The sequence below is a fragment of the Malania oleifera genome, chromosome 8 (genome assembly GCF_029873635.1).
Source record: "Malania oleifera isolate guangnan ecotype guangnan chromosome 8, ASM2987363v1, whole genome shotgun sequence".
Lineage (NCBI taxonomy): Eukaryota > Viridiplantae > Streptophyta > Magnoliopsida > Santalales > Ximeniaceae > Malania > Malania oleifera.
In genome coordinates, this window is record NC_080424.1 from 100,434,364 (window position 1) to 100,506,452 (window position 72,089).

The 72,089-nt window shown below is 35.5% G+C and overlaps 2 protein-coding genes and 4 non-coding genes across 11 annotated transcripts; 2 read left to right on the forward strand and 4 right to left on the reverse strand.

Annotated features, from left to right (window-relative positions):
• Positions 1 to 16,490: 16,490 nt before the first annotated feature.
• On the forward strand, positions 16,491 to 37,879 carry LOC131162481 (uncharacterized). 3 transcript variants are annotated; one of them, XM_058119012.1, is made up of 4 exons: positions 16,530 to 16,750; positions 36,138 to 36,215; positions 36,319 to 36,489; positions 37,423 to 37,879. In XM_058119012.1, exons 2-4 carry the CDS (start codon positions 36,174 to 36,176, stop codon positions 37,504 to 37,506), a joined length of 297 nt encoding a protein of 98 aa, XP_057974995.1. In that variant the 5' UTR covers positions 16,530 to 16,750; positions 36,138 to 36,173; the 3' UTR covers positions 37,507 to 37,879. The 3 variants fall into 3 exon arrangements, with proteins under 3 accessions (XP_057974993.1, XP_057974995.1, XP_057974994.1); XM_058119011.1 differs by lacking the exon at positions 36,138 to 36,215 and adding an exon at positions 28,524 to 28,629 and having other exon boundaries at positions 16,628 to 16,750; XM_058119010.1 differs by lacking the exon at positions 36,138 to 36,215 and having other exon boundaries at positions 16,491 to 16,750.
• A 2,857-nt stretch (positions 37,880 to 40,736) lies between these two features.
• Positions 40,737 to 47,548, forward strand: LOC131162254 (protein BASIC PENTACYSTEINE6). 4 transcript variants are annotated; one of them, XM_058118557.1, is made up of 3 exons: positions 40,737 to 40,940; positions 45,687 to 45,855; positions 46,044 to 47,548. In XM_058118557.1, exons 2-3 carry the CDS (start codon positions 45,787 to 45,789, stop codon positions 46,983 to 46,985), a joined length of 1,011 nt encoding a protein of 336 aa, XP_057974540.1. In that variant the 5' UTR covers positions 40,737 to 40,940; positions 45,687 to 45,786; the 3' UTR covers positions 46,986 to 47,548. The 4 variants fall into 4 exon arrangements, with proteins under 4 accessions (XP_057974540.1, XP_057974543.1, XP_057974541.1 ...); XM_058118560.1 differs by having other exon boundaries at positions 40,781 to 40,940; positions 45,764 to 45,855; XM_058118558.1 differs by having other exon boundaries at positions 40,782 to 40,940; positions 43,167 to 45,855.
• A 7,329-nt stretch (positions 47,549 to 54,877) lies between these two features.
• LOC131163242 (small nucleolar RNA snoR20a) lies at positions 54,878 to 54,965 on the reverse strand. The gene has a single exon (XR_009139017.1). It is a non-coding gene; the product is annotated as a small nucleolar RNA snoR20a (small nucleolar RNA).
• Positions 54,966 to 56,890: 1,925 nt separating this feature from the next.
• Positions 56,891 to 56,973, reverse strand: LOC131163230 (small nucleolar RNA R38). The gene has a single exon (XR_009139006.1). It is a non-coding gene; the product is annotated as a small nucleolar RNA R38 (small nucleolar RNA).
• A 258-nt stretch (positions 56,974 to 57,231) lies between these two features.
• LOC131163243 (small nucleolar RNA snoR20a) lies at positions 57,232 to 57,319 on the reverse strand. The gene has a single exon (XR_009139018.1). It is a non-coding gene; the product is annotated as a small nucleolar RNA snoR20a (small nucleolar RNA).
• Positions 57,320 to 57,485: 166 nt separating this feature from the next.
• On the reverse strand, positions 57,486 to 57,570 carry LOC131163229 (small nucleolar RNA R38). The gene has a single exon (XR_009139005.1). It is a non-coding gene; the product is annotated as a small nucleolar RNA R38 (small nucleolar RNA).
• Between the last annotated feature and the right edge of the window lie 14,519 nt (positions 57,571 to 72,089).

Genomic DNA, 72,089 nt, shown 5'->3' on the forward strand with positions numbered 1-72,089 from the left:
CAGCAAGATTGACGCGGTGGTAAATTGGGCTAGGTCAAGAAATGTGCAGGAAGTCGCGGTTGACTAGGAAAAATGCCAGATTTGTGTGTGATGAAGAATGTGAATAGAGCTTCCAGGAATTAAAGCAGCGACTCGTCACTACACCAGTTCTAACGATTCCATCAGGAGGCGATGGTTATGTTATCTACAGTGACGCGTCCTTGAAAGGGCTCGGTTGTGTGCTGATGCAGTAGGGTAGGGTGGTGGCGTATGCATCCAGACAGCTGAAAGAATATGAAAAGAATTACCCTACTCATGATCTAGAATTGGCTATGGTTGTACACGCACTGAAGATCTAGAGGCATTACCTTTATGGTGAGAGGTGTGAGATATTTTATGATCATAAGAGCCTAAAATACATCTTTACATAGAAAGAGCTGAATATGTGACAGAGGAGGTGGTTGGAACTCATTAAGGATTACGACTGCACCATCAGTTACCACCTAGGTAAAGCAAAGGTGGTTGCTGATGCACTAAGCCATAAATCAGGAGACACAGCACAGTTAGCAGCGATAGTTTAGCATCCGATTCAAATGGACTTAGAAAGACTAGGTGTGGAATTAGTGAAGGATGATCCTCGGGCGTTTATTGCCAGTTTGGTTGTACAACCCACATTGTATGAGAAAATTAAAGCTGCTCAAAGAGATGATCCAGAGTTAGTGGAGGTGTTTGCTATAGTATAGGATGGCCAGGGGGAGGAGTTCAGTATTTCTGATGATGACGCTCTGAGATTTCGCACCAGATTGTGTGTGCCTGCAGATGATAGCATCAGGAGGACGATTCTAGAGGAGGCACACAGGTCCCTATACACTGTTCATCCTAGCAGTACGAAAATATATAAGGATCTGCGAGATTCTTTCTGATGGAGTGGCATGAAGAGGGAGATAGCAGAGTTTGTGCGGCAGTGTTTGATGTGCCAGCAAGTTAAAGCTGAGCACCAGAGGCCGGCTAGTCAGTTGCAACCAATTTTCATTCCCAAGTGGAAGTGGGACCACGTATCCATGGATTTGTTACTGGGCTGCCGCCAGCGTTGCATGGACAGAATGCTATATGGGTGATAATTGATAGATTGACGAAGACAACGCATTTTCTACCTATTAAGGTCAGCTACCCTCTGAACAGGTTAGCAGAGATTTACATACATGAGATTGTTCGATCCCATGGAGTGCTGGTATCCATATTCTCAAATCGTGATCCACGTTTTACATCACGGTTCTAGAGGAGTTTACAAGAGGCACTAGGGACTCAGCTAGCATTCAGTACAACTTTTCAACCTCAGATCGATGGTCAGACTGAGAGAACCATCCAGGTATTGGAAGATATGCTTCGTGCCAGTGTGCTAGACTTTGGGGGTAGCTGGATTCAGTTTTTTCCGCTAGTAGATTTTGCTTATAATAACAGTTATCATGCTAGCATCAGCATGGCACCCTACGAGGCATTGTATGGTAGGAGATGTCGATCTCCTCTTTTCTGGGATGAAGTTGGCAAAAGGCGAGTTTTGGGTCCAGAGATAATTTAGCAAGCATGTGATAAAGTTCGACTTATTCGAGATAGGATCAGTGCAGCACAGAGTCGGTAGAAAAGTTATGCAGATACTCGCCGCCGGGAATTGGAATTTGAAGTGGATGACCATGTGTTTCTGAGAATAAATCCACTGAAGGGGATTTTGAGATTTGGGAAGAAGGGTAAGTTGAGCCCAAGGTTTATTGGCCCATTTGAGATACTTGAGAAGATTGAGTCAGTAGCCTATCGTCTGGCTCTACCGCCATCTTTATTTCAAGTTCATGATGTATTTCATGTTTCTATATTGAGGAAATATGTCCCAGATCCTTCCCATATCATCAGCCATGCAGAATTGGAAGTCAGTAAGGCTTTAGCATATGAAAAAGCTCCAGTGCAGATCCCAGATAGAAAGGAACAAGAATTGCGCAACAAGAAGATACTACTAGTGAAAGTTTTATGGAGAACCATGCGATTGAAGAAGCCTCATGGGAGCTTGAAGATGAAATCAGACGGAAATATCCCTATTTATTTGATGGAATATAGTATTGATGTATATTGTAACGACCCGAATAAAATGGTAGTTAAATAATAAAAGAAAAGGGATATGGAACCCGGAAACAGAAGGAGGTCGTCGTCTTCGTCGACGAAGGCTTAAGAGAATTCGTCGACAAACACAGGGCTTCGTCGATGAGAAAATACCGAGAGGGGTTATGAGGCAGCCTGAATTTCGTCAACGAATACAGAGTCTCATCGACAAAATTTGTGAAGGACTCGTCGACGAAGAACGGGCTCATCGACGAAATCCTCTGTTTTATATATACGAAAATCCGAATAATTTAAGCTTCTTAAAGAAGCTAACACTCTCTCTCTCCCCCCCTTATGCTCACTCTCTCTCTCTCTCTCTCTCTCTTCATTTTTGGGCTATTTTTACGCTGGATCGATAATCCGAAATCACCACGATGCTCCTGGCGGAGTTCTCTCCAAATCTGCTGGAGCGGATCGTGGGAGAAAGCTAGTTGGAAATCATCCCAAAGTTGAGGTAAGGTTTTTTAAGCCATATTTGGTCTTGCACTAGTTATAAGAAATGTTGTGCGCATGAAAATACAGAAGTTTAATACTGGAGGTTTTCGGTTTCAGGGTATTGGTCAGGGAACCCCTCAGGTGTTAAACTTGAATGCTTTTGGGTAAAAACTTTCTACTCAATATTTGGGTTTTTTACAGTTGAGGAAAATATTGTATGCTTAGAAATACTGAACTTTAATTCTTGGATTTTTCATTTTCAGGGTGTTGAGTTAGGAACCCTGCGAGTGCGGGGCAGTTCTATTAGGGGCTTTCCAGGAATTAGGTTAGGGGATAAACTAAACTAGTTTGCTTTGAGAAAATGTATGTTTATATATACTTAGCATCTTATTTGCAGAAATTGTATATATATTTATATATATGTTTTATATTTGCAAAATACTGTGAAAATGATTGTATGATTGAATATGTGAAAATCCGTTTGTGCGGCATGAGTATAAAATGTTGTGAAATACTGTTTTCTGGGAATGTGGATGATATGGGTTTTTATATATATATGATTTGCCGGCATACGGGCTGAGATATTTTTATATATATATGATTTGCTAACGTACGGGCCAAGCTATGTGATTTGCCAGCGTATGAGCTGTGCTATGTGATTTGCCGACATACGGGCTGAACTATGATAAAATGTGTAATACCGGCGTACAAGCCGATGATTTTTATGATACATGTATATATGCAAAATGATGTGATTGATGTGAGAATAAATTATATGAGATATCTATGTATCACGATTTTTAATATATGTATATGATATCAAAACCTGGTTGGCTTGGTCTAGGCTAGCATTTGCACGGTACCGTTGCTATGTGTCCATGGTCCTCGTGATCATGATATCTATGTTAACGCCGCTGTACGGAGTGGTGTGAGATTGGATGGTCGATATGGTTATTTTCAAGAAGTGTGTTGTTATCGCCCTTGGTGTACGGACCAGTCCGGGTAGACCCATCGGACCTACAGACTAGACTATTGACTTGGCAGTGGTCGGCCAACCATTGTCAGGTCCCGCCTTCGGGCCACACAACCCAGTTATGTGGGGGTAATACATGACAACAGCCAGCTAACCTACCAGGATTGTTTTTATGTTATTATTATTATGATATGAGATGAGAAATGTTTATGAAAATGTAGTATGTTCTACCATGTTTTGATATACATATGTTTTTCCAGATTTGATAAATAGTACTGAGTATGATATGTATGGTATATGTAGAACACGGTATACTCATGTTGCCACACACTAATATTAGTTTATTTCCCTTACTGAGAGGTGTCTCACTCCTAAATTTTACAAACTTTTCAAGAGCTCTAAATAGGAGAGCGGGAAAAGTCCCGCTGACATAGTGTGGTTTATCTGCCCTTTTTGAAGGGTAAGTTTTGGTAGGGATAGTTAGGCTTTTGTGGGAATTGTCCCTAGATTTCATTTTTGGGATGTATATAAGGAAATACAGTGGTATAGTGACTCTGGTATGTTGTAATGCACATTATGATGAGATGTATATGATTTTATGTTTTCTGCTGCTAGGGCTTTTGTTTTATGTTCTGATATATCCCTGGTACCCACGGGTCCAAGTGGATTGTGACCTGCTGAGTTGTGATGTTTGATGTTGATATTATTATATATAAAAAAAAATGTGTAGAAATGAGCGGGTCGTGATATATATGCTAAGATGTTAATTTTATTTTGTTGAGTCCAGTGTAATTGTAATATAGAGTATAAGTTAGGTAGTATTTTGATTTTGGGAGAAATTTTCTTTCATAGTTGTAATCTCCCAGAACTACCCATGTAACCACGGTATTCCTCCGCCATAAAAGAGGGCAGGTAATAAAAGGAGTGTACCCTTTTCTTTATGGAATGATGGAAGTATAGATAGAGATTCAGATAGTAAATTTCGAGGACGAAATTTTATAAGGAGGGGAGAATGTAGTGACCCGAAAAATAATAGTATTTAAATAATAAGAGAGAGAGAGAGAGAGAAGGAGAGAGAGAGAGAGAGAGAGAGAGAAATAAAAACAGAAGGAGGTCGTGTGTTCGTTGACGATATTGCATTTTGGAGAATATAATAAATTCGAGGGACTGCCAGGACTCGTCGACGAATACAGGGCTTCGTCGACGAGTGCATAAGGAAATTTGTTGACGAATACATGACTTCATCGACGAGTGAATAAGGAAATTCGTCGACGAATACAGGGCTTCGTCGACGAGAAAATACTGAGAGACGGTTTTGGGCTACTCTGAATTTCATCGATGAATAAAGGGTCTCGTCGATGAATTTAATGAAGGACTCGTTCACGAGGTGACGTGTCTCATCGACGAATCTAGCCCTATAAAGAGCTAAAAACCGGATTTTTATCTATTTTTCACGCCCCTCTCTCTCTCCTCTCTCCTCTCTCTCTCTCTCTACGACTCTCTCTCCCTTCTCTCTTTAATTTCGGCCTCGCCAGTCGCCAGATCGACGATTCGAAGCCACCACGACGCTCCTGGCGAAGTTCTCTACAAGTTTGCTGGAGCGGATTGTTGGGGAAACGAAGTTGGATTTCATCCCAAATTCAGGGTATGACCTTTTAACCCATTTTTGGCCTTATGGTAGTTATAAGTAATGATGTAGGCAATGAAATACTGATATTATGTTTTGGCAAATATTATTTTCAGGGTGTTTTGTAGGAGGCCCTACGGGTGTTTGGCTAGTATTCCATAGGGGCTTTCCAGTAGTCAGGTAAGGAAAATATGCTATGCTAGGTATTTCTTAAAATATTATATAGTTTATTAAATGATGAAAATTATGTATTACAGTATCGTGTGGCTTGTGAATATGAACATAGTACGAATATATGTTTTATGATATTTCAGTATTCTAATTTTACGATATTTCAGTACCATGATTACATGAATATCAGTATTATGATTATGCAGTTTCAGTATTATGATTATGCAGTTTCAGTGTTATGATCATACAGTTCTCAGCATTACGACATATGAATTACAGTACAGTTATGCGGTATCATGGTTATTACGATTATTTCAAAATCATGGTAATTCAGATAGCTGTATATAGAAATATATTATATAGTATCAGACCCTATTGGATTTGCAGCTACAGAGCACGGTACCGTTACTACTAATATTATGTTACTTTATGAGTGCAACCACCTATTTAGATAATACATGGTAAGGTCGATTACCTAAGCCCTGAAGATGACAGGATCCCCATCCAGATATGGGTTGAGGAGGGCAGATTGACCGATGGAGTATAGTGATTTATTCCTAGTTGGCTAACCAGGGTAAATCCCGCCTACGGGCCGCACAACCCTGTCATGAGGGGGTAAGTCATGACACACAGATAGTCATAGGGAACATTTTCAGTTATTATTAAATATGTATAGATTTGCATAAACAGGGCACATACTTACTTATACTAGAAGTATTTTGAATAATAAACTCCAATACTATCATGTTAAGCGATAGGGACAGGGGTGGTAGATTTTATCACTTATACTTTGTTTATATATTCAATTATACATGTTTATTTGAAAATAGATTTCATGGTATAGTAGTTCATTTGCCACACACTAGTAATAGCATATTTCGTCTTACTGAGCATTAGCTCATCCCAGTATTGAATTATTTTTCAGGTGATCCAGGTAGGCGAGCAAACCTGACTCGCAGATAGAGGGGCATCTGTAGTACCCTGTCAGAGAGTGAGTATATTTTGGGAGTGTTTATGTATAACCCTAACTAATTGAGGGTATTTTTGGGGAACAAATATATGTACATATTTTGGGAAACATGTAGTACTATGGTATTGTGTGGTATTGTATATATATATATATGTTCAAATGATAATGTCTATGTGATTTATGCTTCTCGCTGCTTAGGTTTATGACTAGGTTTTTCCCCTAGTATGATATCAGAGCATGTAGGATATCATAGTATATAAAATATAAAAAAAATACCCAGTTAATTAAGCAGGTCATTACACAACGAGTCGTGGAAGTTATAAAGCAAAGCATATATATATATATATATATATATATATATATATATATATATATATATATATATCTTATCAAGATCCATGGAACTCAAAGAGTACAAGAATCAAGATGCAAGTGGCAAAGTTCAAGAACATCTTGGGAATGGGTACTTAGAGCTCACGTATTACATTTTCGTATGATTTAATTTGAGGCTCAACATAACCTAGAATGACTTTAGGATTCATGCATTTCATGTATATCATTAGGGGACTTTCATGAACTTAGAAATACTTTTAAAATCATGGAAAATATGTTTTATAAAAGACCCAAGAAAGAGAGAAAAACAACATTTTAAATTAGAGAAGAAAAATTGAGAAAAATGGCACTTCGATAGTCTGAACTCAACTTCAGTCGCTTGAAGAATTTCTTCGATAGCCTGAAGATTAAGTTCGGTAGCCTGAAGAATTAATGGGAAAAACAAAATCTGGCCGAGGTACTTCGGTTGCTTGAACTGGAACTTCAGTCGCTTGAAGTCACTTTAGGAGCCTGAACTTCAACTTTAATAGCCTGAAGTCGTGGGAAAGTTTAAAAATCAGATTTTTATTAATAGAACTCGCGAGCTTTTTCTTTGGTCCAATGGTTGAGATCAATCCTAAGGGCAAGACACTATAAATACTAAATATCTAAACCCTAGAACCAAGCTAAGGCACACAAGAAGATAAGAACACATCTTATTGAAAGAATATTGAGAAACTTGCTCTTATTGCTATACGATTGCCTACACTTCAACTTCTACTCATCAAGTTTGAGCAAATCAACTCAAAATCTTGAAGGGAACTCGTTTACTCATCTTGTTTTTCATTCTAGTATTGAGGTTTGATCATTCAAGTTAATATTTTTAAGAGTTTCCCATCCTATCACTTGTTATTGAATATCATTAGAAAAGTTTGATCTTGAGTGTGCACATACATATAAAAATTGCTTTTGACAAGATCATTACTTGAGAAAATTTTTTTAGCTATTGGTTGATTGGTTTTTGATTCAAGAGTTGTTCATAGTGCTTATTATTATAAAATCTATTTTGATTAAGTATTAAGAGGTTGATCTTGAGTGTGCATATATATATATATATATATTAAATCACTTTGATAAGATTACCACTTGAAAAGAGCTTTAGCTATTGATTAAATATTTTAGGTTCAAGTGAGTTTTCCATTCAAAGACTCGATACTTTTAATATTAAAAATCCACTTGATTAGATATCCTTGGAATTCTTAAATACATATATTGTTGAAGGATATTTTCTAAAATAGATCCCATTGGTTTTTGATCTTTGGAATACATATCTATATATATTTGCAAATTGCAAAGGCTATGTTGTGATTGAATATTTGAAAGAAAACTTTGTGATTTTGATTGATTTAATATTCAAGACAAAGTTTTTATTAATAAGTTCACATCAAATATATTTGTGCATTTTTGCAAAGTGAACTAAGAACCCTAAAATTCTCCAAAGCGTTTTAAATATATCCTTACTTGGGAGTTTTGGTTAAAGAGAGATTTGTGTGTTGAAGTATATCATACATAAACGATTGCATCGTTTCATACATACTAAGCTTCAAGTTATATCATATGTTAATGTATTAGGAATTTGAATTGTATTCACGAGCTTTTTGTTGGAAGCAATTTTAAGTGTTTCAGATTTCATTGTATTCACGGTTCGGCTTGTGAACCAGAGTTTAAGGAGAGAGTTGTATCTCTTGTAAGCAGCGGAGTATGGGGGAGTTGTGCCTCTTGTAAGCAGCTGGTTGTAAGGGAAGCTCCGTCCCAATTTAAGGAGCCGGGATTTAGTGAAATCCTTGAGTGGGTTGCTCAAGGCGAGGACGTAGGCCGAGTTGGCTGAACCTCGTAAAATCGTGGTTGCATTCTTTCTTCCCTTAACTTTTTATTTTCTGCATCATATTTCAATTTCCAACTTGCTTGTCTATGTTGAATAATTTCACACCAACTTGATAAGTAACTAGTTAAACATAAAAATAGGGATTAATTGGTAAATAAGTTTCAAAGAATTTTTTAAAATACCCAATTCACCCCCCTCTTAGGATTACACTAAATCAACAATATGTATGATTTAACTACTTATTTGCTAAATTCCATCGGGTAGAAATGTCGGTTTTACGATTTTACAATTTTTGGTAAAAATGAGGATTTTGGTAGATGATCTCCATACTTTCCAAAACTTACTTATTTGCATTATTATTAACGTAGGAGATGCTAGAATCCTTTATTTTTCCATTCAAATGATATTATGGAACTTTATATGATAATAGCGGGTTTTCCTTCAAACTAGTGTGACATATAGATTGAAATAGAACATGAGAATCTTTTATAATATTGATATGAATTATGGGAACTGGAGTTCTATTTTTCTATATAGGAATATGCGGAAAATAGGTGTCGGTTATATACTGCGCTATATATGTAAAAAAGGGTAAACCAAGAGAGAGTGTGTCGGTTTATACCCAAAGTGATTGTATGAGTTTGTAAAAATACTGGAATTGCACGGGTTAATATGTTTCATTATAAATTGTATATATGATAACTGGAACCACAACTTACTACCAAAGGAGTTGAAAGATACTTCAGTAAAGGAGTTGAAACATACTTCAGTATAGAGGGGTTGAAAGATACTCCCAAAGGCTCGGATCGTAGTTAGCAAAGTACAGTGCAATCACACATGTGAATCAGTGTGGGTACATGAGATAGTCGGCTTGCAGGAGTTATGGAATCACTAGTAAAAGAATAGACCAGGGGAGGCAGTCGGACTATAGAATAGATGCTTGGTAGTGCTTGCACAAACAGGGCACGTCAGAGTCATCAGTGCACAACCCGTGCCATGGGAGTAAATAGGCATAATTATGTCATACCAAGCTGGTTGTTGTTCTATTATCCATATGCATGATTTAAAGACTAAAATGGGCAAAGTACTATATTTATGTCCATAGATCTCTTATATTACCATATTGCAAATATGTCATTCACATGGCAGATTTTTAATTGAAATATACGCATATGTTCACACCCTGTTGTAATATTTTTCCACCTTACTAAGAAGTATCTCACCCCATTATCCAACCTTTGTTTTTAGGTCCATCAGGACATCGGTCGTAGTAGCTAGAGGGACTTGGGAGGTTGTTTTTGGTTTAGCTTTCGTAAGTGTTCTAATCATGTAATAAACTTAGTTAGAGTACTTTTTTGGAGATTGTAAGTATTGGTTATGTTTTAGGTATGGATGATTGTAATTAAGAACGGCAAGTAAGCTCTGGTATATGTTTAGTATAAATCCCGATGAATGTTTATGTTTTTTCGCAACATTTACATTATAGTTATATGTGAATACACCCGTATGTCCCTGTTTAGGGCAGGTTGTTCATGTAGGTTTATTAGGTACATGTATTTTGTATTTGTGATAACAATATGGGTCCGTATAAAGGGTCGGGTCGTTACACTACATTTTTTATAACTGTGGAAAAGACAAATACTAAATAAAATGTCTTACCCTGAGATTGGGATGAATTTCAAATCACTTCCACCAACGATCCACTTCGGTAGATTTGCAGAGAACTTTCGCAGGAAAGTCGTGGTGGCCTCAGATCATTGATCTGGTGAGAAACGGAGTCGGGATCGAAGAGAGAAGGGAAGAAGGACGTTTTAGAGAGAGAGAGAGGATCTTCTTGCGTAAATTTTCTGGTGAAAAATCTGGGTTTTAACTATTTATAACCCCAAATTTGTCAACGAGACACGTCATCTTGTCGACAAGTCCATGAAGAAAGTTCGTCGACGAACCTGAACCCCTCGTCGACAAATTTCAGACTGCTAAAATCCCCCTCTCGGTATCTTCTCGTCGACGAGATGCGTCCTCGTCGACGAGACCCTCATGTATTCTTGTCGATGAATTCCCTATGTTCGTCGACAAGACCTTGCTTAATTTTCTGGGTTATTACACCTTAAGGGCCGACCAGGTTTAGATTTCAACCAACATCTTGACCAGCAGCTCGACCAGCAAAAATAGAGGTGCAACCTAATCTCTAGTGACGATCTTCTATGCGAGATTTCTTGCTAAACTTTCCTATTTCGAAATTCAAATCTTGTAAACCCTAATGGGTATAAATATTAGCTACGAATATGTTCTAGGGGTTCCTCTTTGGCTGAATTTAGATTTGTGACAGACTTAGAACACCATTGAGAGCCAATGTACATTAGTTGGATTAGATTTCAATATCAGTTCTGGATTATGCAAGAGGTGTTCAACGGCCTGTGTTGCAGGGACAGTTGTTTGTGAGTGACAACTCGAACACCAAGGGATGATTTTTACATGCATTCAATTAACTGCTTTCATTTATATGTTTTCTTTTAATTGCTTTCATTTACTGCTTTCGATTTACTGCTTTGATTCTAAAGAAAGATTGCAGATAAGGATAAACACTACTAAAATCTCTACTAGATAAAAGCAGTTAGTTACGGAACCGCGGAGGTGTTTGTGATCATTGAGACAGGATATACTCTGGTTCCTGACCGTGCTTCGGACGGTTGGTGCACCCTCTCCTGCTTGGCCTTAGATTCTCGGGTTAGTACTTTTATGGATATCTGGTGGAGTGTAGTTAGAGGCAAGGCGTCCAGCGTCTTATTCAAGTCGAAATATTGCTTTGTAGGAGTAGGATACTTTAGATTTTACATGCTTTCCATTAGTTGTTAGAAACACCACAAAAATCCCACCCTTACACTTCTTTTTATACAAAGCTTTAATAAACTAATATGGAAAAATCTTGATAACTGCACTCTAATCCCTGTGGATCGATACCCGACTTCCCCACTTTCTACTGAACTTGGGATTAAGTTAGGTTTTATAAATATTATTTTTGGTAGTTAAGGACCTAAGTCTTGGCGAGCCTTCCAATAATCTATTCTTTCTTACCGAGAGGTGTCTCACCCCAAGAATTTAAACATTTCAGGAAATATGAGGAATCAAGGTTAGGGTGCTCTGGGGTAGATTCTAGATAATATTATTGGAAGTAAGTGTCTTTGAGTTCTGATATTTATACAATGATGTTTTGTACACTATGGGTTGTAAATATGTGTATAGGAAGATACTTATATGTCGATGGATGGCAGTAGAACTCTGGTATTGCATCTGGAATTTTATACGTATGTTTCCGCTGTTTAGTTCATGGACTGGTTTGTGGTTAGGTTTACCCGTTACTCCACTTTGAGATCGGGACAATATAGTTTGGTATCAGAGCATACTTATTTTATATGAAAAAAAAATTAAAATTAAAGCATCACAATTCGGGTCGTTATAGAATATCTTTTACAAGCACTTTACATTTTTAGTTCATCATTCAAGTGCTCACTTTCTCTCTTGCTATCTAATATTGTATGTGATTCATTACTAGAGAGATTAGTATGATGTTTTTATTGTATTTGATATCAGCTCGTTCAAGGAGCATTGTCGGGTGCTACTTCTTTGAAAAGCATCTTCAGTTGTAAGGGTTCTTTGTGAACCAAGTGATAAGGGATTTGTTCCCTTGTAAAGTCTTTGTGTGAGGAAAAGGGATTTGTTCCCATGTGAATGCTCTTTTGTGAGCATTAAGGGATTTGTTCCCATAGAAAGGCTTTGTGCAAGTATTAAGAGATTTGTTTCCTTGGAAAGGCTCTATGTGAGCATAAAGGGATTTGTTCCCTTGCGGTGTAAATGTTTCTCCGTCCTTGAATGAGATTGTGATAGTGGATTGTGTTAGCTTTACCGTGATCCCAAAAAGCGGGGTGAATTGGTATTTTTAAAATTAATGCCCTAGGTCAATATCCTAATAGCAGCATTTTCACAACCCTAAAGTCAATCTAGTGCAAGTAAAATAAATCAATTGCAATATGTAGCAAAAATTAAATAGCGCAATTTAATCAACTAAGCATGCACCAGAAAGCAGTAAAAAGTAAGTGACACCCAGAAGTGTTATCGAGGTTCGGAAAATTGCCTACGTCCCTGCCTTGGTTAACAAGTATAAGAATTACCACTATAATGCTTACTTAAATGGGTGGAGCGGCACCTAAACAACTAGGTCAATTAGCACTTGACTGACCTCAACCTTTACACACAATCCTTACCGGGTTGGATTACCGCCCCCTCAGGCCACGCCTAGAATACAACAGTATGTTCACAATAATGAAACCGGTACGGTGATTATGCTTTCATGTAAAGTAGATATGTACCCAATATAAACATTCACATACACCACCAAATGATATAATGAAGTAAGCTCATTGTGGTCTAAATGTCTACTCTCAAATATTTACATAAATGTTGCGATCAGTGCGTGAGAGTGTAGATAATATGATCTTTGTGTCAAAATAAAGATTTCAATCACAATACAAAAAACAAAGATTCTTAGCACACTTTAAATATCTCAACAAATATTTTTCTCAAAGTATAAGCCTCAAGAGATATTTAGATTTTGTTTGTAAAAATTATTTGATCTTTGTGTTCAGAAAATAATGCTAATCAAGGAATATTGCAACACAGATCTTTAGAACATAAACAAATATCTCTCCAAGAATTTTTCTCAAAATGAAACACACGAGATATTTGAAAATGATTTGAAAATATTTTTAGCAACCAAAATCGAACGAGAGCTCCTTAAGATATTGCAATAATAATGCAACACTTAGAAGCTCAAATAAAGTTTTCTTAGGGAAGACTTATTGATAAAGTCTCTTAAGAAAAACTTAAGGTCTTGCTCTCAAATAAAATAATCTCAATCAATCACAAATTTGAGAGAGCAAACCTTTAAGGTAAGAACACTCAATTCACGCTTATAGAGGGATTTTTGGCAATATGACAAGGTAAGTATGAGTGTAGGATACTTGGAAGTGAGTGTGAGAGATTTTGGATTTCAAAGAATTTTCACTAATCAAGTTTGCTAATCAGTTACTAATCTTTTCAAATGAGGGGGTATATATAGACTTCCCCATGATTATAACCGTCCAAGACATATGGGGGATTATTAGTATTGTTTTAAACCATTTTAACCCAATTAACCTTATTTAAAAAATTTAACCGTGGCAAAAATAATATGGCAACCCGAGAGCACCGGTCGACCGAACGTGAGGTTCGGTTGACCCAATGACGAAGTTCGGATGACCAGGTAAAATTTGAACTGGAAGTTCGGTTGACCAGACTAGGGTTCCCAAAGGCAATTTTTCATTTTTGCACTGTTCGATCGACCGTGTGGATCTGAACTAAGTGGTTCGGTCAACCGGGAAGTTGGCCAAACACACGTGGGAACTTGGTTGATCAGGTGGTTGCCTTAAGCAATACGTGCAGTCGACCATATGGTCAAACTGTTGACTTGGAGAGAGTTCGGTCGACCAGGTGACTTGAACTGGGCAGGGTTCGGTCGACTGTGCAATGGTCAAACTATTGACTTGGTGACCGGTTAGATCGACCAACAGATTTTCATTGTGAAGGTACGGTCAACCGAACATGCATTTTTAATAAATTTGGGTTCTATTTTCTTATGCAATCACCCTAACCATATAAACACATTATGTTTATGCATGTATGAGTGTCCTAGGGTCATTCTAGGTCTTTTTTTTTTTTCGTTTGAGCTTACCTATCATATCATGCATGTGATACATTTGATTATTACAACCTAGATTCTATTTACTATTATAGACCCATAATAAATAATGAATTTAAATACAATACAAATAAAGTCTTGAGGGCCTTCAACCTCTACTTCTTGTGCCATTATTTTGATTTACCAATTGTATACCTGCACATATCCTCAGACAACCGTCAAATACAATAAGTATTTGTCATTATCAAAACTGGGCATGACCTATAAGGTCAACAGATTGAGAATCCTTGAGTGTGTCTCGAGGCGTGGACGTAGGCAATGGGTTGAACCACATTAATATTGTTTGTCAAGCTTTTTCTTCCTTATACTCTTTAATTTACATCTTGTGCACGATTTACATTATATATTTTGTGATATAATCATTTGTATCTTGTTAAGATTTTATATTTTGTAGAAGAAAGCATAAGTACGTAAAAAAAATCTATTCACCCCCCAGACTCAACTCTAGGGCCAACATTCATTGCCGCTGTTACAATATTTTTGTTTTCTTAGCTTGCCTTTAATTCTCTAGCCTTCCTTATCGATCTTCATGAATTATTCTTCAAATTCACAACTCTCTTAGTTTTTGTGTGTCTAATCCTGATTGTCTGTCCCTATCTCTTTCTAAAATCCTCTATGTATCGGTATAAGGGAAGTAATTGAATTGAATTTGACTAATCAATCATTTTTAAATTGATAAATCAAACTTAAAACGAATTGGTTAATCAAATTTTATTAGTCAGCGTTTAAAAGTCAATTGGCTTTTATTTTTGATTTCCTAACTAACTTTCTTTTGTGCATATGTGCAGGTGCCATAGGGAATTAGAGGCATCGACCTTTTTTATTTCAATTTTTTTTATCTTCCTTTCTATTTTCAATGTAAAAAATTCAAAATTCCTTGCATTTTTTTTTATTTTCTTATATTTTATCATTTTATGAAATGAAAATATTACACAATTTTTGTGATATAAGTTCTGAATAAAATGGGGTGTCGTCTACACCAAAGATGGTCCCCAGATTTAAATATTTTTTCTTTTTCTCCCACTATTGCATGACCAAGATGGTCCCCTGCATGGCCTATTTTTATATCACGGAGGAGAAAGAAGTTGAGAATTTAATTTAAAAATTCAAATTCACAAACAACACACAAAAACCTACCAACATATTGACTTGGTTGTTTGATGTGTGACCATGGTTAAAAAATATGGCACACCCAAATCAATTAGCTAATCAAAATAAAGAAAATTTAAATTTAAAATTTAATTGAATTAGTCAACCGCCTTTTAGAGGCCGGTTGATTATTATTGGATTGACACAATTCTCTTTGCAAGTGTGCAGATAAACAATGCGGAAAAAGGACAATTGACGGACTATCACTTTTAAGTAGTTTGTTGACTACCTTGTACAAAATTAATTATTGAGTGAGAAAACATTCGAATTACTAAATGCAATTTAACAAGTTAATTTACGATAAAACATTCAATACAAGCCTTCTTTCGTATCCATAATAGTACGAAATCATGACTTTCGAAGTCATGTGTAGTAGCAATACCAAACCAAATGCAACGAGTGGGTTGAACTCTTCTTTGGTGTCAAGGTAATAGCCAGTTTAAAGAAAAAATATAACAGTTCTATATTATAACAGAGTTGTACAAATTTGCACATTCTCAAACATATTTGAGGAATAACTTGTCCAGATACTTTACATATCGTGCATTAATTGAATAGGACTAATCATAATCTCATACGTAATCACCAGTATATTTTAAAATAACACTAATGTATGGTATTGTTAATTTTGATTTATTTTATGTATTTAAATGATTTTAATGCCAACTAGATGAACAATATAAAATCAATTAAATGATTAATAAGTTTTGTCGATAAATGCATTGTGAGATGTTATTCATAGGTAAAATTGATACATATTTTTATATATGATGATTATTTTAGGAGCATGAATTTCATATCTTAAATTTAGATTTAAATAGATTTGGACAAATTTTAATATAATTTTATATTATATTTTATTCAAATCTAATACAAATCCAAATTTAAGGTATTTACAAACAATCAAACATAGGATAAATGTATTTTTCGTGACTCATACTTGTCCATTTAGGACTTTTTAAATGTCAAAAATTAAATAACTTCATCACAAACACAAAATAGAAAAACTAATATTCATTAATTTTGCCCTATTTAATTTTCACCTTCCCTATCCTTCTCCCTCTCCCTCTCCCTCTCCCTCTCCCCCACCTTGTCATCCAAAGTCCAAACGCAGCGTTTTAGTGGGCGAACAATGCAACGCATGCCCACGCCCTGTCCAGCCTCCAATTTCCAAGTTTAATTTTTCAATTTCGAGTTGCAGGTTTGCTTCGATGGCCTCCAACAGAAGGAAAGGCTACGCATGGGCAATCTCCGCCGGCCTCAACGCGGCTCTAGCTGCCATCTCCGCGAAGCTCTTCTCTTCCCTGGTATTTTCTCCCATCTTTTCAATTTGCTACTGTTTGCTCCACCGATCATAACCATCTGAAAGCGGGTCACAGATTTACTCACAAATCACATATTCACCCACAGGACATACCAAAGTAGTTCTTTTATCACGCATATTCCTGGGATTCATTTATTTGACAGATGGGTTCGAAAGAAAAATCTCGAGAATTGTCTCACATCTGATGGCTATGCTTCTTGAATGACAATTGTTGGAGATCACATTGTACAGTAAAGTTTGACGAAAGAAATATACAGATATGTTGCGACTGTGCAGATTATCAGTTGGGTTTTTCTTATTTTGTTTAATTTCTTTAGGTAGTATTATTGCTGAAATATCTTCCAATGATTACATCATTATTTAATGGGCATTGCCGTCATTTATTTTCACCGTCCCCATATCTGCATTGGGTCGATGTTGGCATTTTGATAGTGCATTTGGTAGAAAATTGAGTATGTTTGGGGGTAAATTGGCTCCAAACTCGTTCCCTAACAGTTCGTGCTTGGGGAGAAGTAGAGTGAAGATAAGAGGAGTGAGTTTCTCTCATGAATTTTATTGCTTGGTTCACGCAAAATGAAGAGAACAAACAGAAAGAAGTTGAGAGAAGTAGAACTTAAAAAGGTGAAAATAGAGTGAGTTTTGCTCCCCCAAATCAAACAGATTTGGAGAGAAACAATTTTGAAAGGTAGCCATGCGGCCATGTGGGGCATTTTTTTGGAAATAACAATTTATTTTGTTTCTTATCCCATGGTTATTTTCACTATCTCTTATTAAACCAAACAATGTGAGGAGAAACTAGTTTGTTTTATGCTCTTCTATTTCCTTCCCTCCTATAAGTTTCTTTTCTCTTCTTTCCACTCTCTCCAACCAAGTGGATTCTAAAAGGTCACATCCAGCTGCACAAGCCCAAATTATCGTCAAGCCAAGGCACGCCAATATCAAGGTGGCCAAGTCAGGCCCACCACTGAATTTGGAAGAGGAAGATGAGAGTGCAGACAAACCCTAGCACAAGGGAATTGCAACTAAATGACTGTGTAGAGTTGACCTTGTTAGTAGTATGGGTGGATTGATTACCTATCATAGGCTAGAAATTCAAGTGAATAGATGATTAGTTTGAGTAGATGATCAAAGAGTTTTGAGTTGGCATAAGAGACATGGTCATGGCCAAGTCTGTTGCACGAACCCACAATTTCTTGAGTGATTATGAATCTGTTGCACGAACCCACCAATTCTTTGAGAGATTATGACATAATTGTCGCCTCAGCAAGTTCAACTTGTGACAACTTAGAAGTCATGGCATTATTATCAACTTGGTGGATCACATGTATACCTTGAAATTGGTGGCCAAGGGGCAAAGCGCTGCCCATGGTTTTTAATTTTAAATATCGGTTGCAACTATTACTTAATCACATTAGTAATGGTTTTTTGGGTTCTCAATACTAATACATGCTGCTAAATAAGTGGGAAAAAAATTCACAACCATAGTGGCCATTATGAATCGCTACCATTACATAATGATAGAGCTACATCAACCCGAATGAGTTAATGCCCTAGGAAAGACAAGAACAAGCAAAAGAAGAAGGAGACCGAGGAACCTACTATGGTTTATTGATGCAAAGATAAGTAAAGCAATATTTGAGGACAAATGCTCCACATAGTTTTGACCTTGATAGCTATCACCAGTGCAATAAAACCAAGCCTTAAGTCCCACTAGGTGGGGTCAGCTATAGGAAGCCTTTTCTATCAATTTACATGATCGAGGGCATTTTCCTTGGACAACTCGAGAGCTATTAGATCCTTCCTCACTATTTCATTTAATGTTATTTTAGGTATACCCCTACCCATTCTACTACCAGTAACAATAACTAACTCCCTCTCCTCACTAGTACATTATTTGGCTTGCGTTTCAAATGCCTAGATCATTTAAGCTGCCTCTCCCTATCTTATCTTCTATTGGTGCTATGCCTATGCCTAACTTATTGTAAAAATATTCGTTCCTCAATACACTGCCTTTAATACCACTCATGGTCATATTTTGATGCATATCAATGAAAAAGGATCAGATTGGTTTCGCCATTGGTGGTGAAAGCAATTCTTCTTGCAAGGCCTATGCTCAGAAAAACCCTCCATGAGAACAAGGAGAAGTGGAGAACCCCTTGAAAAGGATGACATCATAACCTTCATGGATGAATGCCTAAGGTCTCCTTATGATGACATGTTAGTGGCAACCTAAACTAAAAGTATAATGGATTGTGGCCACGATAGCAAAATCACCACTTGTAGGTTTTGGTGGTGAGATTGTTACCATCTCGCTTCTAGTATTTGTTGGTATGAAACCCTGAAGAGATAACGTGGATGATTGAATTTATTTTGGTCGATATACTATTGATGTACTATGTGATATTGGGAAGGGCAAACCTGAATGCTACAAAAGCAATTTCCTTCTCATTATTCCTTATGAAAATTTTGAGGTGATGTTAGAGGTGATTAGGGGATAGCTCGTAGTTGTTATCTAGCAGTGTTGAGAGGCAAGTAAAAGGAACAAGAGACACTTGCAATGGGGAACACACATGTTAGAGATGAGTTGATTACCTATCACTCAAGAAAGGGTCCTTGTGGAGGAGTTGGTAGCTGTACTGCTGCTACGAAAAGAAATTGAAAGAAGATAAGTGTAGGTGGGAGCGTAACTAATGATCTTGAGAAGATCCCTCTTTGGAATGCTCATAGAAAGAATATGTGGATGTTTTTGCTGGAATGTCTTTCGATATGCCTAGAATAGACCCTTGAGTCATGGTCTGCAAAATCAATGTGGACCTAGACTATCAACTAGTAATGCAAAAGAATAGGAGTTTTGCAGCCAAGAGGATTGAAATCATCAATGAAGAGGCAAGTAGGTCATGTGCTTGATTCATTTGAGAAGTCAAATAGCTAGAGTGGTTGGAATGTGTGGTGTTGGAGAAAGGCCTAAAGAAATTAAAGGACATGCATAGAATTTATGTATGTGGATAAGGTGTGCTCCATGGATACTGTTTCCCTTCCTAGAATTGGCTCAACATCTAACATGCTCTTCTTGTTGTTAGTTGTCTAAAAAGGATGCATTGTGGTATCGAAGTCCAAAATGCGTTGTAGCTTTACCACCATATCTCACAAAAGTAAGAAGAACCTTAACTAGAAAGAAGATAAAAATAAGTTAGATACCTTTAGGAAGAAGTGTTAGAGGACTCAATCTTATTTGAGCTAGCTTGTGTCCAAGAGCTGCTTGAGTTTGATGAAGCTAAATTGTTTTGCCAATTGCTTTTGTTGGGTAATAAATTCACTTTTTGTGGTTTTCAAGGAAGGGAAGTTGTTCCTTTGTTGTTGATCTACACGTTCAGGGTAAAGAGCAAAGTAAGGACCAAATGTGGATGCTACAACAAACTTACAGAAGGAAGTATCCTTTACCTTTGTGGGGCTCCTAGTTTGGTTCATAACTTCAACCGATCTGATCCAAAATGTATAAAAATTTACTCTTCCACTTATGCATGGAAGTTTTAAGGACTGGTGGCAAAAAACTTGTGCTCAAGTTTGTAGGGAAAGTCTTACCAACCCATCTCAGCTAGGTGAACCTTAAAGCTCAAAATAAGCCCTAAACATGTTAATACTTAACAATAAGCTTATGTCTTGTAAGGTGAATAGAGAGGTGTAGTTCACAAGGGGAAGCAGGAATTGGACACTAGAGGACCAAGAGTGATATTGTTGTAGCTGAGGACCTTAAAGAAGAAAAGATTTTAGGGGGAGAACAGAGACTTGATTTGAAAAAATTCTTCATATATACAGAAGTCATCAGATTTGTGATAGGGTGCCTGGTTTTAAGTGTCAAGGTAGATAGGATATGGTAGGTAGTATGGTCCACAGGGTCGGCTCTTCACAATATGGGGCCTTAGGTGAATGATTTAATCAAGGGCCCTAGGCGAATGATTTCATATCCGGATTCATATTTTCTCGTTGACATAATTAAATTTCAAAATTAACACTAACTATAAATTGACAAATCATGTAAACAAATAAAAATAAATTTGATAAATCTATAGAAATAGTAGATTGAAATAATATAACCTGATTATTATTATTATTGCAAATCGATCGGCGAGCAAGACTTAAGAGATATCAGATTCTTGCCGGATACAAAACTCTAACCTCAAAGCTTCCAAAATCTAAGAAAAAATAGAAAAAAAAAATTCAGAGGGAAAATAATAGAAAAATAATATACAAACATTGAAATCAAAATTAGAGTTGATGAAAATTACAGAGAATCGGAGGCTCGAAGATGATGAACACAATAGTCGGAGCAAAAATCATAGAGAGACCAAGAGATGAGAGTGAGAGAGTGTGAGAGATGAAAAAAAATTTTTAGAGAGACTAAGAGAGAGAGATGGGAGTAATAGATAATTTGAAATACAATAAAGTTGTTAGTTGGGAAGTATAAGACTTGAAAAAAAAAGAATTAAATTGTATTTATTTTATATTTTAAAATATAATTTCATTTATTTGTTAGTTGGGAAGTCAATTATGGGAATAGAGCATAATAAATAATATTAATATTATTTAATTAAAAAAAATTTTGGGACCTAAAAATTACATTATTATATTAAGAAAAAATTGAGGGCCCCCAAAAATTTGGGCGCCCTAGGCGGGCGCCTCAATTGCCTAAAGGCAGGGCCACCCCTGAGTATGGACGTTGAGGAGGCTATGTGTAGTCCAGGAACATTTTGTAATTAAGGTGATAGTTGTTGGAAATATAATAGAAGGAAAAATATTTACTAATAAAATTAATGTTAAATAAAAACACAAATACTTATCAGAAGCTAAGGTGTGGAAGGATTACTGTCCTTAAAGTCGATTTTTGCGCCTACGGAGAATATTTCTCGGTGCATATAGCCACTGCATGCACAACCTCCAGGATTACTTAGCTGGCTTGGTTTTGTGTGCACTCACAAGCACCATAGCCATAGGAGATGTAGTGTTATTTAGTTATTCAACAAAATATAAATCTCAAGAAAGAATAGAGGATGAAGTTATTTCAAAGAAGAAAAAACTGTACCTTGAAATGAAGTTGGATCACAATTTATGTAAGTAAAATTAAGTATGACTCTAGCATCATAAATATGAAACTATTAAAGTAGTAGTTAATATTCTAAAAATGTTAAAACTAATATATTATATTTAACGTATATTTAATTAAAATAAAATCGACGACTATTAAATAGATATATATATATATATATGTATGTATATATTAATTTGAAACATATAACATGAATATCAACAATCCCCCACATGGTTCAAATTTAAAAAAAAAAAATCAAAGAAAGATAAAAAACCAGCGTTGGGTAACTACGAGATGTAATGCATAGGGTGAGAATGCCTTTTAGTTTGAATTACACTTGGAGAAAATATGTTATGAGTTACAAGAACTTGGTGAATATTAAATTCTTCAACCAAACTCTTTTAGCGTAACACTATAAACATACCACTTACATAACATCTCTAGACACAAAACTTCTGTGAGTGCACCATACCTAGATATTCATGAGTGCTCTAGAAAGTTTTAGCTCAGTAAACTTTCATAGGCAGCCGCCTCACTTCCACGCTCACATAGGTAAATCCATCAAGTGTGTGGCTGTAACTAAACACACCACCTAACAAAAGATATGAATTTATTAAGAGATAAGGTCAATCTCACAATCGTTACAATTGCACCATTCAAAACACCATAGGGATGATTAAAAATTTAAAACAAATAATAGTGTTCATCAAACTACTCAATAACTTGTTCTTATCCGTTTAACCTAATTCATGGGATCTCCAATCACATAGGTTAGGTTTTCATCATTAGTAGTTTATGTGAAGGTCTTAAGACACATCCCCTCGATGTTTATTTTCTATTAGTGTTTTAGCTAGTCCTTTAGATAAGGAGTTTTTTAATCAACAACTGTTTCTCAAATCTCATATTTTAATCATATTGGTACTAGGTACCCCTACATTTTTGTGATCACACTAATAATAGCCTAATTTGACTATTCAATTAGTTCAAGTTAGTCCAAAAATATACTAACCAAAGCTGATACTATGCTTATGTGTCTGTTATCCACTTGGATAATGCACTATAAAATTACACATTTATGTGTATTAATTATTATTCTCGAATTTATTTTCCTGTGCCTTTTAAGGCTTGTAAATTTAGGTGACTCCATCACCATACTACTGTTCTCGTGCAAATATTGTGCCTTATTTGCACCTATCTTGTTTTGCAAAAACATTAATAATAATTATCGAGCTTATTAATTTAATTTCATATTTATGTATTATCGTCCATTTCACATATGAATAGAATATCAAAACTCTTTAACTCTCACAATTAAAGATAATAAATTTACTTGTCTCATTTAATAGTGCTGTCTCATTTATGCACATATAGAAAACAATAGAAAATAATAGTGCTGTCTCATTTATGCACATATACATCTCCCATTTAAATAAATAAGTCAAGACCAATAATATAGAGGGAAAAAACTGTCTAATTAAATTGTTTAAGCCACAATTTTTTTTATCTTAAATACTTGACTCAAATATAATAAATCTCAAACAATATTGTAGCTATTATAACATTTTAACCCCTCGCTCTTCAATATATTTCCAAATCTGGCAATATTTAAATAAGTTTAGTAAAATATTGCTATGCAAATAACATATCTCTAACATGGCTATACTAGAGTTAAGAAATTTGAGAAACAATTAAATTAATCTAAAATACACAATACTCAAACATGCACTCATGCAAGAAAGCAAGAACAACATCAAAACTAGTGTAGTTCAAAAAACTTAAAAAATATACATAATCAATATATATATATATTTTAAACTATATTGTTATTTCACAAAAAAAAATGATGCCACTGAGTTTGGTTTTTTTTTTTTTAAATAATAATTTATCATGAAAATTACATTATGAAAATCATTTATCATCAGATTCATGATCTACAAATAAGATAATATAGTAGCCTCAAATTTAAGTGTTTAAAAATCAAATCTTTAAACAATTGAATAAATAAATGGAAACATGCTCATGCTTATTGCAAAATATAAAGTAATACCAACAATTTAAACCAACCTTAATGGAATCAATATTTTTTTTTTCAATATTTCAATATATGCAATTTATTTATTTATTTTCCTTCTAAAATAGATAATAGAGTTTGGCTTTAAGATTGTTAGAAATTTAATAGAAGGAAAAATATTTAATAAGAAAAATAATAGAGTAAAAACAAAAATACTTATTATAAGCTGAGGCGTGGGAGAACCACTCTCCTTATAGTCGATTTTGTGCCTACAAAGAACATTTCTCAGTACATATAGTCATTGCATGCACGACCTCCAGGATTACTTAGCTGGCTTAGTTTTGTGTGCACTCACTCACAAACACTAGAGCTATAGAAGATGTAGTGTCATTTAGTTACTTAATAAAATATAAATCTCAAGAAAGAGTAGAAGATAGAGTTATTTCGAAGAAGAAAAAACCGTACCTTGAAATAAAGATGGATCATAGTTTATATAGGTAAAATTAAATATAACTTCCGGCATCATACATATGAAACTGTTGAAGTAGTAGTTAGTATTGTAAAAATGTTAAAATTAATAAATTAATTTTTATGTATATTTAATTAAAATAAAACCGACAACTATTAAATAGATATATATATATATATATTAATTTGAAACATATAACATTAATATCAATAATAGTGTGGTTTTTAGGCACCTTCATAAGTGGTGTAGTCAATTTTCCATCGGATGCCCTAAGCATTCCATAGAAAGGTCCAATATCTTTGGCTAAGTAAGAAAAAGGAGGGGTTCAATAGGAAGGCCCTGCACACAGTGGAGTAGATTGGGGCAGGTCAGCATGTGCCCTATATATAGGGAGGCAGCTTGGAGTAGCTTAGCACCTCCACATGCCCTACACATGGGGGAGCAGTTTGGATTAGGTTGTCCATCTACCTTGCACGTGGCTGTTGTTGTGGGCCCCACTTCTTCCCTCTGATGTGTTGAATAATTAGGGAAGACCTTCTCACTATGATAGGTGTCTCCCTCTATTTATAATATATGTCAAAGTGCATATCAATGACCATAATGCCCTTACTAACTCACATTTGATAGTGCGAGGATCCAACTTATATGTTCCTAGAGTTAACTGATGGACAAAAGACAACCAAATATATGAGGAGGAAGGGAGAACAAAGGAGCCTTAGGGAAGATAACTAAATTTGGGATCTTTCCACCTAGGATAGAGGATGACATTTTATTAATGAGACAACGAGCAGTGAGCATCAGATCACTCCAAAAAACTTTGGGGATATTCATTTGATACAATAGGGTGTGAGTGACTTCGAGAATATGTCTGTTTTTCCATTATGCAACTCCATTTTGTTGTGGAGTGTGGGCACAAGATGACTTATGGATCATACTAGAACTAGTCATATAGGTACTGAATTGGGTACTAAAGTACTCCATAGCATTACCATTGCAAAGTATCTTGACTGACATATCAAATTTAGTCTTCATTTGAGAACAGAAAGCACAAAAGATAACAACTCAGAACGATCTTTCATTAAATACAACCAAGTCATCCTAGAGTTGTCATTGACAAATGTAACAAAGTACTGAAACCCCAATTTCAATGTGACATGACTTGGACCCCAAACATCAAAATAGAATGAGCATGAAAGGACTATCTGCCCATTTGTTGACTTGGAAAGCAAAGGGAACACGATAATGTTTTGCCAATTGACAAGACTCACACTCAAGACTAGACACCGAACTCAAGGTAGGAACTAGCTGTTTTAATTTGTCCGAGGACAGATGACCAAGGCGACAATGGATTTGAAGTGCTGTAGCAGCGGCTGTGCAGGCAATGGGAGAAGAGAGTGACTCAAAGTAGTAGTGTCCATAAGCCTCACAACCTGTGCCAATTGTTTTCCTTGTCTTTAGATCTGAATAATCACAAAATTAGAAAATAAGATTACAAAACAATTATTGCCTTTGTAAGCTTACTACCTGACATGAGATTGAAAGGGGGCGTAAGAATGTATAAAACAGAAGAAAGAAAGATGGAAGGAGTAGAGTTTATTGTTCCTATGCCTTCAACTGTTGTTTTCGTTACATCAACAAGGGTAACTTGAGGTAGATTTTTAGGATACTAGAGAACAGAAAAGAAGTTTGTTACACTTGTCACATGGTCAGTAGCAGCAAAGTCGATAATCAAAGGACTAGTGGGAGAGATACCAGATGACATACAAATTGTAGCAGTACTCTTTTGAGCAAAAGATGCAATGTGATGAGATGCTTGATGGGACGTTTGATACTGTAGGAACCTTGAGTACTCTTCCTCTGAGACAGTTTTAGTTCGCTGTTCACCTGAACAAATGCCTGACAATGGAAACACACTTTTGGGATTTGAGGATGCCATCCCAACACATGCACAACCTTGATACAATTGCAAGTCAGAAATACACAGCGAACAGAATGCTCTTGTGATTCCAAAAGTGGTAGAGATACCAGATGACATACAAATCGTAGGATTACTCTTCTGAGCAAAAGATGCAACGTGATGAGATGCTTGTTGGGATGTTTAATACTGTAGGAACCTTGAGTACTCTTCCTCTGAGATAGTTTTAGTTCTCTGTTCACCTGAACAAAAGCCTGACAATGGAAACACACTTTGGAATTTGAGGATGCCATCCCAAGACACACACAACCTTGATACAACAGCAAGTCAGAAATACACAGCGAACAGAATTCTCTTGGGTTTCCAAAAGTGAACTTCTGGACCAACCGAAACAACCACAAGTGAACTTCCAGACTAACCGAACCAAACATAAACGAGTCAACCACTGATTCAATCATGAATGAGTCACCAACAACTGGCATAGCACTGCCACAACCCTACAAATAAATGAATAAATGCTGCCACTGCTCCAAGAGACTTAGAGACTGCCCCAAGAAACCAACACACAGCTCTAACAGTGCCAAACAGCTTCTATACAGTAGAAAATCTGACGTCCAGAATTCATGGACACCATCCCAACACACAACTTTTGACAACCGGAGCAAACCACAAGCACACAATGAACAAGAAAGGTATAAACGAATCAAGTACGCAGCAATACCACATTTTCAGGCCTCAATGAACTCTATAAGCATTGACCAACAACTTCGGGCATTAGCAAGCAATCATTCCTGGAATGCCACACATGAGCAACTTCAAAAGGAGATATCTTTGGACAAAAAATATGACAAACAATTTGTTATTATTGCGTGAGGAAGGATTCAAGACATTTGGGAGGAAATTGGAGCAAAAGGGCTGCTCAGAAGTGTCTCACGTGCCGGTGCGTGGTGGCATGTGGAGGCTCCTCTAGCTTTGCAATATTGAGGGCTGGCAGATCGGCAGGTTCTGTTGCTTGCTATGTGGTTAGTTTTGCAAAATATGAGATATTTTTTGAGGTGTTGAAAAGGACAGCAGCGTCCAGGATTTTTCCAGCGACTGCAGCTTTTGCCCGGCAACTGCTGAACCTACTCCTGGACTTTGGTGATGCTGATGACCCTTCTACAGCAGCAGGTTGCATGGTATTATGATGTTTAGGGTCTGATTTAGCAACGGTTATGCAACTAGGGTTTAGGTTGATCTTGCTCAGGTACCATGTTGAATAATTGGGTAAAATGGAAGATCTTCTCACTATAATAGGTCTATCTCTATTTATAATGTATGTTAAAGTACATATCAATGACCGTGATGCCCTTACCAACGCACACTTGTTATCATAACAGTCAGATATTAGCAATGCTGAATGATTAAGATAACCATCAACATGGTGCAATTCTATTCCCAACAACACTTTTAATAGACATTTTTAAAATAATTTATATATTTAACATTATATATACTTTCTAACTAAAAACACTTCAAATTTTATATTAATTAAAAATTTTTACTTTTATTTTATTAATAATTTATTATTTTTAATATAATAATAGAGTGTGATTGTATTATATTATAGGGGCATTGTTGTCCAAAGACAAAATAGTGAGGACAATCTGGTCTATAAAGTGGAATTCCTATGAAACTTATCCATGGAGGGAAGCGGGAATAGGTTGCCAATGTTTCATGGGAATCCTTTCATTCTCAAGAATGTGAACATTCCTACAATGTCAGATTCCCATATGCTCAAGTGTGGTAATGAGATGTCATAAATATTACATTCTTGGAAATCTTGAAAGATGCTATGAACTGAACGCTTCCTCAATGATCTAAGCACATCATTCAAAAAATATTTGTAAAAAACATTTTTTAATTTTTGATATAGTAGTAGAATGCTTAATTTTAACTTTCCACTTCTTTATTTCTTATTTATAATTTAAATGTACTTTTCAATTCAACTCATATAATTCATTTAGGACTTTTTTATTTCATATTTTAAATAATTTTATTATATACATACACATCGAAGAGAAAAATTGATATTTATTCTTTTTGCCCTAATTATCTTAACAAAAAAATTTTTTTTTTCTTATCTCTATTAAAGAAAAATCTATCATCTCCTCTCTCTCTTCTGCCTACTATCCAAAGTCCAAACACAGCATTTTAATGAGCCAACAATCCAACATGCCCATGCCCTGTCCAGCTTCCAATTTCCAAGTCCCAATTTTCCAATTTCGAGTTGCAGGTTTGCTTCGATGGTGACCAGCAAGAGAAAAGTCTGTGCATGGGCATTCTCTGCTGGCCTCAAGGCTGCTCTAGCTGCAATCTCCACGAAGCTCTTCTCATACCTGGTATTTTCTCCGATCTTTTCAATTTGCCACTGTTTGCTCCACCGATCAAAGTAGATCACAGATTCACCCACCAATCACATATTCACCCACAGGGCATACTGGACAATTCTTTTATCACACATTCCTAGGATATATTTATTTGATAGATGGGTATGGAAGAAAATCTCGAGAATTATTTTGCATATGATGGCTATTCTTATTGCTTTTTTTAATGACAGTGGTTCAAGATCACATTGTATAGTAAAGTTTGAGGAAAAATATATACAGATAGGTTGTGAACTATGCTGATTATCAATTGGGTTTTTCTCATTTTTGTTGAATTTCTTTCAATGAAGTTAATTGTACTATTACTAAGATACCTTTCTATGAACCCATCAATTTTTCACCATCCCAATATTTGAATTGGGTAGATGTTGCTAGTGCATTTGATAGAAAAAACGAGTATGTTTGGGGTAAATTGGCTCCAAACCCATTCCCTAGCAGTCTGCTTGTTTGGAGGGAAGATAAGAGAAGTGAGTTTCTCTCAAGACTTTTCTTCCTTGGTTCACAAAAAATGGAGAGAAGAGAAAAAGAAGTTGAGAGAAGTAGAAAGTAAAAAGGTGAAAATAAGTTTTTTCTCCCCCAAATGAAACATAAATGGAGAGAAACAATTTGAAGAAGTAGCCATGCACCCACGTGGGGCATATTTTTGGAAATAACAATTGATTTTGTTTTCTTATCATGTGGTTATTTTCACTCTCTTATTATATCGAACAATGTGAAGAAAAACTAGTTTATTTTCTTCTCTCCAGAAGTTTCTTCTCTCTTCTTTCCACTTTTCTTCAACCAAGTGAATTCTAAAAGGTGAATCCAGCAGTGCAAGCCCAACTTACCGTCAAGCCACGTTAGGTCTATATGTCCATCACTGAATAGGGAATAGGAAGACGGGGGTGCCCACAGACCCTAGCACAAGAAAGTTGTAGCTAAATGACCATGTAGAGATAGGCCTTGTTAGTACTAGGGATGGATTGATTGCTTATCATCGAATAGAAATTCAAGTGAATAAGTGATCAGTTTGAGTAGATGATCAAAGAGTTTTCAGTTGGCAAAAGAGACATGATCATGACCAAGTGGGCGCACCGATCCACTATTTCTTCGAGAGACTGTGACATATTTGTTGTCTAGGCTGTCAAGCAAGTTCAAGTTGTCACAACTTAAGAGGTATGGCAGTACTATTGTTTTGTTGCATTACATGGATACCTTGAAATTTGATGGCCAATGGGCAGAGCGCTGCCCATCGTTTTAGCTTTTAAATAGCGGTTGCAACCATTACTTAACTGTGGTAAGTAACGGGTTTTCGGGTTCCCCCTGCTGTTTACACATTGTGAAATTAGCGGGAATAAAATTCACAACCATAGCGATACGAAATGCTATTGTTACATAGAGCTAAAGTAACCTGGATGATAGGGGTGGCAAAACGGGTTCACAGGCCGAGTTCGGGTAGGTCGTAAACGGGTCAGGATTAAACGAGTTCGGGTTTGGATTGACCTGTTTATTAACGGGTCACTACTATTTAAACCCTAACTTGCCGGTTTAATAAACGGGTCGCACATTTAAAAAATATAATTTATTTAATTTAAAAATTTTTAAACATTTAATGAGAAGACTTTGAGTTCAAACAAGTGAACAGTTAAAAAATATGATACAATATTATGAGAAAATAAGAAATAATAATAAGACTTGGTGCCCTTAGCTTTGCCGCAGGGGAATTGGGAGTCGGCTCAGTCAGGATTCAGCCATTCAGGAGATCTCATCTCAGATCTGGCATGGCCGCATGGAGCCGTGGAGAGCGGCGTGGGCTGCTGGCGAGCCTGCGAAGCTGCGAGGGTGAGGCTGTGAGGGGCCGAAAGTGACGAGCGATGGCTGCGTGCCTGCGTAGGTGAGATTGTGAGAATGAAATCTGTGTGCTGCGTGCCTGTGATGGCTGATTAAACTACATGCCATCCTAATTTTGAGAGAGAGAGAGAGAGAGAGAGGCGTGTAGGGTAGGGAAAAGCCAGAAGGCTTTTTGAATTTGTGGATGGGGTGGATTGCTTCTTTGGGATGCTTCTCCAGTCTCTACATTGGCTTTCATTAAATAAAATTGGTTTTTTATTATTGTTGTTATTATTATTTTTTTTTTTATTTTTTTGAGCATATCATATAATAGCAGGCTGAGGTTCATTATTTTGTATATATATAATAAGTTAAATGGGTCACCCAGCGGGTACCCGACACGAACCTACCTAACCTTTTTAATAAACAGGTCAGGCTGACCCATTTATAAACGGGTCAGCATGTATGAAACCCTAACCAGATTTAAACGGGCGGGTCATAGATCACCCGTCGGGTTTTGACTTGTTTTGCCACCCCTATTGGATGAGTTGATGCCTAGGAAAGAGAGGAAAAAGGCAAAAGGAAAGGAGACCAAGGAACCTACTAAGGCTTATTGATGCAAAAACAAATGAAGAAACTTGTGAGGACAACCTAATGCACTAGCAGTTTTGACCTTGAAAGGTATCATCATTACATTCCCCTTAATACCTCTTATGGTCATATTTTGATGCATATAAAAGAAAAGGAGCGGAGAGGACTCGCTATTGGTAGTGAAAGTAATTCTTCTTGCCAGCCCTATGCTCAAGAAGCCCTCCATAAGAACGAGAAGAACCCCTCGGAAAAGGATAATGTCCTAACCTTCATGGATAAATACCTTCAAGGAGTAAGGACTCGTAATGATGATGTGTTATTGGCAACCATGACCAAGAGTACAACAAATTCTGGTGGCCATGGGAGTGCTACCAACATATTGTTTTGGTCAATGTTGAGCCAGTGAAGATGGGACAAGATTGCCTATGGCTAGACAAACTCAACGTCAGAAGGTTATGATGGTGAAATTGTTACCATCTCACTTTTGGTATTTGTTGGTATGACACCCTAAAGAGATCACATGGATGATTGATTTTGTTTTGGTTGATATCCCATTGGTGTACTATGTGATATTAGGAAGGCCAAGCTTGAATGCCTTAAAAGCAATATCCTTGACTCATTATTCCTCATGAAATTTCTGAGGTGATTAAGGCATAACTTATATTTGTTATCTAGTGGTGTTGAGAGGCAAGTCAAAGGGTACAAAAGACACTTACAATAGGGAACATAGATGTCAGAGATGAGGATGTTTTTGCTTGAATGTCTTTTGATGTGCCTGAAATAGACCTTCAAGTCATTGTCTACAAACTCAATGTGGACCTAAACTATCAATTACTAAATGCAAAAGAATAAGAGTTTTGCAGGAAAAAGGATTAAAGCCATCATTGAAGAGGCAAGCAGATTATGCGCATGATTCATTTGAGAAGTCAAATATGTGGAGTGGTTGGAAAATGTGGTTTTGGTGAAGAAACCCAACAAAAAATGAAGGACACGTGTAGGAGTTTATTGATGTGGATATGGTGTGCTTGAAGTACATTAAGGGGATAGTGTGGTTTTTAGGCAAGTGGGTAGCCAATTTTTCATTGGCAGGCCCTTAGCATTCCATAGGAATGTCCAATATCTTCAGATAATGAAGTTAGAAAAAGAAGGGGGTAAAGAGTAAAAGTTCATCCTACAGGTTGCCTAACACTGGCAAGATAAAAGTGAATAATGATCATAAAGCAAGGACACCCCACTATGTACCAGAGAAAAGCCACCAGCAGCAGGGAGGAAAGATAGAGGAGTAAGAGAAGCAAGAAAACGAGGGAAGACATGCAAGAAAGAGGAAAAAAAAATTTACATATAAATCACTAACATGAGGCCACAAGGGCTTGGAGCTTGTTGACAATTTAGTAGAGTAGCAGCATAGTATGTGAGTGAAAGTGAGAGGAATCAATCCTATTTATGAAACCTCAATGGTCCATATTGAAACAGCTATTAGGCTAGGTATGCTATATGGATCAAAATGTTAGGTGACTAAGAAACAATATATCCAAAAATTTAAAGCTTCCAAAATGAGACTGCTTAGATGGATGAGTGTTATAACATTGAAAGATAAATTAAGAAATGTAACATATTCTTGGTAAGTTAGGGGTAGCTTTTGTAGAAGATAAGATAAGGGAGGGACGACTCAGATGGTATGGGCACTTGCAACGTAAGCCACGTAGTGTACTAGTGAGGAAGAGTGAGTTAGTTACTGTGAGGGGCAATAGAAAAGGTAGGGGTAGACCTAAAATAACTTGGAATGAGATAGTGAGTAAGGATTTAATAGCCCTGAATTTGTCTAAAGAAATTGTCCATGATCGCATAAATTGACGGAAAAAGATTCATGTAGCTGACCCCACCTAGTGGGACTTAAGGCTTGGTTTTGTTGTTGTTGTTGTTTGTAATGGTCCAGTTTGAACTTGGATGGAGGGCTAGGATTCAACCGTACTCAATGCCAACAACATGATGACACTGTGTTAACTGGAAGGTGGGGGTCTATTGTAATTTGGAGGAGTGGGACCTCTTGAGAGATGAAAGGATGCACATAAGTCTCCCCCTGACAATAGATGGATAGAACTCCCGTCCTAGTTCTCCCACCTAAAACATGGAGTATTTAAAAGAAAAATGCAGGTCATATGGATTTGGCCTTTGGCGAGAGTCAAGCTGAACCACACCACCTCAAATTGTGAGAAAATTAAACTAACAATGTGTTGCCAAATTGAGAGAACCGAGATGACCTGCATCCCATCGCTGTGCAACTGCCTGCAAGCCGTGGCATGTTGGAGAACCTAGTGACCAAGTTGACCGGCCAAAGCTTATCCAATTTGATTAGACGATTTAACCAAGGGAACCTTAAGAAAATGACTAAACAAAGAGAACTGATTCACTAAGGTAATCATGCACTATCGGTGGAAATGCACAGTAGTCATACAGAGTTAGGATATTAGTGTAGTGAGGCAGTTTCTCCAAGAATTATAAAATTTACCTTGGGTTACTCCCCTCACCTGCATTGCTAGCACCTGGGGCTTGGGGTGGTGGTATCAATTTGGGGTAAAATTTGCAGTAAACACAATGGGCCTCTGTAGTTGACTAAAAAGCGAGATCAAACAGTGCGGACCCAACTCACCCCTCAACACACAGCCTGCCTTGTTTCTATGCAGCAGAGAGAAGTCCATAGAGTCCAACTTATCAATAGGTTCCATTTGAACCATTATAAAAAAAAAAGCAGCATGAGGCTTGGAAGGAGGTAAGCTTATATGTTACCCAACAACTCTACTTCATATCTTCGTCCTGCACTTGAGTCGGAGAGATGGCCATTGGCATATATCATCTTCCTACCCCATACTAACTTGAGTTGGAGAGATGGCCTCCCATGGCACTACTTTGTTTTGTCGGAAGTTCAGAACCAATCTCTAGCTGGTTGGATTTTGATGGCAACAAAATAGAAAGTTTTCTTGTTTGGAAATTATTGGAAAGTGCATCTTGTAGGTGGTAAAATGTTCCAATCGAGAACGAGATTAGAAAAGCAAGTGGCTTATATACATGTATGGGCGCAAAACCAAATGTCTTAAGCTTTTGAGGTCGTGTTGGTGCTTGGCCACATATATATAAATAATGAAGACACCCTCAGTACTGACTAGAGATATTTGAGTTGATGCTTTTTTTGGCAATTTGATGGTTTGTTGTGGTTCAAGTATTGATGGATGCCCAATTCATTCATGGGTTTTGAGCATCTTTGCTGTGGTTGAATGGTGGCTCTTGCTTTGCAGTGATTAAAGAGCGGTGATAAGGGTAGCAGCACACAGAAAGCAGTCTGGCTTTTGTTTGTTGCATGTCAAAAAGAGGTGGTGGCTTCCATTTAAGAATCAAGAGGGGGTGCTTGATGTTGACAAGACACATACATAAAGAAGATTGTTGGAAACCACATCTGTGAATGGTTGTCCCTCATGGAGAGGAGACAAGAGAAGTATGTTGCTTTTGGGACATGTTGGTGCTTAACCATGTATCATGTATGCTAAGGCTCAAGGACCCTTTTGGTTCTAACAACGACGCACTATCAAATTGGTATTGCACCTTTGCTGCGTTCTATTTATACCTTTGTAACATGACCCTCAAGGACCCTTTTGGTTCTAACAGCAATACATTCATCAAATTGGTGTTGCACCTTTGCTAAGTTCTAATTGTACCTTTGTAACACAACTCTGTAGTGTGAAAAATTCGCTTGACAAGATCACAAGAACAAATAAGTCCAGCATTCAAGTTTTTGCTGTCATGTTGTTGTAAATTTCACTCACATAATATGCATAGTATTTGTGTCAAACACATGACTTTGGTAACTGATTGATACGTTCAATGAAAATCTTCTCTTTTCTTCTTAAAGAAAAAACTAACTCATATCTAATTGTAGATTTATTATACATCCGTCAAGTGCTATTTCAAATTTACTTCATTTTTCTTTTTTGAAAAATATATCTATTTGAGGTTGTGCCTGTTTTAGTCTGTTCTATACACACTTTATTTGCCTTGATATTATGTGTGTGTATCTGTATATAATATATATACACACACACATATATCTATAATACTATAAAGGGGATTCTCCCTTTTGGCGTCTTCTTTCAAAAATGTCAAATTTATCCCTATAACTAATGATTATTTTAAAATACTCCTTTAACTACCCACAATTATCCTAAAATACCCTTATAATTATGTCAAATTTATCCCTATAATTACTCATAGTTATTCCAAAATACCCCTATAACTATCTTTAATACTATAAAGGGGATTCTCCCTTTTGGTGTTATCTTTCAAAAATGTCAAATTTATCTCTATGACTACCAATTATTATTCCAAAATACTCTTAACTACCCACAACTATCCGAAAATACCCTTATAAATATGTTAAATTTATCCCTATAACTGTTCATAATTATCCCAAAATACCCCTATAACTATCTACAACTATTCCAAAATGCTCTTATACTATTAAATTTTTTTTTTTATTTTCTTTATATTTTTTTAAAAAATTTTGAAAAATAGAGAGCTGTGGAGCATGCACATAGTGCATGTCCATGGCTAGTATAATATTTCAAGGGGTGGGAAAGTAGGTTAATAGGTTGTACTTGGGTGATTAATGGGTGAGATTTAGCGGGTTGGGTTTGGATTGACCTGTTTATAAAAGGATGAATGAAACGTATACATGTATTTGCCCAATCAATTGACGATTATAAATGGTACCTGTTAACAAATAATAAAATATTTAATAATTTTTTTTAATATAATTTCTTTAATATTTTAACATATGAATATTGGACTTACGTCTTAGTTTATTGATTTTCTCTCGAAACACTTTCTAGTGCAAGTACAAAAGAAGGAAATCCTAAAAAAGTACAATTTAAGGATATGTTCTATTTGTCTGAAAGAAGTTGTGAGTAACCCATTCGGTAATGACCTATTTTGCCAGCCTGCCCTTGCCTTGAGATATTATAGAAAATGAATTAGGATTCTTTAATAAACCAATCAAATTGATGTGTCTTCAGACTTGGAGATCACATGAATATGTGTAACGTTTGGGAATGCACACACTGACATTTGAAGCTGGTACCCAAGTCTCTAAAGTAGGTAAATACTGAATATATGCAATTACAATATAAGTAAATGCTAAGTTTTATTCCTGTTTTTTTGTGTGTAATAGATGTTTCTTTTAAAATGTTGTTGCAGTTTATTAAATATGGTCTAGTTATAATGTTCAATGCGACTATGTGGGGATGTTACGTCAACAGCCTGAAAGCTCTGTCATCTCTACAAGCTACTGTGACGAACTTTGCTACCAACTTCCTTTCTTCAGGTCTAGCTGGATTTTTCCTGTTTGAAGAACCATTATCCTTTAAGGTAAATTGAAAGCTACCTTATGATAAAGATGAATTTTAAGTCTGGGTTTCAACCTGAAGCTCCTTCCTTGTTTAAATGTTAAAAATCCATTGCACTTTATTCTTGTTTTGGGAAACATATTTATCTTGTACATGTAAAAAATTATGATGTCTAAGTCAATATCTGCTTGTATACTTCAATTGCAGGATATATAATTAAATTATTTGTACTTCCATCTCTTTGTTTAGTTTGCAGAATAGGGCAAAGCAGCTAAGAAACTAAACATGAAATCTGGGGGAAATATGCAGAACAGAACAATGGACTGGGCAACTAAAATAGTTGAATTACAAAAGAAAATGAAGGAAAATAAACCTAGCTGAATTTAATAATAGTTTAGCTGCTACAATGGAGGTTACGATGTCCTATGCTACTGGTCCCAAGTGTTAATGTTTAACTTTGTTTATGCATACTGATACAACTGTTGTTTTGGGCGAGCACTGTCTCATGCCCGAAGCTAATACAGCATGTGGATGAACTGGTGCTTGTAAACAGTTACTTTCTATTGAAAGAACCCCCAAGATGATTGATCTTATGGGATTTAGCCCTTTGTGCTCTGCATCATCTTCTATGCGGTTCTTTATTCCCCCAGAAGGGTATCCTTAGGAAAATGGTACTCCTATTGCCAACCTCAAGTGGTGAAACTCAATGCTTATTTTTGTTCACTTGGGACCCTTTTGTTTCAATTTGCCACATTTACATAAGAATGGAATGGAATTGAGAGGAATATAATCTAATTTATCACTTGATTTTGTCATACTAACTCAAATTTTCATTCCTACTCCCATTCCATCTGCAAACCAAGCATGACGTTGAACAATAAAGCAGTATTAGTGAGAGACTCGCATGTGATTAAGCAGCTGCAATTTCTGATTGCTACTTTGGTTGGCCTCACAGTGGCTTGCAGGTGCCCTGGTGATTGTAATTGGTGTATTAGTTCTTACAAGATCAAGCATAGAGAGGAAGACACCCACAGATTAGGCTTTTGCTTTGGCTGTTCAGCATTTGTCTCCACCCATCTGAATTGCACAGTGATTTCCAATGGGCTCCCACTTTCTAGGCTGCAGATCGTTGTATAGCAGAGGTCGCTGGTTCTTATTTTTTTTCGGTTGTTTTTGTTTTTGGGTAGAAGAAAGTTAATAGGTTGGTATTCATCTGTGGATGTTTTGTGTGTACAGTTTTTCATAGCTGTATGATTCCCATAACTTCGCACTTAGGCTACATTAATTGCGTCTTATAAGTTTAAATAGATTTACCTTTTAACACGATTCTTCAATTGAAGAATGGAATGGAATAATATTTAGTGGAACGGAATTAACTTGATTACTAAGATTCATCATATTTTTCATTTAAATTTTTATTTCATTTTTTTCCTATTCTATGTGTAAAATGAGGTATTGTGCATCTCTACTACATTTGTTATTTCATCATTAATTAATGCAAGACCTGTAATTACGAATATTAAGGGTTGTATACTCATGGAAAATAGTTTTTATTTTTTAATTTAATTATTTAAAAAGTTGGTAAAAAATTCAACTAATTTTTTTTTGGTTATTTTTATAACATTTAAATGAAATAAATGGGCAAAAATAAATATTTTTGACCTTATTTCTATGTTAATATGTTTTATTTTCATTTCTAAATTTTCAACTAATTATAATAATTCCATATTATTGTTTAATTTTTAAAAATTTATATAGAAAAGTTGGGAAAACATCTTTTTAGCTATTTTTTATATTTTTAATTTTTACTTTACATATGGGGGTGTTGAGTTTGAATCTTGGATTTTAATTTGTATGAATTGAGTGTTTTTGCTAAATTCACGCAAATTCAAATTCAACTCTCAAAATCTATGATCTAAATATTATCTTATATAATTTTTGAAAAATTAGAAACAAAGTTTTAGTTTTGGTAATTAATTTATAATTTAGAAATAAAAAATAGAAAATTGTTTTGCACTTTTAATTAAACCCTTTTTAAAAATCTTTTTAACACGTTCTTTATAAATAACAATAAATTAAAATTTCAATAATCCTTTGGAAAACTAAAGGATAAAAAACATAAAATATTTTTCACAACTAAATGAGCCATAAAATTTTCATGGACAAGAATTCAACAAATGGTAAGATGCAATATAGATAATTGATACAACATTAATTTAATCTAAAATAAAGTAATGATGTATAATTATATTGAATTTTGTCTTAATCTACATAAATTCGAATTTTAAGGTTTTAAAGTAAGATAATTATGTATGATAACTTCACAACAAGTTTGCTTTATAACTTTATAGATTAATGAAAGACCCTTATAAGTTTTAATTGAAGTCCCTATCATTTATGTACTCGAACTTTAATGTTTTTGTATTTATTCAAATTCATTGAATCTGTATTGAAACAACAACTTTATGTCTCCAAAATTTATATGAAATTCCTTAAATACTATATGCTGGCAACTCTAAACTTGAATACTTGAATATTCATACAGTGAACTTTTCAAAATATTTGAATATTCATGAATTATTATTTTTAGATATGCATAGCTAATTGTTTGGTTATAGTGATCTTAACCCCATGTTTGTAAAAATCTTGAATTGAATTGTATTAGATTTTGATAAAATGTAATATAAAATTACATTATAATTTGTTCAAATTCACTCAAATTTAAATTCAAGATCTAAAATTTGTGCATCCAAATGCAAAATTTATTTTGGCATTTATATTTTTATGAATTGTAAAGGCACAACATACACCTATTTCTTTATATTATCTTATTTTATTAACCATAAGCATGTCAAATTTAAAAAAAAAAAACATTTAAGTTCATAACTTCATGCAATTCATCATGGAATATTGTTATCAATAGAAATTACAAAAATGTTCTGCATTGAAACATTTGTATATACCATTGTGTTTGGTAGGAATAGGAAAAACCTTTCTTATTTATGTTTTATTGGGTGAAAAGTCATAGTAAATATTGAGTACACCTTGTGTGTTAGTCGTATTAAATGACGTAGAGAATATTGCTATTTTACCATATATCAATGGGGTTTTTTTTTTCTTTTGATAACTCGGGGACTTTAACCACCATCACGCCACTTTGGATATTATGGTACGACGCCAAACCTGGGGGGGATGAAAGCTGTCCGTCCATTGATGCATTTCTGATAATTCACCGAGGTAAACTCTAAAGGGGAAGTCGAACGCGTGACCTTGGAGTCACTAAAGTCACAAGTCGTCCTTATTACTTGAGTCAACCTGGCTGAGTTACCATTTATCAATGTTAATGTATCAAAAGAGAGACTTCTTCATTTTGAGTGACTTAGGAAGCAGCTTTATCTTAACCTTTTTACCTTCTGCTCGAACCTTTCATGGAGGAATGACTTCATACCGTACTGAGTATTAGGTCAGACATTAATGACTGTAACTTACTACAGGAAACACCAAAAAGCATATAGCAACACAATTGAACTTTAATGTACCAAACAAATGAATAATATAATGCAGTATTTTCTAAAAAAAACAAAAAAAGAGACAAAAAGGAGACAAATTATCATATACATTATAACATTAATTAATTTCAAGAACAACTTTTTGTATAATAATTACAATAAAACATATTTATAAAACATTATAAATGATGTTATGAAAGAAAACTTAGTACTTAAACCATGCATTAAGGAGATTAAAATTCAGATTTTGAATTTCTAAATAAAACTTTACATTTTAAATTTTTGTCAATTTAAATTTTGTCTTTAATTATTTATTGCCAAGTGATAGTTCCACTTCAATTTTTTGCCATTTGAGGAGGCCATTTCAGGCGTGCGCGTAGCAAAACGTGCTCTGGCGGCAGCAACATTTGCTGCTGTGGAAAATTGGAATCCCGAAATTATATCCGCATTTTATTTTACTTTTTAGAATAAAATTATTCCGGGTAACACGTGCCTTAATTTCAGTTGCTGTTAGTTTGGTTAATGGCGATTCACCCTTTCCCAATGTACTTTTACAGCTTCCGAGTTGATTCAGTACCGGCCTCACGTGATCACTCCCTCTCCCCGCCGCGCCCACGTCCTTCTTATCGCAAGTCAAACCTCGAGTCAACCAGATCGATGGATCGTGATTCGCAAGCCACGGTCTCTTCTGTATACTGTGCCGCACCATATATGTACTCCGGAAGTATAAAACCGCAGTAAAACAATTTTAAAAAATAAAAAAGAAAAAAGAAAAAAGAAAAAAGGAGAGAGGAAATGCGAGTCGCACACAGGTAAAACTAGAAGCTCCAGTCCCAAGACAAAAAGTTGAAATTCTTTCTTCTCTTCACAACAGTTTATTCGCACGCAGCTCCGAAGGGCTCTCCGTCGTCAATTTAGGGTTTTCGATCGCCTTCTTCGCTGCGATTCTGTCGTATTTTCTCCGGTAAGCTTCGATTTCACAGTAGCTTTTCAATTGTTTTTTTGTTTTTATCGTCTCTTTACAGGAATAACTGGCCACTGTTGTCACCTCGTCTGCCCTTACCTACCGCAATCTCGTCTTTGATTTGTCTCCATTGTAGCTCGAGCTTAGTTGCTGGCTCTTGTTAGAGCACTCGAGCGTTCTTTTTCTGCTTAATTTGTGCTATGCTTTGGGTTTTATTGTGGATGCGGACGCTTCGTCACGAACTTGGGGGTTTTCTTTTGTGGGGTTTTGGTCGGTAGTGTTCTCGCGTTAATTGCGCGAGACTGCTGCAGAATTTAATTTTCAAGCATTGGCGTTAAATTAGTTTGAGATTTGGTGTTTTCGAACTTTTTAGGCAAAAGTCTGCTATTTTTCCTTTCTTGACAAACGTTTTATTGGCTTTCTTTTCTTGAATTGTTTAAATTGCTATTCTTGAAAGCCTGGTTACTTAATTATGTATAAGAGAGTGTGTTATTAGTTTTATTGTCAACTATTTCTTGTGAGTTTAGGTGTTGATTCTTACTTTCCTGCGATTATTTGCTTCATGTTGGTTTTCTCTTGGGAGTGAGAAAAAGAAAGGCACTAATAATCTGTTGATAATATCTTGTTTTGGCAAGTAATAGATTTGCAAATTTTTAATTTAATTCGTAAATGACTGCTTTGTGTGTTAGTATGTTTGATTTTCTGATGGCTCTTCTCGGGCATTTGTTTAATAGGTTACTGGTTGCATTTTAAAGAAAAAAAGAGAATTAAACTGTGACTGCCTGAAATTTAATTAGTGATGCATAATATTGACACCATTCTTAGACTATGGAGCATCATTGGCTATTTTACATAATTATTTTAAAAGCTTATTTACTTCATTTTATTTTGATGCAAGATAAATTGTTGACTTTAGGAAAGATTCCATCCATATGGATTATTTTGACTGATCTAAAGCTGCTTTGGCGAAGATATCTATTGCTAGCTAGAGTAGAATGTAAAATCTCATTATTTTAATAAATTCTCTCTGCTCTGACACTTTTTCTCACATGAGGCTGAGGCTCAGTGTATTAATATTGAGCTGAGGCTGGTGCCAGTAGTAGTTTGGGCTAATATCTTTGTAATTAATATTATGTTTGAATAATTGTAAATGGATTGTCAAAAGTGCATATTGTTCTACTCTACGTGTTTAATTTTTCTTGGTGCATGATATCTTACTAAAAATGTATAACTTATAAGCTTACCTCCAAATTTCCCTTTTTTGGACAATAAGGGGTGCTATTTTCACTTTCCAGCCTTCTTAATGGTTTATGTTCTTGGCTACATGGATGGAAGTTTTGATATTGAACTTCAAGTGAGTGATTCAACTACAGCATACCTGCCATCATTTGGTAGTGGAGTTAGGATTTTGTTGTGTGAACTGTCACAATTTGTTTAATTGGATAAATAGGTAACATTTGGAGATCTGAAGGGATTTGGTAGAAGATGTTTGCTTTCCTGTTCCTGGTCTTTCACCATTCATTAATACAAAGAACTCAGTGTAGAATTTTATTCCTTAGCTAATTTTTATAAATGCTCATGTTTTGACTGCTGCTTTTCCATTGGATGCATGAATAAATAGATGTGCATGTGTTTTTGGACAAACCAAGAGCATGTGTTTTGGCTTGTTTTCTCCAAGTTCACTCTGTTTTTGTCTTGACACCAACGTGAGCATGATTGTTGATACAATTGTGATTATTATTGTTATTATTATTATTCCCTGACTAAGTTAATTCTGCAGTTGTCGTTACGACTTCCGCCTGGATGGTGCTTCATTTGGTCTCACGGGTTTATTGGGTTGGCCAAGGCCTTAGCGAGCAATTTTTTTTTTTTTTTAATTTCTTTCCTCAGTTTATTGTGTGAAATTAAAACTCTACTTGATCAATACTTTTTGCTGTGATGAGATATTTACAATGAATGCATGAGGGTGTATGTGGCGACAAATAAAGCCCTTTATGCACCAAAACACTACAAAAAATACCCCTCATCCTGCCTCCCTTACTGGCTCCAAATAAAGAGTCCCAGAATGAGAGAGTTCTTTTCAAGCTGACACTCTTTTTTATTGTGCTTTTTGTCAATGGAAGTTACAGTGGTTAGGAATAGGCAGTTTCTGCTGACACAAACCATGTACACGTGTGCATCAGTACTAATTATTTTCAGTACATGCTCTTTTTGTGTGTTTTGCAGAATAACGTTGCAATTTTTGCAATCAAGTCGTGCTGTCAAGAGTACCAGATATAACCATTCCATACTTTGTTCTCATGCCTCACAAGTTGAGCTTGAGTCTTCCTCAAGCTCAAGCCCATTTAACCAAAGGGCCCATAAATGCATGTGGTGTATGCCTCAGAACCTGACATCTTAAAAGTCTCATAACTTTACATCTTCAAATGGAACGCTTAAGAGAAAAGTGCAATTTGAATAACCATAGGAGCACATAAATATGTTGAAAATTAATTATTGTGTGAGGGGAGAGAGCATTCTGAAAGAGGTAATTAATCTGGCAATGCTGATAATAGGTGCCTCTACTTTAGGTGTTAATTGGAGCGTCAAATTTTGATTTTAACAATTACATGTTGAGGAATGATGGACCTTGCTGCGCTGGATTTTTATTTTTTCAATATCTTCTGAAGCATCCGCAATATATTAATTCTTGAGAAAATAATGTGGAATATTAATGATGATGCTAGTGATGAATAATTTATGATGCTTCAATTCTAGAAATAAATTCCGGTAAATATTATTCCTTGTATTTCCAAAGACCTACGGACTGGGGGGAAAAAAATACTTTGTAGTTTCATTTGCATTAATGGTGCATTTTTGAAGCCTCAAAGCCTACAAGCCTACAACTTGATGCTTTGGGTTTTTCAAGCAGACATTACAGACATTAGAACTGCATTTCAATGTTTTACTTAATTTATAATTTTATGAAAAAAGAAATCACATTTCCTTCACCTCTTCTGTGTGAATTTTAAATAGTTCGAAGGGCTAATTATGTGCATTGCTTCCTTCCAGCATGTGAAAAGGTATAATGTATGTCTGTATTATGCACATTGGTGTCCTAAAAGATTATAGTAACATGTTATTAGATGCAGGATTTATCTAAATGTTGAATTTATTTAATGATCAAATTTATGAGAGATTTTTAAATTTTCTTTGTAGCTGAATGCAATATGGTATTTTTAACTATTTATTAACTTGTAAACTTTCTTGTTTCATTGATGTGTGGGGGCTTTAAGAGATTGTGCCTGTTTTGTGATTGATCAGTTAAATATTTTTTCCATAATTGATTTTCTTTTTATTTTTTGGGTACTTGTAGACATTGCGAACACTCTGTGAATTGCCACAATTGTGTGGAAAGGGGGTGGCATATAGGTGGGGAGTTATTAACTAGGGCCTTGTGGCAAAACTAGGCAGAATTGGTGTTGAACTTAGAAATTTGTTGACCTTTTGGGTGTTTTATGGTCAGCCTGGTGTTCTATCAAGAACCTGTTCAACAACATGACTTTGATGCATTGATATTTGCATGTGAACTTGAGCTGGTAGTAATATTTTTTTTTCCTGGCACACATCCTACTTGTTTTATTTTGTCGAGCACCATCTGTTGCAAATTGGCGCTCCTGCATATTTCACCAACAGTGTGGTATTTTTGTTTTCCTCTGATGCTGTATTACCTTTATGCTAAGGTTTCTACAGTTGCATTGGTGTAGATTCTGGATTCAAAATCTTACTGTTAAAATCAACTGGGTATATAGTTTTCATTACTGCCAAACCTGTTACTGACTGCGTATGCTTCCTCATTGTAATCCCATTTTTTTGCCCCAGGCAAATTGCATCGATAATTGATAACAGGATATTGGCAACTAAATGAGTTTTGCTTTTTTCTTCTGCCAGATGTACCTGGACCTAGTAGTACTCACTTTGTTGCATATGATTCTACATGATAGCATGCTTTTTCTTACACAACAACGGTGCCTGGGTTCTCTCATGTACCACAAAGTTGTGCACTTTTTATCTTTAGGTGCCAGTGTATGGTCACTTGTTCTTGAAGTTTCAATCTGCTTCATTAGTGTGCTATTTTTGCTGTTCAGGGCTGTGGTTTAATTATTTTCTTACGTTGACTTGCTATTTTTTCATTGCCTTTCTGGTTTCAATTGTTTACCACCTGGTAGCAACATGTTCATTGTTGTTTCATAGGTACTTCGGGCAGATGTACCGTCTGCATAAGGTTTATTATGTGTCATTTGAGTGTTAAAATGTATATTTGTGAGTTAGTGATTATCCTGGCAGTTTGGACAGCTTTGGAATGTTTTGTTTACCTGAGTTCCATCTCCATGATTATAATTTTCAGTGAAGCGAGTTACTTTTTCACTGTGTATTTTTTTTTGTTTTGGGGGGGGGGGGGGGGGGGGGGGTTCTCTCTTGAGGGACTGTTGTTACTAAATGTTTTGTTCCATTTCACTTAGTTTTGCATTCACAAGTGAATTTTTTTTATACTGAGCAACACTTTGCAGGACACGGTGGCCATCCAAGTCATGTAGTCTACTTACTAATTGGACACTTGTTTGTTTTTTGTTTGTATTTTAGTATTTAGCATTTTTTTTTTCTAATTATACCTAGAATTTTATTAACAATAGATAGATAAATTCTTGCCCCTTTCTAACAATATGCCCCCATTAACAAAATCTGAGCAGATTTCCACTTTTTCAGATGCAGCTTCTGCACATCTGGTAGCTGCTTTTTGATTTGCTGAACACCCTTACAGAGGTTTGAAATTATTTCTGCAGTTTTTGTCATTTGTGTATCTCAGATGGATGATAGTGGCCATCGTGAAAATGGAAGACACAAAGCAGAGCAGTATAAAACAGCACAGGGTCAGGTAACAAGAAAGATTTGCCATTAAAAAAATGCAGAAAATAGATTTTAATCATTGGCCATTTATTTCCCTTTATCCCGAGCCAATGTGAATAAGCAAAGGTGAATGTTTTGATAGGAGTACACACCATGAATACTTTTATTGATTCTTTTTCCATGTTTAATGATAATTCTTACATTGTTGTTTTTCAGTGGCTGATGCAGCATCAGCCATCAATGAAACATATAATGGCTATAATGGCTGAAAGAGATGCTGCCATTCAAGAAAGAAATTTGGCCATCTCTGAGAAAAAGGCAGCTCTGGCAGAGCGAGACATGGCCTTCCTGCAGAGAGACACAGCAATCCAAGAACGAAATACTGCCATAATGGAACGGGACAATGCCATTGCGACCCTGCAATACCGTGAGAACCCTATGAATAGCGACAATATGTCGTCATGCCCACCAGGATGCCAAATTTCACGTGGGGTGAAGCACATGCACCATCCACAGCAGCACGTGCACCATCCTCCCCACGTGGCTGAAGTTCCTTACAATTCAAGGGAAATGCACATAAGTGACGCCCTCCCAATGTCACCGGTAGCTTCTGATGCTTCAAAGTCCCGGCGGGCTAAACGAGCCAAGGAGCCTAAGGCTACACTGTCTAATAAGAAAGCTTCAAAACCTTCGAGGAAGGTTAAGAGGGAGGGTGATGACTTGAATAAGATCATGTTCAGTAAATCACATGAATGGAAGGGACAGGATATGGGTGGTGGAGGGGATGATCTTAATAAACAGCTAGTTGTGTCAAAACCTGACTGGAAGGGTCAGGACCTGGGGCTGAACCAGGTTGCATTTGATGAATCAACGATGCCCGCCCCAGTTTGCTCATGCACTGGTGTGCTAAGGCAGTGCTACAAATGGGGGAATGGGGGTTGGCAGTCTTCCTGCTGTACAACCACAATGTCTATATATCCACTTCCAGCAGTACCCAACAAGCGTCACGCTCGAGTAGGAGGGAGGAAGATGAGTGGAAGTGCCTTCAATAAGCTGATTAGCCGACTTGCTGCAGAGGGTCATGATCTGTCTGCCCCAGTTGATCTTAAGGACCACTGGGCTAAACACGGGACAAACCGGTACATTACAATCAAATAATTGGCTTCTCAAGTTGGTTTGAGTTGGGAGGTTGAGAACTGGAAAATGGCATGTGATGATCAGGTATGCAATCTCAATTCTAGTTTTAGTACTGGAGGAAAGGAAGGTTTAATGGCAATTGCAGTTCAGGTCAGGTAGGGGAATGTACTGGGCAATTTTCTGCAATATGTTACCCTCCTCAACTTTTAATTACCTGAATGGGATTTACAGAGGGATGGAGGGCTTTTTGTCGTTGTGACCGGGTGTTCCCAATAATAAAAAATATGAACTAGAAGCATTTATCCTTGTAGCTGGAGATTAACTGTATATCAGGGTTGTACTTCCAAAACAAAACAAAACAAAAAACTTAATTGTGTACCAGTTAGAAGTGTTAGTTTAAGATATACATGGTTATATCTAAGTGTTTTATATATATATATTGTATCAGGGAGTGTTAATTTAAGAGATAGATGGTTAACTAGGCTTTTCTATTTTCAAAACAATATACTTGGTATATCCAAGTTCTTCTATCTCCTTGTATCTGCAAGTGTAATTTAAGATATAGTTGGTTGGCTTGGCATCTAGATTTTGGTTATTACGCCCCCCCTCCTCCCAATATTATCATTGTTAGATGTGACAAGCTTTTGATGAATTATTTCTACTGTGACAGAGCTTTTGGTTACTTTGGAGGATGTTAGAATAGCATGTTTGGTTTGTGGAATAGAATGGGGTAAGAAAGCAAGGTAATGAAAAGCATGATAAAATCAGGCGATAAATTTGATTTCATTCTTTTCAATTTGATTTCATTTGTACGTATCAAATGTGCAATAAGCAATTTTTCTGAATATGGTTATTTGCATTAAACTGCCATTGCTTCTGCGTCGGTCATTAATAAATTTGATGTCTTTGCATTGACCCATTTCATTTATTGATTAATATAGGGTTCATATTATTAATCTTGACAACTCATGTGGCTCAGAATCTTGGGCAAAAAATGTATTTTATGGTCAATAGTAGTTGCGAGCTGGGAATTATTTATTTATTTATTTATTTTTTATGATAGAAATCCATTCTATTAGATTAGGAATTCTGCATTGCATGGTTATGCATTTATGCAATTTTTGATATTCGAGAATGAATATAATGAGATGAAATGGGTGGAAGCTAGTAGCTATTCTTATGTGATGCATGCTTCCCAAATTTATTTTAATTTTATCCATTTCGGTTCAGCCAAATAAATATTGCATTTAATTATTCAAGTAGAAAATTTTTAATGAAGAGGCTTGATTAGCACTTTGAAAAAATTATTGTTGAAAAATAAAATAAAATAAAAATAGTAGGATGACATATTTTATCATTTCATTGAATGAGAAAGGGATTGTATTAGAAGCAAGATAATGACTTGAAATTTTTGAAGTGTCCTTAAATCTTTTCTTTATTATAGCCTTGGAGCCATCTTATTCAATTTTTAATTATAAGTCATGGATCACTTTCAAAGAGAAGGTATTCCTATTTCATTGTCCTGTGCTCCCTTCACTAATATTGTATTATTCACGAAATTTGATTGCATATAATGTTTATTTTAGGTTCAATAAAAAAATGATTTCAATTTCCACATGAAAAGACAGCACGGGAATTTCAAGTCAAAATTAAATCTTCTTTGATTGTGCTTCGTAAGCAAATTCAACAATAAACACTTCCAACTTTCCTCGTCATCTCTGGCACTATTCTTATGCGATAATGGATAATTTTTTTCAATATATTCAAGTTAAATCCTTACTATTTTATTTTAACTTATTTTAAATCTATTTCTACTCTTTATTGCCTAACACAATAATTCACTTTTCTTAATTGATGTCTATATGCCAGGAGCCGAATTTGAAAATTTTAAAAGATAAAATTGATCTTCATCAGTGTTCTTTATTATTTTTTCAAACATTATAAGCTTATGCAATTTTAAATATAGCATATTGATTTTGATTATTTTATCTATTTTTGCCTTTTTGAGTAGTTGATCAAAAAGAGATGAAAAAAACAAAAGGAAACTCAACCTTTGTCATTGACGATGATAAGCAAGAAAACGTTGTGAGTAGAGGAGTTATATGGATGTAGTGTTGAATTGAAAAAAAAATTTATTGAACCGATATGTGGCAACTGATCATATCTATTTATCATATATTCCTTTTTAATAATTTTATAGTTGGACTGCCTAAATTAGAGCTTTCTTTGGCATCCAAACACAAACCATCAACCCACTGGTTGGGAAAATCCATATTAGGGTCTTTGGATTTGAAGAGAATTCATCCTAAATTCAGCCTAAACTTAACATATTCATGTTTAAAGAACCCTACGGTGAATGTGTCAGATCACAAACAGTCAATACCTTTGCGAGTGTTGGGGAAAACACCAAGTAGAAAATCCTCAATCAGAGAGGAAGAACAGCTGTGGTAAGTTTCAAACCAACATGCACGACAAGAACCGTGGCATGTTGCAACATTTGACTTCGTGAATTTCTAAAAAATATAAACATAAAAAATGGAAACTTCAACAAGAAATTCAACTTCAAAATCTCAAATTAATCAAAGAGCAAGCTGCATGAGCATTCATTCCCAATTTTGCAGCCACCAAGACTAACAAAAGAAACAAATCTTTAGGTAAGATGTACCTAAAAGATGTTCTGAATTTCTTTTATGTCCCTGGGAGGGGAAAAAGAGAAAAAATTAACTATCAAGAACACATACATGACTCCGGGCAGCTGCATCTTCTCCCATGCATTTATTAAGAAATTTGTGTCCTGGCAAGAATGTTCTTGCCTGGTAATGCCAAAAATGACCGTTCTTGAGAGGATGTGTTCTCTCATGCATTTGTTAAGAAATTTGTGTCTTGGCAAAGATGTTCTGGCCTGGTAATGGCAAAAATATCCATTCATGGGAGGATGCGTGGGTGGGGGAGATTTCGACGGAGCTAAAGGTTCCAGATCTTCTCGAGCTTTCATCGATTCATAATGCTCCCATCAAGCTCCTTTATTTGTTCCGTGGGAGTTGTTCTCCTTGAGATTCCCATTTGCAAATCTCAATGAAAGAGGGGTCAATGAAAATGGGTGTGTGGAAGGGGGATTCCTCAGGCATGTTCAATTTCAAATCTCTCCTCTCACCTTCTGAAACCCACACCCCACACCTTTTTTCCTTGGAACCACTTTCTTTTGGAGAGCAATGGTACCAAGGAGGATTCGAGCTTTGGTCTGGACTATAATCCAGGAAAGGATTAACATGCATGATTTGCTTCAGAGGAGAAGGCTCTCGGCCCTCACATGTGCTTCATGTCTTGTGAAAGCAATGTATTGAATGCCCATCTTTCCGTGCATTCATTGCAAGGTGGCTTTGCAGCTCTGGAATGCCATCATTTCACTGTTGGTGGAAGAGCAGGTGGCTTAGAGAAAGCTGAGAGACTTGCTATTTGGTTAATTTCAGAGGCTTTCGAAGAAATAGAAATGGCAGAGCTCTCTGGCGCGGCTGTTTTCACCATCCAATGGACCTAAGATTTTTAAAAGTCAAATCAACCTGCTCGTGGCGCAGGGTAGAGCAACATTCCTAGCCTCCTTGCGAGTGAATGCTCTTGGATTTTTTTGGGGTCTCTCATTGTCTGACCTCACTTGGAAACAATATGTAATGGATATTTATAATGTACTTTTTTTCCTGTTCTTCCTTGGATGCATTATATTTCTTGTGCTTTCCTGGTTTTCTGGGGACCACCTATACCCTGATTCTCAGTTGTAATCACATAGTCTTCACCTTCTATAAAAAAAAAATAAAAAATTTTGACACAACAGCATGCTGTTCTAGGATACTATTTCCGTAGTTTATGTAAGAAAAACAATGTAGGCTTGTTTCTGTTGGATTAAAGATAAATAGGCAGCCGATGGCAAGAGCAATGGCATGTTTGCTATCTAATCTTTGTCCAATTTTGTTGCATGGCTGTGACTAAATCTTCTAGAGGCCTAGACTAGCTGGCCTACCAAGCCAAACAAAATGTTTTTTGGGGTGGGTAATTCAAATGATTTTCTACACAAATACATGCTGAAAATACAGAAATTTAGTTTCAATGGTTCTGTTTATTGGCTGTAAAAAAGCTATATTTACTGCAGCCAACAATATCTTAGATTAGTGATAAGATAATGAATAATCAATCATTGCTGCAGCTTAACTGCCTGTAAAAAAATTTTAAGGTACATGGCAGTGCACATGATCAACAAATTATGTCTAAAATCTAATGTCAAATCCATCATGACAACTAATCATAAAGTTTCAAATTAAAATCCTCTTTGGGTTTCAATTTAGATAATCCCCTACATCTGAGAATATTTCTCAGCATAAATTTGAACTGGAAAAGGGGTGGGGTGTGGGCCGTGGGGGCATGATTTTATCTTAAGCTCAGAGTCATTCTACATCTCCTTAAGCTGAGTTTTATCATTTCAAAGTTTGGCGTCTGGTGAAACATGTTGAATTCAAGAATGATAAATTATTAATGCCCTCATCAAAGAAGAAAAATCCAGAGCATATTTGTTAATTGACAAGCAATGCAAACAGAACTAAATACATAAGGACTGCTTGATATTTATTTGATTAATCACTTTGGCATTTCGAACAACAAAATAAAATCCAACTACAATTCAATGTCAGAGACTATTTCCAAAATCAATGAAAGATAGAACCAGATCGACCACAGTTTACTTACATCATAGGTTTCCATCTCAGGCACAAAAAAATAAAAAATTGTTTTTGGTTGCATTATCATCTGCATTATAATATACTTACTATTCACTCACCCACCCACACATACAAAAGTGGAAAAACACACACACACACACACAAGACAAGGAATCATTTGAGCATGCATGAAAATCATTACAAATTTATAAGAGGATAAACTTTATTTTTTTTAAAAAAAAAAAGTAATTTCTAAATAAAATGTGGCGGCCCAATGCAAATAAAACATTTTAAAACAAAAAAGGAATATCACAAAGATCAATGGCCAAGAAAAAAGTGTACAAAACCAAAATAAATCAAGAAACATTAGAAGGGCATACCAGTTAATGATGGAGAGAAGCTGCTTTCTGACATTTTGTGCCCAGAAAAAAATTCTTTGCCTTCCATGCCCTCATAAACAATTAGTAAAGTCAGGTGATCTCCCTCAGGCTGGAAAAAATTGGCCCCTTTTGATCTGCTTAGGGTTGTTTTTCTCTTGGCCCGTGTAGAAGATGTTTTCAGTCTCAATAATTGCAATGATGGTCAAAATTTCATCACTGCATTAACATATGAGGCCAGCTTATTGCTTGGCTGATGCTTGTGAAACAGGAGTGGTGAAATAGGAGTGGTGAAGTAGTGTTTGATTTGAAATAGGAGTTATAACCAACAAATCAAATCCTTGTTTGGGGTTACATACATTCTGCTTTGCAAATCTAGGGTCAGTGAAACAAAATATCCCATCAATAGTCAAAGAAGCCTCAGCAACATTGGTAGCTACAATCACTTTCCTCTTTCATCAATATTGCTAAAACATTTGGACAATCCATTTAATTTTGACAGTAAAGATGACTCCCTCTCCTCCCTCTCCCAACCTTGTCATGGTTCATGCGTTGCTGCTTCCCTAAAACCCACCAAACCACGGATCTAAGAAGAGCAGAGTTTGTTTGAGGGAGCAGTGTGGGGGATAATAAGCACAATATTGACACAGTAGATGGATAGAACACAATTTCAATTTTGGTACACAGGCAGTATCAGCCATATCAGGCTTGTGTCAATGTCAGACATGTTTCAACACTATGGCCTCTTAGGTGTGTCAATGTTTTTTAGGTGGGGGAAGGGGGTCTAAGGCAATGAAACAAGGACAAATTTGCAATTTCTCCATATTACCCTTGGATCCTCTCCTTGGCAAAGGGGTAGAAGACCATCATCCTCTACACCCTCAGCCTGTTGACACATGGCAACATCTAATATCAAGAGTCACAATTTAAATAGGCAAAACAACAGCATTTTGGCCCCATTTTTCCACGAGCCTTTAACAGAAACTCCCCCCTAAACCAACAATTTCTTTCCTTTCCTTCTAGTCAGATATTCCCTGCTGGACTTCGCCAGCCTTCATGGTTATTGGAACTATCCACCAAAAACATATGTTTTAGAGCATAGGAAGTCCATTAACAACTGACAACAATGGTTATTAAATAATAATATAATAAACATTGTTGGCATCTTCTAAGCTATCTGTCTTCTATCGATTTAACTTGCCATGAAATTTCACTGTGTAATCGACCTCCAGAACCTTGGCAGTAGTAAAACTTGCCCCGGTTGAGATCATTTCTCTACGGAGATCGTTGAGAACATTTCACTAGAGGATCTTCAGGCGACAATCAAGATCTGCATCAACAGGCTCCAGTCTCCATCTTTTGCGTTTAAGATATTGGCAACCACAAAGCTCCAGTTGCTCACAAAGATCTAGTCTGACAATCACACTCTGCTTGGCGAATCTGGCACAGTTCGGGCTCTCATTCCTGTTCTCCACTGCACTGATACATGGTCACAAGAACACGCAGTAATGACTCTGTTGAACCTGTCTCTCACCAAAAACAATGAAGTGATTATCACTTCTGTCAGAGCAATCAAGTTCCCTGTGCATGTCTTGAAGACCGGAACAGAGAATTTGAACCAGAATACAGTTAGCGACCTCCTAATTATTTGCTAACCGACAAAAAATATCAAGGAGCGCATGCAGCACAATTCTGTATGAAGAAGAAAGAGGCTGGGTCTGTGAAGGGCAAGGGATTGAGGATAAGACTTTGAAGGCCATTCATGCATTTGTGGAGCCAATTGAGGATGGGTCCGTGAAGTGAAAGGAATTTGTTGTTCTCTAGAGTACCATGCAGAATTTTCACTGTTTAAAAAAACTAGTTAAACAAAAAAAGACAATTCAAACCTTTGTCATTAATATATAATGAAAAGCCAATACATTGTGAATTAAATGAGTTATACGGATATAATGTTGTCTAAAAAATTATAGAACTGATATATCATACACAATATACTACTCATAAGATACCTATTTATTATTTATTCCATTTTTTATTATTTTTTAAATTGGATTATCACTATATCAGGGGTTTTTTGACATCAAAACACAAAAACAATTAAGCCGCAGGTTGGGTATTTATTATTTATTCGATTTTTTATTATTTTTTAAATTGGATTATCACTATATCAGGGCTTTCTTGACATCAAAACACAAAAACAATTAAGCTGCATGTTGGGAAACTCCAAATTTGAGTATTTTTGGATTTGAACAGAATGCAAAATATATATATATATATATATATCAAATTTTATACATGTTTATTAAAATTCAAATTTCTCAAATTCATGTTTTCTGATGCATGTTCCTATACTTGGCAAAAAATTATAATCTTTAAACAGCAAGTCTACAATAACTAGAAAGAAATAATTAGTACAGATATTTCATAAAACATGATCAGAATCCTGGAAGGAAAAAACACGATCAGCTCACATTTCTTAGAGAGAAATTTGTGAACACTACAGTGAACGTGTCAAATCACAAATAATCAGCGCAATGCATCAGACAGGGATAACTGTTTCAATCTGATGTTCTCATCATCCATTTCAAGGTAGAAGAACAATTACCTTGTGAGTTTTGGCCAAAAAAGCAAAAAACAATAATACATCTTGAATCACAGAAGAACAGCAATGATAATTTTCAAAGAACAAACATGTATGATAAAAATCTTTATATATTGAAATCTGAAAAATATGATGATAAAAACAGGGGAAATTGGAAACTTAAAAAAGAAACCCAGCTTCAAAATTTCAAATGAGCCAAAGAATGAAAAAAGCAATGATAAAATATATGCCTCAGACCGTCCTAGTTCATGATTTTCAACACTTTATGCACATTAAAAAGCTGCGCTTCGTGAACCTGAAAACTGTCATCACTGGCTAGAAAAGGGATTGCATAGGGACCTTAAGTCTCAAACCATCAATCACCAGGAAATATTTCTAAAATGCAATAGCTTATTAAGCGATCAAAAGCTAATTCCAAAAACAAAGGCAGGAGAAAAATATTGAGACAATACAGAAGTACAAAACTTCAAAATCAATAATATTTATCATTCCTGTCTTCAGCACTGGTGAGCCAGACAGGGATAACTGATAATTAAGATTCTCATCATCCACAATGCAGTAAAAACAGCAAAGCATAACATAATATTTAGCAAAAAAGGGGAAATATGAACAACAATAACACACGCAGAGGGAAAGGAGGAAGAGACATCAGATCTTCCTACTCAAGTCGTGAATCACAAAGCTATAAGGCATTTTGTATGGCTTACGCTAAAAATGTGGCCTTTCACAACCAAATTTCTTGCTTGCAGAACTACCAAATCCCAAAAGCCAAAAAACAAGAAAGCAATGTTTTTTTTAAAAAATAAAGGGTGAAAAAGAAAACCTAAAATCATATTTCCTCATTTGTTTCATTTAAAACCATCAGAGAGAATCAGAAAACAAAGCTTTCTGGCAAGATTTGATGGAAACAACGATTTCCCTTTTTACCTTTTTCTTCCCCTATGGGATTCACAGCAAACTGTCCAATTAATAACCACAAAATTAGTTAGTTGACAACTTTAATTGAATAAAATTAATAAGCAGAAGTCCTAAATCATGCCAAATTGAAAGTGCAAGGACTAAAATAAATTTCAGCTAATAGTATAAGAACAAACTTATAATTTCACTCTTAATTTATGTTAATTTATATTAGGTATGCATGATTATAAATGTAGTAATTGATTATATTTTTTAACAATGAAAACATTTTTAAAATAGGATAAAAATATTAAATAAAAAAGAAATCCCTCACAATCCTAAATATAGAAACACAACAATGATTCATCTTAATTTATTTTTTTAAGCTTACTGTGCCTGTAGAAGGTCCTCATACAAATGGGCTCATGACCACACTCCACTGGTGTGAAGGTCTCCCTCCAACCACCCCAATAAATGATTTATTCCAAATTATTTTAGATATAAATTTATGCTTAAAAAACAACTAAAATGAATTACTAGATAGAAAATAATTATTTTCAAAATTATTTCCAGCATAAAAAAAATGTATTACGAGGTAAAAAAATTATCTGGGAGTTAAAATAAAAAATTATAAAATACCTGATATTTTTTTAAAAAATATATGTTACTAAAAAATACATAAATAAGGCTATAACATTCAAAAATATAATAAAAAACACTCATGAAACTATCTTTGGGAAGCTTGAGTAAAAAACAAACTTTAACAAATTAAAAACTTTTTTAAAAAAAAATTTCCATAGTACTATGCACAACTTCCACCGTTTAAAAAAAATTAATAGAAAAAAACGCCAAACTCAACCTTCGTCACTTATTTAGAATGAAAATTCAATACATTGTGAGTTGAGGAGTTATATAGATATAATGTTGCATAAAAATGTATAAAACTGATATAACATATCAATTCATTAAATATTCCATTTTTTTCTAATTTTTATGATTGGATTATCCCTAAATCAGGGCTTTCTTGACAATAAAACACAAAAACAATCAAGCCAAAGCTTGGAGAACTCCAAATTTGAGTATTTTTTAATTTGAATTGAATGCGATAAAAAATATGATCAAATTTTACACAAGTTCATTAAAATTTATATATCTGAGATTCATGTTTTCTGATGCATGTTCCTATACTCAGCAAAAAAAATCATAATTTTTAAACAGAAATTTTACAATAACTAAAAAGAAATAATTAATAAGCATATTTCATAAAAAATGGTCAAAATCTAGGAGAGGGAAAACCCCCAATCAGCTCACATTTCATAAAGAGAAATTTGTGAACCCTACAGTGAACGTGTCAGATCACAATTAATCAGCACAATGTATCAGACAGGGATAACTGTTTCAATCTTATGTTCTCATCATCCATTTCACTGTAGACGAACAATAACCTTGTGAGCTATTAGGGATTTAGGCAAAACAAGGAAGCATTATTATCTTGAATCACGGAAGAACAGCTACGATAATTTTCAAAGAACAAACATAAATGATAGAAATATTTATATATTGAAATCTAAAAAAATACGAAGAAATAAACAGTGGAAATTGGAAACTTCAAAAAGAAACCCAGCTTAAAAATGTCAAATGAGCCAAAGAATGAAAAGAACAATGATAAAATGCATGCCTCAGACGCCTCAGACCGTCCTAGTTCACGATTTTCAACACTTTATGCAGTTTAAAAACCTGCATTTCGGGAACCAGTAAAATGTCATCACTGACTAGAAAAGGGATTGCATGGGGTCCTCAAACCATCAATCACCGGGAAATATTTCTATATGTAATTGCTTAGGAGATCAAAAATTAATTCAAAAAACAAAGGCAGGAGGAAAAATATTGAAGCAATACGGAAGTACAAAACTTCACAATCAATAATATTTACCATTCCTGTTGTGTCAGAGTTGATAAAAACTTCAGCACTTGTAAATCAGACAGGGATAACTGTATGATTAAAATTCTCATCATCCACAATGCAGTAAAATCAGCGAAGCATAACGTAATATTAAGCAAAAAAAGGGGAAATATGAACAACAACAACAACAACAACAATAACACACACTCACAGGGAACGAATGAGGGAGGGAGAGGCATCAGATCTTCCTATTCAAGTAGTAAATCAAGACGCCGTACGGCATTCAACTTGAAATATTTCATCATTTGGCTCCCTTCTTAGCGCTTATACTAAAAATGTGACCATTCACAACCAAACTTCTTGCTTGCAGAACTACCAAAACTCAAAAAGTGAAGAAAAAAAAAAAACAATGTCTTAAAAAAATGGTGGAGAAGAAAACCTAGAATCATATTTCCTTGTTTGATTCATGTAAACACGTCAGACAATAAGAACACAAAGCTCTCCGGCAAGATTTGGCGGAAACAACGATTTCCCTTTCTACCGTTTTCCCAACGGGATTCACAGCAAACAAAAGAAGATCACAAAATATGGAAAAAGGCGAAAAAATAAAATGAAAGCGTCGCCGCCAAATCAGAGGAAGAAGATTGACATGACAACCTAGGGTTTCACAGGCACACACGCAGCGCCTCGGTTTATAATAGCTTCCAGGGGTTGTCATAACGACCTAGGGTTTCAGAAGTACACACGCAGAGCCTCGGCTTATGATAGCTTGCTGGCGAGGGTTTTATAATGCAAATCTCTGTTGTGGTTTGATCCAACGGCTGTGAATCCTGTGATCCCAGGACAAGCAGAAGTCGGTAAAAACTCGAATAAAGCCCAAACATTGCGAGCCCACGTAACAAAAAGAGAGAAGAGTTGCCCTACTGGCATTTCGCGCTGAAAATGCATGAGCACGTAAAAAAGAGTATGTTGTGCCGGACACTTCACTTGTACCAAATACCAATACTACAACTATTACTATTAAATATAAAAGAAATTAAAGTAATATAGAAACTAATAATAAAGCAATAAAAAAAACAAGACAAGAAATTTACGAGGTTCAGTATAGAATTTCCTACGTTCTCGGGCGCCGATGATCAATCCACTACTTCTTGACAAAGTACAACTTTGAGGTGTGTTTTACAAATGAAGAGTTGAGCTCTTTATATAACTTCAACTTCAAGTCTAAAAAACACTTTTCTCCAATGTGGGACAAATAATATAAAAAATTCAAAACCACATTTTATACTAAGGTGGAAGTATTCTACCAATGTGGGACAAAAAAACAACAAATCTCCACTTTGACGATAAATTCAACAAAATTTTTAGTCACCAACATTTTCTGGAGTTCCACATCATCGGCGCTTTCCAAAAATACTCAGATTTGTAGGATATTGATCAAGTCCAAACAATATTTGAACTTGATTGTTGTCACAATCTTGGTCAATCTGCGGGATTTTCAGTTGTAGTAATCTTCTGAAGAAGTATCTTGCCTCCATCAATAATATCTCGCATAAAATGAAACCGAACGTCGATATGCTTCGTTCATGCATGGTAGACTTGGTTCTTTGCCAAATGAATAACACTTTGACTATCACAGAACACAACAATGTGCTTCTGTACAACTCCCAAATTTTTAAGTAAACCCTGCAACCAAATAGCTTCCTTAACAGCCTCTGAAGCTGTCATGTATCTGCTTTTATTGTAGACAAGGAAAGGGTAGACTGTAAGGTAGACCTCCAACTCACTAGACCATTAGCAAATGTAAAAATATATCCAGTAGTTGATCGACGTTTATCCAAATCACCTGCAAAATCCGAATCCACATATCCAACAACACATTGTTCAATAGTATTATTTTTCTCAAATACTATACCAATATCAATCGTATTCATAATATATCTCAAAATCCTTTCACAGCTTGCCAATGTCCTTTACCCGGATCATGCATATACCTGCTCACCATACTAACAACTTGTGAAATATCAAGTCTAGTACAAACCATTGCATACATCAGACTACCAACAGCACTTGCATAAGGAACCTGTGACATATACTTACATTCCTCATCTGATTTAGGAGATAAAGCAGCACTAAGTTTGAAATGAGGAGCAAGAGGAGTGCTTACTGGTTTTGACTGCTCAGACATGCCAAAACTCTGTTCTACCTTCTTCAAATATTGTTTCTGAGACAAACTAACTCTTCCTCTCATTCTGTCTCTGCAAATCTCCATGCCAAGTATCTTCTTTGCTTCACCAAAATCTTTCATCTCAAACTCTTGATTTAACTGAATTTTCAATTCGTTGATTTCTTCCTTATTCTTTGAAGCTATCAACATATCATCAACATACAAGAGTAAATATATAAAAGATCCGTTTTGTAGTCTGCGAAAATAAACACAATGATCATGTTTATTTCTATGTACTTCTGACCCATCATAAACTGATGAAATCGTTTGTACCACTGTCTTGGATACTGTTTTAAACCATACAACGATTTACCCAGTTTACATACCCAATTTTCTTTTCCAGCAACCTGAAATCCATCTGACTGAGTCATATAGCTTTCCTCTTCCAAATCACCATGTAAAAATGCAGTTTTTACATCGAGTTGAACTAGTTCAAGATCAAATTGTGCTACCAAAGCCAACAAAATTCGAATGGAAGAATGTTTAACAACCGGAGAAAATACCTCATTATAATCAATGCCTTCCTTCTGTGCGTAGCCCTTAGCTACCAATCTAGCTTTGAAGCGAACATTATTTGCATCTGGAAATCCTTCTTTCTTTACATAAACCCATTTACAACCAATTGCTTTCTTACCCTTAGGCAGCTGGGCTAGCTCCCAAGTCTGATTCTGATGAAGAGACTGCATTTCTTCATCCATTACTTTTTTCCACTTATCTGATTCAGAGTTCCTTATTGCTTCTTTGAAAGTGTAAGGAACATTATCATCCACAACTGCAAGTGCATAGGCCACTATATCAGTATACCGAGCATGTTTTCGAATTTCTCGTCTTGGCCTTTGAGAAACAATTGATTCTTGTTGCTGTGAAGATTCTCGAATTGAAATCTCCTTTTCTTGTACACTATTCCCCACCGTAACTGGAGAGTTACCTTGTGTAGTCTCATTTCTTACTGGGTTTCCCAAAATTGTCTCAACCTCCACCTGTTGTTGAGTACCAATGGTCTTCTCTTCAACTCGTGACTCCTTGCGTATTGTTTTCTTCATCATCGCAAGTTCATCAAAAGTTATATCTCTACTTAAAATCATTTTTTTCGTCTCTAGACACCAAAGACGGTATCCTTTGACTCCTGCACTTATCCCCAAGAATATTGCTTTCTTGGCTCTTGGGTCCAACTTAGATTCTTTAACATGCTAATAAGCCATAGTACCAAATACATGTAAAGAATCATAATCACTAGCAGGCTTTCCAGACCATACCTCATAGGGTGTTTTTCCCCCTATTGCAGATGATGGTAGATGATTGATGAGATGACACGCATATTTAACAGCCTCAACCCAAAACCTTTTGTCTAACCCAGCATTAGACAACATACATCGAACTTTCTCCAGTAAAGTCTGATTCATACGCTCTGCCACCCCATTCTGCTGTGGTGTATTTCGAACTGTGAAGTGTCGAGCAATACCTTCATCCTAACATATCTTCATAAACGGGTCACTCGTGTATTCACCACCATTATCTGATCTGAGCCGTTTAATCTTTTCGCCAGTTTGAGTTTCAACTAATTTTTTCTACTTAAGGAAAATATCACACACTTCATTTTTATGCTTCATAGAATACACCCAAACTCTTCTAGAAAAATCATCAACAAAAGTGACAAAATAATGCATACCACCCAATGAAGCCGTTTTTGTTGGCCCCCATACATTTGTATGGATGTAGTCTGAAATACCTTCAGTCTGGTGGATTGCTGTGCCAAATTTCACTCTAATTTGTTTTCCCAAAATGCAATGCTCACAAAATTCAAGTTTGCACACCTTTGCACCTTTTAACAAACCTCGCTTAGCTAATTGTTGCAAAAAATTTTCTCCTACATGTGCTAATTGCATATGCCATAACTTGGTTGTATCTGAACCTGCATCTTTCTCAGAAACAACTGCTGCTGAGCCAATAACTGTACTACCTTGTAAATAATACAAGTTATTTTTCCTTATTCCTTTCATCACTACCAGCGCACCTGATTTAATCTTTAAGGTTCCATCTTTCAAAGTGATAGTGAACCCTTTAGATTCTAAGGCACCCAATGAAATCAAATTCTTCTTTAGGCTTGGAACATACCTATCATCAGTCAAGGTCTTAATAGTTCTATCTTGACATTTCAACTGTATTGATCCTATTCCAGTTGTTTTACAAGTATTATCATTTCCCATAAAAACAACCCCACCATCTAATTATTCAAAATTAGAAAACCATTCTTTATTGGGACACATGTGATAGGAACAACCAGAATCCAAAATCCACTCATCAATATAATGTGACGAAGATGTTCCAACAAGAGAAAAATCTGACTCACTTCCATCTTCATTGGCTATAATGGCATTAGAATGTGCTTTGCCCTTATTCTTCTGCTGTAATTTAGGGCAATCTTTCTTCCAATGCCCTCTCTCACGACAAAAGGCGCATTCATCTTTAACAGGTCTCCCACGAGATTTACTCCTCCCATGAGATTTACTCTTCCTTCCAGGCATATGACTCTGAGAATGTCCCCTTATTGTTAGTGCTTCTGCTGTTTCCTTATGGACCCTCTGATCCTTCTTTCTGCATTCAGTACTAATCAATGCAGTACAAACAGCATCATAAGTAACTTTATCTTTCCCATACAATAAAGTGGTGGTCAAATGTTCATACTCATCAGGGAGAGAATTCAGTAACAATATGGCTTTATCCTCATCTTTCACCTTTTCATCCAAATTTAACAAATCGGCCAAAATTTTATTGAAAGCATTTATGTGGTCATTAATCGAAATACCTGGTTGATATTGGAAGCGAAACAATTTTTTTTTCAAATAGAGCCGATTTTCCAGACTCTTGGTCATAAATGTATCTTTCAATGTCTTTCACAATTTCTTTGCAGATGTCTCCCTCATAACACAATATTTTTTATTTTTGGCGAGACACAGACGAATCGTACCACATGCCTGACGATTGATCTTTTCCCAATCTCTACCACCCATATCTACTGGTTTATCATTCAAAGCAATATCTAGTTCTTGTTGATACAAGATGTCCATCACCTCACATTGCCACATACCAAAATTATTGGTACCATCAAATTTCTCCACCTCAAACCGAGCATTAGCTATCGTCTTCAATTATGTTGAAGCCGAAGGGGTTGGAGTTCGTGTGGGCAGAGTTTCTTCTACTGCTGCACTAGTTTCTGCCATCTTCTATATATTCAATAGCAACCAACAAAGCAAAAGGCCTATGATGAATAGTATGTACCAACTGTGTCTACTCTGTTTTATCCTATGAAATTCCACTTTGACCAGGCTGACCTCCAGGGAGCAACTGAGCCGCAATGGTCTCTGAGCACTCGCTTAAACAAGGTCTTTCTTAGGCATCAAACGTGGAATCAAGGATCCTAACAGAGGAACACCTCCGTATCAACACTATTCAACTTAGCTCTGATACCAATTGTTGTGTTGGGCACCCCACTTGTGCCAAACACCAATACTACAACTATTGCTATTGAATATAAAAGAAATTAAAGCAATGCAGAAACTAATAATAAAGCAATAAAAAAAACAAGACAAGAAATTTACGAGGTTCGGTATAGAATTACCTACATCCTCGGGCGCCGATGATCAATCCACTACTTCTTGACAAAGTACAACTTTGAGGTGTGTTTTACAAATGAAGAGTTGAGCTCTTTATATAGTTTCAACCTCAAGTCTAAAAGACACTTCTCTCCAATATGGGACAAATAATATAAAAAATTCAAAACCACCTTTCATACTAAGGTGGAAGTATTCTAGCAATGTGGGACAAAAAAACAACAGAGTATCATGGTTCAATTTCAAGTAAATACATTCACAGAATCAGTAATACCTGTGGATGGTGATAATTTACTCTGTGAACCAGCAGGAACCATGAATGGTGAGAGTTCACTCTGTGAACCAGTGGGAACCGTAGATGGTGAGAGTTTTTTGTAAGCCAGCGAGAACCGTAGATGGTAATGGAGATATGTTCCGGAGGTCGGGTTGGCCGAACGCCCAACTAATACATGGAAGTCTTGTCCGCATTCTAGACTTTACCTGATCAACGAGACCTAGGGGAGGACGCTGATCCGTAGGTTTGGTACCGCACCAGGGGGTTCGAAGGGCTTGTTAATGGCTGGAGTTCCTATATAATCAAAAAAAAAGAAGAGAAAAGTCAAAAGAAAATTATATATAAGTTTGATTATTGGATTCTATTCTACTCTCTTGTTTTCACCTTAAAAACTTATAATAATCGAGATACATGATACTTAGTGATGGTTTGTGAGTATTTTTTTTGCATCGATCTTTTGTAATTTGAGCCAAAAATTAAAGAGTAAATTTAAAGACGCCTCCTCAATGTCTCATATTGATTCTTTGTGGATATTGTAAATATTTGCATTCATCTAGCATAAATTGAGTTGAATACCGAAAGGTAAAATTCAAAGTCACCTCCCTTTTTAAATTTTCTGAATACTGAAATTCTTGAATTCTTAGTGATTAATAAAAATAAATGATACATCAGTACTCAATTAGTTATTTATTAGCCAATATAAAAAAAATTTGTTATTAAAAAATTACATTTTTATCTTACATTTTTAATTGACGGAAGTTACCTAAAATGTTCATATTTCATTATCAACCATATAAATTCATCAACAAACATTTATTCTAATCATTACACAAAAGTATTTAAAAAAAGGATAAAATATGGTAAAATGTAGTACCATTTCGTGAGTTTTTTTAGTACAACACTACACTTATTGAGTTTCTAAAAATAATAAAAAACTACCCCAAAGAAATAGAAAATTTCTAAAGAAGAAATTCACTTAGGTACTTGATTGGATGGCCAAATGGACTCTGATTGACTATAAATTTTAGGTATGTGATCGCGACGACAAAAAGTTTCAACTTGGTTGGCTTTGATCGTGGTATTCTTCATTATATTTTGTCTTCTGTTGAGATAGTATTTTATTGATTTTAGGTTCTTTTTTTGTGAAATCAGCTTCTGAGTAAGGTTATTTATGATTTGTTGTAATTGTCGTTGTTATTGAGAGTTCTCATAGAGCTTGTTGACTCTTATATTATTATTATTTTTCTCTTATTTAGTAGATTTGGCCTAGACCAGAGATCTCGTGGTTTTCCCCAATTCAAGGTTTTTCACATAAATTCTTGGTTCTCCGTTTTTTGGTGTTTTAATGCTTTACTATTCTTGTAAATTATTTGTTAATTTATTTGGTGATTTAATTGTTGCGTTGTTGGATCAAATTATGAAATTTGAATTTGGTAGTTATATCTCTATCCCATTTTTTTTTTTTTTTTTGTGCAAAGTGGAAAAAATTTTGCAAGTATTTTGTGTAAGTTTAGTCATTCTGTTATTTTTCCCAACTAACTAGTATCAAAATAAGATTTAATTAATTTGTTCAATTTAAAATAGAGGACAACAACAACAATGCAATGTTTAATTGACAGTATCAAACTACTCAATATGAAAACCAAGAATGTTATACATTCTATTTTGTAAAGATTTGTATGATCCGATTTAAGGTGATGAAGTCAAACTAGTGGATTAAACAGATAAGGAGTGGAAGTGAGCAAATAAAAAAACGGTCAGTCTTATTCGGCAATGGATTGACAAATAATGAGTTTCACCAGGTGACTATCGAAACAAATGCTCATGCATGCATTGTGGAAGATATTATAGAATATGTATGAAAAAAAAACTTCCAAAGACAAAGCTTTCTTGGTTAAAAGATTTGTTAACTTAAGATATAAGGATAGGAACAACATGTCAAAGAATCTAAATATTTTTCTAAACATTGTGAATTAGATGCCTAATATGAAAATTAATTTGGAAGATGAGTTGCAAGCTTGTCTACTAGTAGGTACCTTGTAAGATAATGGGGATACTCTAGTTATGGCATTAAACAATTCAACTTCAAATCTTAATGTGAATACAGTCAAGAAGAGCATATTTAATGAAAAGACTAGAAAGAAAGAAAGAGTTCCCTTCACTTCTCAAACAGATGCACTTCTCACAGAGAGACGGGGGAGAAGCAATAATATGAACTTTTATAATTCAGATTACCAATGTACTCAAAGGGAGGTCTATGTCTAAGTAAAGGAATTAAGGATGTCAAGTGTTTCCATTGTAGAGGTTTTGGGTGTATAAAAAAAAAATTGTAAGAAATTTAAAATAGAAAAATCAAAAGAAAAAGGTAGAGAAAATAATTAGCATAAAGATAAAAAGGACATTTGTTGTAATTGGTGTGATCCCAAGAAGGGGGGGGGGGGTAAATTGGGTTTTAAAAATATTTGGCTAATTTTAATATATCGCCGATTTACCACAAATCATATCACATTCAAAATATACGCCTGTATGTAAAACAATTGAACAATGAATATAGACATACACAAGTGCAGCATATCTTATTTAAATTAAATACGTGCATGCAAATAATTATAACTATAAATAAACAAGCATACACATATGAAAATTAAAGTGCGGAAAATAAATGAGATAGAGAGAGAGACACACACGATTTGTTATTGAGGTTCAGCCAAACTAGCATACGTCCCCGCCTTGGGCATACCCCCTAAGGATTCCACTAACTCTGCTCACTTAACGGGTGGAGCAGAAACCGTTTACAACTTCTTCTTACGGGCCGAGGTAAACCCCAGGTCAATTACCAAGCTGAGCCCAATTGGTCTTCTTTACGGGGCAGAGACTCCCCAGTTCAATTCACAGGCCGAGCCACAACCAACACACCTTACGAGGCGGTGTCACCTTAGCTCAATTCACCAGGTTGAGCCAAACTGAGTTCTCCTTACGAGGCGGAGTCTTCTCAGTTCAATTTTCAGGCTGAACCGAACTGGTCTCTCTTACGGGGCAGAGACTCCCCAGTTCAATTTACGGGTTGAACCCAACCGATACATAAAATAATTTTTTGTATAAATAAAATGCTTATAAATACAAGTAAAGATGTACAACAATGAAGCTCTTAAAATGCACTCTCTAATGATATGAAATAAGCTCAAAAAGTAAAGGTGTTTTGCTTAAAATATTTTTGTAATCTTTGAAAAACATTGTATATGATAAGTATTCAAAGATTTAACCCTAATAAAAAATAATTCTCCAAAATATTTTTCAATAAGATATAGGAGAACCTAGGGTTTTTCTTTCAAATAATTATTGCACAAATAAAAAATATACATGATCTTTGATAGAAATATGCAATATGTATTTTCAAAGATCTTAAAATTCTCAAATGAAATATCCAAAAATATTTTCAAAATAAAGTATAATGAGATTTTAGAGTTCTAGTTCAAAAAGGGATTTGTGCAATAAAACAAGATAAGCTAATGAATCTTGCAATGGAAGTGCAAAAGATTTACAAGCTACACAAGATTTCCCCAAAAATATTTATCAAGAAAATAATCGAGAGAAACCTAACCTACTTTCAAAAAGTAATTTTCAAAAATAAGGAAAGAATGAGAGTATTATGCTTTGTATAAAAATGAATGCCCAAAAATAAAGTTCTTTATTTTAAAATGATTTTTCAAAATGAAGAGCAAAAGAAAGTAGGAGAGTGTGTTTAAAAAAAATTTGCCCCAACAAATTTTTTGCAATAAAATATGTTTGGGGGAATTTTGATTAAAAAATAACCCAAAAAGATTTGAGAGAATTTTTGGCTAATCAAAGTTGCTAATTAAGCAAATGAAAGGTGGTATATATAGTTTTATGAAAATTTTGACCATTGGAGACACGCTTGGTATTTTTAAATTTGTTTAATTAAAAAATTAAACGTGTTTAAGGGCTGAGAATTATTGGAACCCGAGAGGTTCGGTCGGCTGACCCTAGCGTCGGTCAGCTAACCTCACACACCAAATTTGAACTTTTCAATGGGTTTGATTGGCTGAGGAAAGGGTCGGTCGGCTGTCCAAAAGGCAATTCCAAACCTTCGTAGGTTTGGTCGACCATGGGCAAGGGCCGATCTGTGGAGCTTGAGGTCCGATTGGCTGAGGGCATTTTAAACTAAAAGGACCGGTCGGCTGACGTATTGAAAACATACCAAAAATGAAGGTTGATCGACCAAGGCAATTTAAAATTGGCCAATGGACAGATTCGGTCGGCTGGGGTAAAATGAACATGCAAGGGTCAGTCGAATGAGCATATGTGAAATTGAATTTTGGCTCTATTTTTAATCTTAAATTCATTTTGAAAACCCTGTATGATTTTATTATTTTTAGAAAAGGTTTTCTATGAAAAATGTTGGTCCCTAGGGTCTGTCTATGATCATTTGAGTTTTCATCCACATCATGTATGTAATGCATTATTACAGACCAAATAGAAAACAAAATGCATTACAAATTTAAAATATATGTCTTCATTTCCTTTGCTATTCACTTCATGGAATACACTAGACAAAATGGTCTTTAAGTTCCGTCCTGACTTCCATCTTCCCTTTGTTTTATGTGCGTGCCAAAATATAAACATGTTCAAGCACTTAAAAACACACATAAGATCTTTGTGCTTTGTCAGCATCAAACATGGATCAGACTCAAAAAGTCAACAATCTCTCCCTTTTTGATGATGACAAACGCACTAGAGTAAAATGGAATTTAGCCTAAAAAGACACTCCCTAAAAATATGCATAACTTAAAAATACTCAATATAGCTCAGGCATATTTAGGAAATAAGACATTAAAAAATAACATGCACTTTGTTTTAGCAATAAAGCACAAATACATGATGCATGCAGCTTAGATATTTTAACCCTTTTTAATCACCCTTACAAAATATTATAAAACATTTTGCTTAGAAAAATTCTCCCCATTTTGTCATCAACAAAAGGGCTAAGTTATAAAACCATTTGAGCATTAAAATTCTCCCCCTTTTTAGTGTAAGATTTGGGCATTTTAAAGAAAATTTTAGCTTAAGAGAACTTCCCCTATTTAAAAGAATTTGGGCATACAAAAAAAAAACTATTTTTGAAAATATGACAATTAAGCACACAAAACAGTATAACTGGTCATTTAAACAAACCATTTATGCAACACCCTTAAAAAATTGAAATTTCATGACATAAAATTTCAACACAGATATAGTGTAACGACCTGCTTATTAAATTGATTTTTTTTTTCATAATAGCAAATAGCATACTCTGATACCATGATATTAACCTAAGCAGCAGGAAGCAGAATCATACAAACATAACCACTATATACAATACAAAATCAATATCACTCAATACCAGAGTACTACATGTTTTCCCCATATACACATATATCTGAATTTCCCAAAATACCCTAAACTAGCTAGGGTAATACAAAAAATCCTCCCAAAACATACTCACTTTGCTGACAGGGCACTACAGATGCCCCTCTATTTGCGAGCTTGATCTGCTCGCCCACCTGGATCACCTGGAAAATATTTCAACATTGGGATGAGCCAACGCTCAGTAAGAAGAAATATGCTATTACTAATGTGTGGCGAATGAACTACTATATATATATCATGAAATTTGTTTCATATAAACATGAATAACTGAGTACAAAAGTACATCACAAATAATAAAGTACACCACCCATTTTCCCTATTGCTTGACATATCAGTATTATGGTTATAATTCAAAATACTTCTAATGTATATAGTAAGATCCCTGTTTCTGCAAATCAATACGTAAGTAATAGTACTTGAAACTGTTCCCTATGGCTATCTGTGTCATGACATGCCCCTCATTACGAGGTTGTGCGGCCCGTAGGCTGGATTTACCCTGGCTGGCCAACCAGGAATAAATCACTGAACTCCATCAGTCAACCTGCCCACCTCAACCCATATCTGGATTGGGAGCCTAACCTCTTCAAGGGCCTAAGTGGTCGACTGTACCACGTATTATCTGAATAGGTGGTTGCACTCATAAAATAACATTGTATCTGTAGCAACGGTAGTAGCTGCAAGTCCAACAGGGTCTGATATCATATAATATTTCTCTATACATATTTATCTGTTTTACCATGATTCTGAAGTAATCATAATAACCATGCTGCTGCATAACGTACTGAGATCTGAATAATCATAACATGGAACTGCATATTCGTAATACTGGAATTCGTATAATTATGGTACTGAGATTGACATAATCATAGTACTTAAATCTGTAAAATCATGGTACTAAAATTCATAAAAAATCATGAAACTACAACTCGTAAAACATATCCCCGTACTACTGTATAATATTTAGAAATTTCCTAGCATAGCATATTTCCCTTACCTAACTACTGGAAAGCCTCTAGGAAATACAAGCCTAACACCCGCAGGACCTCCTACAAAACACCCTGAAACCAACATATGCCAGAACATAATATCAGTATTTTTCCTTATATATCATTTCCTATAACTGTCAGGAAGTCAAAAATTGGATAAAAGTCCTTATCCTAAATTTTGGATGAAATCCAACTTTGATTTCCTGACGATCCGCTCTGGCAGTCTTGCAGAGAACTCCTCCAGGAGGGTGTAGTAGCATCGGATCGTCGATCCGGCGACTGGTGGGCCCGAAAATGAAGAGAGAAGGGAGAGAGAGTCGTAGGAGAGAGAGAGGCGCGGTGAAAATGAGAAATATCCCGGATTTCCACTATTTATAGGGTCAAGTTCGTCGATGAGACACGTCACCTCGTCGACGAGCCCTTCACAAATTTCGTCGATGAGGCCCTGTATTCGTCGACGAAATTCAGAGTAGCCCGAACCGTCTCTCAGTATTTTCTCGTCAACGAAGTCCTGTGTTTGTCGACAAAATTTTGAAGACCTTCGTCGACGAGATCTTGTGTTCGTCGACGAAGCTGGTCAATTTCCTAAATTTATGATTATTTAATATTATCTCCAAAATGCAATGTTGTCGACGAAGTCTACGGCCTCCTTCTGTTTCTATATCTATTTTCTCTCCCTCTTATTATTAAAATGCTATTATTTTTCGGGTCACTACATATAGCACATGTCATGAAGGCATTTAAGTTCACAAGCAAAAAAAAATGTCTCATATAAAATCATTTCTTACCGTAAGAGAAAAGATATATATATATATATATATATATATATATATAATCTTATGATTCACAATAACTACTGGGGATGATGCTTGTTGAAAAATAAACTTTAATATAAAGTTCAAACAAGCATCATTTTCTTAATTAAACATTTGAGCATAATTCATAATATAACCAGAAAAGGCAAGCATATAGATCCAAAGATATTAGACAAATTTAAAACAAGAATCATATGGCAAACCAAAGAATTGTGGCTAAGTAGTATATTTCAAATCACGATTTTCAATAAAATCATCTCGTTTAAGCACATGCCACAATGAATTTAAAATAAATCTAAGCCTAAAATATTGGTGAGTAACACAAGATAGGATTTTATGTTTAGATGCTCCCCCTATCAATTTGAGTTTATGCTTAGATCCTATTAACTACTTATATCGTTTACTAATTGTGAAAATTTGTTAAGCGTTTAAACAATATAAGCACTCTAACACACCCTAATTTTTATCAGGGCGATTTCTGAGGAGACATGGCATAATAGAAGTTGACCTCAAATCCCAAAAATTGGAGGACCCTTTCAAAAATCCAATTGTGTCCTTTTCAAAATTAAAATTCTTTTATTTGAGTCCTAGTATTTTTAAGTTGAGTCTCGGTATTTTCAAAAATGAGTCCCATTGTTTTAATCGAATCTTTTAATTTTTAACTTGAGTCTTTCCATTTAAGCCCCTAATTTTTAAATTGAGTCTTTCAAATTTTTGTATGGAGTCGTAAAATTTTAAAAATTGAATTCTTTAAATTTTAGTGAGTCATTTTAATTAAATAGAGTCCGGGTCCTTCTTTTTCCGAGAATCAAATCTTATTAAACCGAGTCTCTCTTTTTGGGAGTACGAAATTGGACAACAAAAAGCACAAAAGACATAAAAAAATACAAAAAATAAAAATAAAATACCAAGAAAATACAAATAAAATGCAAAGAAATAAAAAATCAAGACCAGAGTCACATGCATCATACCCGCAAGAGCCTACTCAATAGAATTGGCAATTAGCAAGCTGGAAGTTAAAGAAATTTCAAAAATAAATAAATAAAGGAAAAAGAGGCATGTGCATGTGGGTGGTTGCAATATTCCCTCGCGGGAATAAAGGAACAGGCTGAGAGGAGGGAATAAAAATTATGTTGAAGAAGGAGGCATTCTCACGCCAAATCTGCACCACCCGGACTCCTTATAAATAGGGAGTCTCAGCTCAATGCAGGAGGGCATCCATTGTTCACACCTTTCCATCTCTCTCTCGGGCTCTCTCCATCACTCTCCTTTCCTCATCTCTCTTCCTTTGTTCGTAGCT

Coding starts and splice junctions, on each gene's coding strand:
- LOC131162481 (XM_058119010.1), top strand. CDS start 16,655: ATGGCCTCCAACAGAAGGAAAGGCTACGCATGGGCAATCTCCGCCGGC. Junction 16,751..36,318: donor CGAAGCTCTTCTCTTCCCTG/GTATTTTCTCCC, acceptor ATGTTGTTGCAG/TTTATTAAATATGGTCTAGT. Junction 36,490..37,422: donor AAGAACCATTATCCTTTAAG/GTAAATTGAAAG, acceptor TTGGCCTCACAG/TGGCTTGCAGGTGCCCTGGT.
- LOC131162254 (XM_058118557.1), top strand. CDS start 45,787: ATGGATGATAGTGGCCATCGTGAAAATGGAAGACACAAAGCAGAGCAG. Junction 45,856..46,043: donor ATAAAACAGCACAGGGTCAG/GTAACAAGAAAG, acceptor GTTGTTTTTCAG/TGGCTGATGCAGCATCAGCC.